A 72,089-nucleotide genomic window follows, 5' to 3' on the forward strand; every position below is an offset into this window, starting at 1 on the left:
TGCAAATTTTGACACGTGGCTAAGTCCATGTGCTAATCTTACTAACAGGGGGAGGAGTTGTTTTGGAGCTACAACTCTACCGTCAGCATGTTTCCACATGCCGTCTGGCATTTTGGAACAACCTGCTGACGTCCATACTGGCCACTCAGATGTCGCCTCTGCCTGTAATGAAACGACATGATCAAAAGTGGGAGTATTATCATTGGCGATTGTGATAGCCATTTGTTTTACCAACAGGGAGGGGACGGTCGCTGCCCTTTTGGCACAGTGATCCGCTCTGGCGTTTCCCTTTGCAACCAGAGAAGGAGAAGAAGAATGTGCAACACATTTTACAACAGCCAATAGCTTAGGAAGTAAACACGCCTCTAGTAGGTTAGTGACTAATACAGCATGTTTGATGGGAATGCCTGATGTCTTAATGAACCCTCTGTGTTTCCATATTAATCCCACATTGTGCACTACATTGAACGCATAACTTGAGTCGGTGAAAATTGTAGCAGACTTACCCCTGGCCAACATGCACGCTCTCGTCAAAGCGAAGATCTCCGCTGCCTGTGCTGAACAATTATTAGGTAGTTTTGCACTTTCAATCATCACATGGTCATCAACAACAGCGTATCCAGCATTCAAATCACATCCATTAGTGTGTCTTGACGCGCTACCGTCAACATAATATACTAGATCACTGTTAACTAGTGGTGTTTGTTGTAAGTCGGCTCTGGGTGAGGTGACAGCTGAGATTGTATCAATACAGTTATGTGACATTTCGTTATCCTCATATAGGGGAACAAAATTTGCTGGGTTTATTGGCGGTGCACGTTTTATGGTCAAGTTTGGGTTTGCCAATAGGATCGCTGTGTATGTAGTGTGTCTGGATGCTGATAAGTGTTGTGTAGCTGCGTTTTGTAAAATAATACACACAGAATGTGGGACGTAGACTGTTACTGGATGTTCTAGAGTAATGTTGGCGCTTCTCGATACGCAGAACGCGGCTGCAGCAACTGACCGTAGACACGGAGCATACCCCAAGGCTACACTATCAAGTCTTTGTGAATAGTATGCTATTGGTCTCATCTTGTCGCAATTTCTCTGGGCTAGGATCCCTGTCGCATAGCCTTCTCTTTCTGCGGCAAAAAGTGAGAATTCCATACTGTAGTCTGGCATGCCAAGGCCGGGCGCTGTGGTTAAAGCTTCTTTCATTGCTTGGAACGCAAGTTGTAGTGTCGGAGTCCATGCGATCTGTTTGGGTTGGTCAGATAACGTTAGTGCACGAAGAGGCTGGTCTAGTGCGGCGTAGTTGAACACGTGTTGGCGACAAAAATTAGCTGCTCCCAAAAATGATAGCATTTCTGTCTTTGATTTTGGATTGGGGCAGTTTTGCAGAGCTTGTACTCGGGTGTGGGATATTACCCGTTTCGAACCGTCGAGTGTGTGTCCCAGGTATTTTACTCTGGTTTTGCAAAACTGTAGTTTTGGCAATGACGCTTTGTGTCCTTTGTTTGCAAGGGCAGTCAATAGTATGACAGAGTCTGTGTGGCATGCTGCTTCACTTGGGGATGACAACAATAGGTCATCTATGAACATTAACAGTGTACTTCCGCCGGGGAACTGTATATCTTTTAGGTCGTGGTGCAAAGCTTGACTATACAATGTTCCTGATTCTGTGTATCCTTGTGGTGCTCTCGTCCACGTCAGTTGTTTACCATTAAATTCGAAAGCGAAAAGATATTGTGAGTCGGCATGGATTGGGAAACTAAAATATGCACTGGATAAATCCACTACTGTGTAATGTGTTGTTGTTGTGGGGATTAATGCCATTACTGTAGATGAATCAGAAACCAATGGGGTGATGGGGATCACGCATTGATTTATGGCTCTCAAGTCTTGTATAAATCGCCAATCACGTTTGTTAGCCTTTATAATGGGACAAATTGGTGTGTTGCAAGGACTTTCGCAGTGTTTTAAAATGCCCTGTGATAGCAGTGATTCTATTACTGGTGTTATTCCATCGATGGCTTCCTGTTTCAGCGGATACTGCTCAAGTTTGGGAGGGGTACAATCTGGTTTCAGTGTGACTCTGTGGGGGACTGCAGATGTCATTAGCCCGACTTCAGTGGAGTGTGACGCCCACAGTTTATGGGGTACCTTAGACAATGAAGTTTCAGGAAGGAAAACAGCGTGTGGGGGCTCTGGTATGCATATCAATGGCCCTTCAATCATGAATGGGGGTATGGCTATTATGTATCCATCTTTCAATCTAGTTAAATTCCACCCATTTTTCATCTTAACAGTGTGGGAGGTAGCCGTTCTTTTGTCTGTCTGTAGTCTTATCATCATGGGGGACAAGTCCTGTTCTCCTTCCGCCGTGTCGAATGCGATTGATATGTGTGGGGTATAATCAGAGTCATGAATTGCCACTCTTTGAACTTCTGATAAGATTACTGTGGCTGCAATGCCTTCATGGGAGATGTATATTTCTGAGAATGCTGGAAACAGTGTGGTCTTACCAATGGATGATTTTACCTTTTCTATATATACTTTTGGTACGTCTGTATCCCATTTGGACGCTGTTACGTGGTGTTCGGCCAGGAACTTCATCTGTAAACACCTCGCGTTCACTCCTGTGTCGGCTTCTGTTATTTCTTTCAATGCTGTGGAAACAAACTCATTGATAGGATCATTATTTAATTTCCATCTGTATTCTATCACATTTCCCACTCGTTGTGACATCATCTGTTGCATTTCAATTCTTTCTCCCTTCTCTGGTAGCTGTAAAAAGACTCCATCTTGTGAGCAGTAAATGTTAGCATTCATTTTACAAAGCAAATCTCGTCCACAAAGGTTAACTGCTGCTTTAGATGTTAATAACAAAGAGTGTTCAGTTGAAAAAGAATCGCTAGTTGATTCTATTTTAACTGGTATAGACAAAGGGATTGTCTGTGGGATACCGCTTATCCCGACTGTTAATACAGACTGTCCAGACAATGGTAATGACATTGTGCTCTCATCAATTGATGATTGTGTGGCTCCGGTGTCTATCATGAAAGTAACTTCTTTGTTATTTATCATTAAGTTAATTTTGGGTTCCTCTTCGGGATTTGCTGTTAATATTTGCATAACATTCTCCAGACAGATCTTTTTTTCCTGTTGGCACCTCTATGCGACATTCGTCGCCTCGTCTCCTTTGAACGGATCCGCCATAGTGTAATCTGCATATGGTGGGGCGCTAGGATGGGGTTTGTGGGGCCTGTGTGAATCTCTTTGCATGTAGTCCCCTTTGTTTCCATTCTTCCTATTCTCCTTTTGACAATAGGCCGCCAAATGGCCCTTTTGTTGGCAAATTAAACATGTTATATGGGGGCACTCTTGTACTCGGTGTTCTGGTTGATTGCAATTGTAGCATGTTGGAGGCCCGTATCGCTTACCCCCACCCCCACCCTTCTGGTTACTTCCTGTTCCCTGGGGGTAGTAATTTCTAGCTGGGTAACAGTGTATTGCTTCCTCTTCTACCACCTCTTGTCGAGATACAAAGACTCCGATGTCTTTGATGACACGTTTCTTGTCGTGATGCTGTCGTTCTATATTGATGGCTGCGTTCTTAACGTTTGCAATAGGAGAGCTCTCCCAATCTAACTGGACGGCTTTCAAATGTTTTCCAACGTGTGGTAGGAGGCCGTTAACGAAATAGGATACCTGGATTGCGAGTCCCTCGTCTGCCGTTAATCCGCTGTTCGCGGCCCAAGCCGCTTTAAATTTACTGTAAAACGCATCGACTGTTTCAGACTCGTTTTGAACGCAAGCTGTGATATTTGACATGCATGCATTTCGCCTTGCCAAACCTTGTATCGCGGCTGCTATCGCAGTAATACACTGTTCCCTAGTGTTGTTTTCACTCCATGCATCACTGCTTGGAATAGCCATTTGCGTTGAGACGCCGTGATATTTATTTCCTAGACATCCCAACATTAGCTGTTTTATGTCTCTAGGAGTCGGGCTATAGCAATGGCATATTAAATCCAATTGTTCGATAAAACCCATTGGGTCTCTGTCGGGTTTGGGAAATTGTTCAACGAGTCCTTTTAATTCTGTCGGTGACCATGGTCGGTAAACTGTAGCGTTTACATTTTCGCCTAGTGGGACAATCCTCATAGGATATGTGCTGGTCGGTTTCTCGGATCTAGTGACCATTTGTGATGGTTCCTGAGGCGTTTTAACCTTTTCTATTCTATTCGCTGGTGGTGACGGCGTTTGCACTGCTGGTGAACTGTCCTGTGTTCTAGCAGGTCTATTGTTCCTTGATGGTCCTGCGTCTATACTTTCTCTTTCGTCTGGGTTCCTATCTAAAACCACATGTGCGTGTCTGTTAAACGTTACTCTTGTGGATACGTCATCGTCTGAATCGTCCTCTACCACACATGCGGTCAGGCTTGGATATAGGCCTTTAACATTTTTGATATTGGGCCTTTCGGGTTGAGACTGCGTTATAATAATTTTTTCCGCCTCTTCTTTTAAATGTGTCATATTTCTCAACTCTATTTCACATTGCCACAAAACCAATGCATGTTCGATACGACTCTGTTTTCTCACGGTAAACGACCTGGCACGTTCACGGAAACATTCGCGTACGCCCCTAAGTTTTCCATTATTAAAACACCCTAGGACTGGCCAGTTGTTTTTTGTCCATTTTGACCATAATCCCAAATATTTTACAGCTATAGGTCCATATTTTGTTAGCATGAAGTCGCACGGAGAGTTGCCGGTAACGTCATTTTTGCTTAGTGAACGCCCCATGATACCAGCTATATGCTCCGCGTTGCCCTCGACGTAATGTCCCTGATATGATCAACCGTGTTGTCTAACCGGTATGACTGGTAAACAGTGAGGAGGAGAGAGAGAGAGAGATAGACAGACAGAGATAGACAGGCAAATAACTAGAACAAATGCCCTATTTTTAGTTATAACTAAATAATTGTATATAAGGTGGAGACCAGACACTCAATCTTATATATTTGGTATCTTAATTATAACTTATTTTATATACTTGGTATCTTAATTATAGCTTATTAACTGTAGCAATCTATATTGTTCCAGAGAACCAATTTGGGTATTCATTCAAGTCAAAGTTAATTTGTCAGGTCTGATTCTAAGATATATGTATTTCAGTTGTATACTGCTATACCTAATTTAGATGTTGAATCCTTATACATATTATTCCAATTACTTTATGTATCGTTATCACTATGTAATTTATAGCGCCGTTATCATTACCTATCGTGAAACCGGAAGTGGAACCAAAACTACAATTCCCAACCGGAAATCACTACCGGAAATCACTTTCCTGGCTTCCTTGTATAACGTTAACTCGTCTCTCAATGCTTTGCGATATCAATATCAGCCGGTTCGTTCTTAACTCAATAAAACACCTCGGCGGGTTATAATACTGTGCACATACAAACAAGACTCAAACAAACAAACAAACGAAAATACATAAAAGTTAACGTGTGTATATACTTGGTCTGTATTGGATCGGTGTTCGTTTAGTCGGCCAGCATCTGCTGCGACAAGGCATTTATCCCTTGATATAATAATACATCGTTATTAAAGTCATAACGACCGAACCTGACTTCGAAATTTAACAGCGATATATTAGATTATATATATCCTTTAATCATACTCTCGGTCTCTTGAACCCGCGACTAATGTCCCGTTAAATGTACATTCACGTACTACCGGGACATCGCCGGTCACCTTCCCGCTTTCTGTATGATTGAAGGGTTAATTTTAATCCAAATATATCGTTTTCAGGAATGGAAGAGATTGTGAGCTTAGTTTAAGGTTGCATCTATGAATATATATATATATATATCGTTACTCTGTTAAATCTAATTAGATTATAACAGCTTCTCGGTCCTAACTTCCCGCCTCTTTGCCAAAAGAATCATAGAATAGTTTCTAAGAGAGTAGCGTTTTCCAATGATATCACTCTAATAAGCTCACGTATCTTCTTTTGTTGCCTATATTTCAGCCTGAATTAGACTTGGGTTAGCAAACCAACAACCTTAATTTGTGCCCTAACTTTCGGTTTGGCAACAGCACAAATCCGGGAATAGCACTAACAACCCATCCTCTCAGAACATCTGTCCAGATAAAGGACCCAGGTACACGCGTTCCCCAGTACGATTCTCAATACAGCCCAGATATTCAATACACGTTATTCTATTGTCCAGCCATAGTCTCGAATATTAAAACACACAGTAAATGCTCACCTTGTGTAGAGAGAAGTGGGGATCACACCAATGTGTTCCAGATACCGGCCGGCCTAAACTAATCCTTTTCTCTCTACACCTGAGAACAGATCAGTCTGCACAAAATTCGAAATTCGCGACGCCAAATTGTAGGATAATAATAGTATTCAAATAGGAATAGAGTCAAATGACTTGCTCACTCAGAGGGTCCAGATAATAAGGTTTATTACCCAGATCAAATCAAATCATTACAACAATAGAGAATATGGCTGGAGATCTTACCTAAACAGACCAGCTCTGTCAGTCAGGTAAAAAGATCTTGCTCCCCAGTTGGGGGAGCAGTTAAGTACCAGGTGAACAATGGGGGGAGTGGGGGAAGGGGAGGGGAGGAAGGGGGCGTAGTTCATACATCAATATATTCCACAGTTCCGAAACATGTATGTTCCAGGCTGCAATTAAAACTTTGAATCTGAGAGAGCTCTGGTCAGCGAAGCCGGCGATGCGAGCGATTATTATTGGTTTTTAATGACAAACCAATTTCATAATCCAACATATGTGTAAAGGCACACACAACATATTCCAGTTAACAATATTTTTTTTTAATGATTCGTTACGGCGTAATCAATACTTCCATGCGTATAAATTGCGTTCGCGACCTCCATGTTTTGGGGGTATTCATCAGAAAACTCGGATCCGGGATTCGGCTCCCATCCGTTGGGCAAGAACTGTGGGTTTTCAGCCTCTCTCTCTGGAGCTTAACAGAGTTTCGATTCCTGGCTAGAGGAGCTTGTCGCGGCTCATGCGCGCGCTCGGCCAATCAGAGAGGGGTCTGCAGAAATGGGCTCAACCAATCAGAGAGGGGTCTGCAGAAATGCGGCTACGGAAAGTATAGACGCGGAGCACGGCATATCCGGTCAGATAGTAGTGAGACGCTGCCCTCTAGTGGCCGGCGATAAACTCTTCATCCCCCCCAGACCGGAAAGCTATGGGCCGGAGTAGATTAACAGTCTAAATCCCGTATCCAGCTGCCGGACTCGGGCTCGTATCGTGTAGGCGGCCTCCTCACCGGGCAGCGGCGACTGCGGCACCGGGAGTCTTTCACACACCGTAGGAACGGCAAGGTCAGAGGTCGCCTCATCAGCAGGCGCCGGTGGGGGAGTGCCCACCACCGAGTCGCAGGGTCCATCAGCCGGCTGCCGAGGTGGGGGCTGATATCCTGGGTGGACATGTGGGGGCTGATATCCTGGGTGGACAGGTGGGGGCTGATATCCTGGGTGGACAGTGGGCGGCGGCGCAGCCGACTGCTGATGGGCGCAGGGTGTGGCCGGTGTGTAGGCACGGAGGAACCGCCGGTTGCGCAGTGTCAGACGTCCCGAACCGCCAACCCTGACCCGATACTGGTCGTGGCCTAGTGACTCCACCACCACCCCTGACCTGTCCCATTTGTAGGGGCTCGGGCCCTGCTGGTTCTGGAGGAATACTCTCTCGCCGAGTGCCAATGGGCGGAGCGGTCTTGAGTGAGTCCCCAGAGACTCGGTGGTACGGGACATACGGGTCTGCAGGGCGTCCTCCTTTGCCGCCCATGCCTCACGCCATAGCAGGCGGATATGTGGGTTCGAGAACTTCGAGGCGGTTCACGAAGGAGAGCGAGCCACGAAGGGGGCAGCCGAATATGATCTGCGCCGGCGAAAGGTTGCAGTCGGGGTCAGGCGTGTTTCTCAACTGCAGCATCGCACGCAGGAAGCGGTCCTGATCAAGGCCGCCCGATGGGCCGGTGTTGAACATCAGGAGGCGCTTAGCAGTCTTCACCGCCACTTCCGCCCTCCCGTTTGACTGCGGAAAGCTGACGGAAGATACACGGTGCTTGACGTGCCATAAGCGGAGGAAGTCCTCAGTGTGGCTCGCCTTGAACTCCGGGGCGCCGTCGCTCGAGAGCTCCTCCGGTACGCCGAAGGTGGTGAAGAACGAACGGAGGTGTTGGACCAGGCCAGCTGAGCCCGCCAGGGCAGTACCCGCCGTAGAGCTCAGGACCTCTACCCAGCCCGAGAGCCGGTCCCCGACAACTAGGTAGTGGTGGCCCCCATAGTCGAAGAAGTCAGCAAACACCGCCTTGAACGGAGTGGACGGGGGTGAGGACGGCAGGGGGGGTGTAGCCGCCTGTGACGGAGCATTGCGGTTGCAGTCTGCACACCCGTCCCTGGTAGCTTGAATGTCCCCGGACATCCCGGGCCAGTAGACTATTGCTCGGGCATGCTGCCCCATTGCTGAAGTCCCCTGGTGAGCGGCGTGGAGATGCCGAAGGACTCTCTCACGGAGGGATGGGGGAACCTCGACGTGGTCCCGATAGAGCGGGACTGTCGTGCGCGTAGACGGACTCACAGACCGATGACAGACTCGCCAGGGCGGGGTCGTTGACGTCGATCCCATCCTCCTGCTCGATGAGGTGGAGGAGGTGGCCAAGTCAGCCGCTGTCTCCCGTGCGAGGAGGGGCCAAGAGACGGCACAGAGCTCCCGTGTATCGTCACGGATGGAGGCCATGAGTGCTGATTCCACGGCGTCAGGCTTGCTCGGCAGCCCCAGTGAGATGCCATTCGCCGAGCCCGAGGGGGAAGGGTGCCTTGAAGTGGCATCAGCGGCATGGTTGCTCTTGCCAGGCAGATGCACAATGTCGAAGCGCCACGGAGGGTGCGCTGCTTGAGTCTAAATAGACGAGAGTTTGTTATCTCATCCAACGTACGGTCGCCAAAGATCTTCACCAGCGGCTTGTGGTCGGTGACCACGACGAGGTTGTTGGACCCCTGCGTGAAGTACCACGTCTGTTCCAGACCCCAGGCCACGGCCAGGGCCTCTCCTTCAACAGCCGCATAACGCTGCTCCGCAGGGGACAGGAAGCGCGAACCCGCGAGGGTGATCCTCCATCCTCCAGGACAGCAGTCCGGTATGCCCGAGGCACAGTGACAGTGTTGCTGGAGCAGGAAGTAGCCAACGCCTCGCTTGGACCAGTCAGGACGGAGGCAGGTACGCTTCTGCATGTCGTAGATCTCCACGCCCTCACGGATGGCCTCAATTATGGCTTGCTTGGACGTCTGGAAGGCCTCCTCCAGACCGGGGGACCATAGGAACACACATCGTGGGCTGAGGAACGGCTTGAAGGGAGCCATAGTGTCACACAGCTGGGCGTAGTTAGCCACATGGTTGACAAGGCCGAACCAGCTCCTGATATCCGTCGTGGAGCCCGGTGTAGGGAAGTCGGCGTCGGTGCAGCGTCGGCAATGGCTCCCGCGATGTCGGCCAGGGCGGGCTCCAGCTTGCACCGATGAGACCTGGGAGATCAGCTCTGACCCCATGGCGGCCTATTGACCGTCGGACGGCGGCTGTTGACGCCCCTGTCGTCGGCGAGCCCTGTAGCAGCCGATGCACACCTGGTGAGGCTTAGGATTCCACCCGCGAGGCCCCTCTGTGAAGACGCTAAAGACGCTCTTACATTCTGGGCACGAAGCCCGTTTAGCTCTGTCCGCAGGGCCCGGGGCGAAGCTCGTCTGTGGGGTCGCCCTAAGGTGCCGGAATGATGACATGGCTGACAGGGAGGACGACGGGAGAGCGTTACGGGCCATCTCCTTGTTCTCGACGAGTGCAGTCACGTCGTTAATTGACTTGACCAGAACGTCAGGTGTCCCCAGTGTCTCGCGGCGTATGTCAGAGTCATAGATGCCATTAAGCAGAACATCATGGATAATGTGGTCGGTATAGTCCACGTCCTTACCACACTCGCATACCGCATTATATGCGCATGTCTCCGCTTTACCCCGCACTCTGGCGGCGAATGCGCAGAATGTCTCGTCGCGTTCCTGGCGTAGCAGAAGTAGCTTGGTGCGCAGGACACATGTAGAGACTGGGATGACAGCTAGGGAACGCATGAAAGCGATCAGTTCTGGCAAGGGTCCGGAGGTGGCGTTGGGGGCGGCTTTCAACAGGCTGTCTCCAAGTACAGGCCCAGCACACTGAAACAGCTGGAAGGGGGCCTCAGCATCCCTTATGCCTGAGCCGGCACGGAATACGTTCGAACGGCGGATGAAAACGTTCCATTCCTCTATCGACACGCCCCCATCAACTTTAGGCCGATCGAGTCTCGGGCCGTGAGGGGCTGGGGCCTGGGCTGGCGCGGCCATGACAGGCGCTGCGTGCTGGTGGCTCAGGCCATGAATAGTCAATATAGCACTGACGAGTGCTTCAGACAAGTCTTGGGATTCAAACTCGCAGCCGGGGGCAGGGCATCCAATAACGACCATGGTGTCGTCATGAAGAAACACACTCCTCAGTGTCAGTTTTAGTATTTAATTGACAAGGATGATGACACCCTGAAACAGACAATACAGCAAAATAAGCTGACAAAGTTTTACATACATGCATGTTGTCACTAACATAACGCATATATATATATATAAAGACATATAAATATATCTATATAAGGATATAAAGTGTTAGATTCTGATCAATCTGGCCAGTATCACGTCTTCTTGTGTTATCCTCTCTCCATCCAATTCCTCTGCGTTGTGTTTTATCTCTCCGACGTCTCATACACTGGCTGATACAATCCTTCATTCCCCGTTAGTGCGATCCACTACCATAATAATTCTCCACCTTTGTAAGAATTCGACACTCGACAGCATACCTTTCTTGAAAGAGCGTTGTTTATTGATATAAACAGGAGCCTCAGCCCAGATGTTATCAGATTGTATTTTCATTGCTATCGTCTCTGCTGTTATTCAGTCCAATGGTGGCTCAGGCCTTGTCTAGCCAGAACCCTTCTCCCGTTAGCCGAAGCTAATGATGATCTGTCATCCCCCCCCCCACCGGCGAGGGTGAGAGAGATGAGAGTCTCTGATGGTTTCTTCCCTCTTAGTCTCAGTCAGATTGTAGTCTGCCCCTACCCGGAACCACTGTCACCTTTATATGATCTCCGTCATAGCAACGACGGCCCCACCCCTATTCTGGTTGTCATGCGACGCGCTGTCATGACAACTGCTAATAACCTTTCACATACATTCTAAACGTTTCATTACTGTTCCATTAATGATCAAACCTCTCTCTGCTCTGCTGTCTGTGCCCTGTGCATGCTGTTATCAATGTGTTCCAGATCGGAATGTCAACATTCGGCCCTGCTCAGTGTGGTGCTCACACTAATACCCTGCTCGCTCTGAACCACCGTCTCCTGCTCCCACCACCGTCAGCCTGCACATTTCGACCTCCCTGACCCGGCCCCCTTTAGATGCTCTCATCTCCCCCAATCTATACATCACATACATTGAAAAACACCCAAAAACACCCGTTTCCTTCATTCCCCCCTTTGATTCTTAATCAACCTTTAGAATCATAAATCATTATATGGTTTTTCAATTAATTATACCCAAAAATAGACTCATAACAATTAGGGCCCCTCTGTCTTCTGTTTTGCCTTATTGTTTTCCATTACACGCATCACACCTAAACCAGAAAGGATAAACAACGGTCAGGGAGGAGAGAGAGAGAGAGAGACAGAGAAAGACACAGATTTGCAACTTTTCAGACAACACACCTAAACGCTTTGGCCCCCCTACTTAGGTACACCCCACGTCAAATCAGAGCGCTCCCTTCCCTCTTACAGTACACCCCCCATCTTGGGCCGGTCCCGTCTTCTAGGGCAAGGGCCACTTCAGAGACGGCTCCTTTCCTGAGCTGTCCCCGTTCCAGGGCGCGGTCCCCTAGGCAAAAATGTCTCCTCTGTTCTGCTATGGCCTCAGTGTTCTGGCTGTCCTCTCCACATCTGCTCTCCCACCGCCGCCGTCTCCTCTCTCTCGTCGTGGATGATCTGTGTACCAGGCTGCGGTGCCTGGCCCCTGCTGCTTCCTCCTCCTCCAGTCTGTCTCCTGGTCGTCTCCACCGCGGTCGGACATCTCCAGACCCTAAAAGCAGAAAACAACACCAGCAGTTTTCTGTACACTCGACCCTTGTGTTTTCTATTAGTCTATGACCTTCTCCACACCTATTATCTGTCCTACAGGGCGGTTCCCTGTTTGTCGTCTTCCGTCGTGACACCAGCAGCTAACCGATACCCACTCCGCGCAACTCTATCTCTTCGTCCCAGGTTGGCCCCTGGCGCGCACCAGATCTTCTGGTGACGTGTCTTCTGAAGACTCTGCCTATTTATCAGGTGTGAGAAGGCCCCACTGGAGATCTTCTGGTGACGTGTCTTCTGAAGACTCTGCCTATTTATCAGGTGTGAGAAGGCCCCACTGGAGATCAAACTCCCTCTTATTTCATAATTAAACCTATTTAATTAACTGCACCTCATCTCTCTGTGCAATTCTTATTTAACCCATTGTATAATTAAACTCTATTTAATTAACCTGTATATCTATATTATTATTATTATAATAATCCACCGTCTCCCTGCTCCAGTAGATTCGAACTTGAATCACTCCCCCACTCCGCCACTACATGGTTGTACAGACCTATCGAATCACTCTGTCACCTTCCTGATAAAACTCCCCTTCACTACCCCCCCCCCCCCCCCCCCCTCCACTAGAGGGTAGTAGAGACCTATCTTCAAACATTTGCCTGCATTATCCCACTGTCCCCCCTAGATGGTGGCAAACTCAGTCTAGAGTATTTTAGTTGACGTGTCACTCTCTGACTCTAATCCTTATCTCCTCGTGGCTCTGTGCAGCCATCTTGTCTCATGCTCCTCGTGGCCCTTTGCGGCCATCTTGTCTCTGTGCCTAATGGCTACTCTCTCAAACAAACGGCCGCTGCCCTCCTTTTTCAAGGCCTAACAACAAGACAACTGTCTCTTAGAGTCTCGTCGGCCAAACAGGTCATAATGATATCTGCAGGTCACATGACAATAGATGATCTACTAAACATGCAAGTACTGAACAGGTCAAAAATAGATTGAATGCCAAATGACGGTAGGTCTGAAAAATGTAGGTAGATTCTCCCGACTCACAGTCCCGCGTTCCCGCCTCCTTGCGAGGAAAACAACCCTATAGTACAGACCAACAAAAATGGAATTAACCCCTTAGAACACTGCCTTCCTTCACCGGCCCTGTTTGTTTTTCATTCCCCGTAGATAACACCCTCGATTTTCAAAACAAACACTCTGCCTCTCTGCACTGTCTTCAAAACACATTACAGCTGGCTTCTCTCTGTTGCTACTTATTTACGGATGCACTATCTGTTCGTTTTATTTGGCTTAAAAGATCAAAACAACCGTGTGTGCACAGCAGTGGAGGCTGCTGACCAAATTTTTAGGTGAAGCACAAATTATTATATTATATTATATATTAAATAATATTTTTAAAACATCCCCCACTGTGTGTCAGTGGTCAGTGGACACAGATGAAAACATATTAACATTAGGTGACAGCGGACCTGACCAGATGAAACCATATTAGGTGACAGCGCACCTGACCAGATGAAATCATATTAGGTGACAGCGCACCTGACCAGATGAAATCATATTAGGTGACAGCGCACCTGACCAGATCAAAACATATTAGGTGACAGCGCACCTGATCAGATCAAAACATTTTAGGTGACAGCGCACCTGACCAGATCAAAACATATTAAGTGAAGGTGACAAGGAAGCCACAGACTCATACCCCCCCAACACTCAACTAACCGCCTCGGACAGTCCTTCATACCAGTGGCCATCAGGCTCCACAACAGTGGGCAGCGACTGCTGCCAGACATCGACCTAGAACTAATAGGACCCAAGTAGGACAATAACACTACCTTATGCATACTGCACCTTATGTGGATACTGTGATACTGTGAATAATGAATAATGTATATTTCAGTTAGTTAGATAGTAAATTATATTGACCTATTTGTTTACACTGCTTGTGTTGTTTTCACTACCTGTACCCCCCCCCCCCCCCTTCCCCCATGCTGCTATGATGCCTGAATTTCCCCAAGGGGATCAATAAAGGAATATCTTATCTTATCTTAAAAGGAAAGATGAAATTACCTACCTGGGTTCCATCCTATAGAGGCAAATCTTTCCTGTGACAAAATGGGATCCAATGTAATAAAACTAAGTCAACCAACGAACTAGATTCCTGTACCGGATCTCCTCTCTGGTAAACAAGAATACCTTGAAGACTCTAACAGGAGCACTCATTCAAGGGTACTACGACTATGCTTGCACCTCATGGTACCAAAGCACCTCAAAGGCACTAAAAACAAGATTACAAACATCACAAAACAAACTGGTCAGACTACTGCTTGACCTTACTCCTAAAACCCACCTCACCCCTGTCCACTTTGACAACCTAGGATGGCTTAGAGTAGACGACAGAGTACAGCAACTTGCAATGGGCCTGGTCTACAAGATACACTACACCACTAAGATACCCATGTCGAAATACTTCCCAAAGGTCAGTGAATACCACGACCACAACACCAGAGGGAGTTCCACAAATCATGTTCAACCCAGATAAAATAATTTAAAAAGTTTAAAAAAAAATAAAAATAAAAAACTTTTTTTTTAATAAAAGAAAATAGTCATAACTTAGAAATGAGATTGCATAGGTCTATGAATCGATATCGCGATTCTGTTTCGATTAATTGCCCAGCCCTACAGTGTGTACAGTAAGTTAGCTTGGTGATTATCATTGTGATATAGGCTAAGCTGGCTAGCTACTGTTAGCATACAAGCACTGTAGCCTACTTACTTTTTCATCCACAACGTTTTTTCTGATCCAGATGCATAAGTCCACTTCTTCATGTTGCTCAGTTGCTGGTTTATACTTCGGTCCTAATGTTGGCGCAAAGTTTAATTTAGCCTGACTTGACTTGTTATAGCTGTACAGCTTACTAACTACTAAACAACAACTTTCTCATAGTCTCAACTTTCACATACAGAAGTACAGAATACTTTTATACAAAATGCTTCTTTATGTTACATTTTGTATAAAAGTATTCTGTACTTCTGTATGACAACTAATAAAGAAACTTGAGAAACTTGAGATTGGCCCGAGCTAAACCTATCCTCCGGACATGCAGCTGGACCCGTTTTGACTTTGCAATGCAGCAATCTCTGATTGGATTTGCAAGGCTGCCAATCATATTCAACCTCCGTGTATTGGATGTCAAGGGCTGTCAATCAATCCTCCATTCAATGGCAAGAGTTTAACTGCACAGACCGTGCTTAGATGAAGTTAATAGCCTATTTTGATTCGCTGTTATTTATTATTTATTTAACAATGGGTCACACCTGTGAAGTTTTCTTCACGAATAATTACTGCAGGCAATACTGCAGTGCAGGCCTGCTCAGAGCTGTCAATTTTGGCAATTTTTGAAGAAAAAAAAATTCACTGGCATTTCTTTTACAGAGGAAAACATTTATAATAAAAAAATAATAATAATAATAATTAAAAAAAAAATATATATATATATATATATATATATTTTTTTTGTTGGTATATGTAAATTAATAATAATTATGAATTATGAGTGAATTTGTGTTTCACGTGTTGTCATAGAGAAACCTCCACTGGTGCACAGTGAACTCACATCTTTCTCCTAAGCGCTGTTTCTCCTACAGCGCTGGTTCGCCTCATGACCGCTCGACTCTGCTCTCTCTCCCAGGGCTGGCCGGCCTTGCTCGATCATGATTCTCCCACACACGATGACTGTTGTTCACTGTCGTCCCATTATTGAAAAAGTCTTTTTCCGTTGTTCTTATCTCTTGCAAATCCGGCTCACGGCAACAACTGTTAGATTCTGATCAATCTGGCCAGTATCACGTCTTCTTGTGTTATCCTCTCTCCATCCAATTCCTCTGCGTTGTGTTTTATCTCTCCGACATCTCATACACTGGCTGATACAATCCTTATCATTCCCCGTTAGTGCGATCCATCACCATAATAATTCTCCACCTTCGTAAGAATTCGACAATCGACAGCATACCTTTCTTGAAAGAGCGTTGTTTATTGATATAAACAGGAGCCTCAGCCCAGATTGTATTTTCATTGCTATCTCTGCTGTTATTCAGTCCAATGGTGGCTCAGGCCTTGTCTAGCCAGAACCCTTCTCCCGTTAGCCGAAGCTAATGATGATGTGTCATTCCCCCCCCCCACCGGCGAGGGTGAGAGGGATGAGAGTCTCTGATGGTTTCTTCCCTCTTAGTCTCAGTCAGATTGTAGTCTGCCCCTACCCGGAACCACTGTCACCTTTATATGATCTTCTTCATAGCAACGACGGCCCCGCCCCTCTTCTGGTTGTCATGCGACGCGCTGTCATGACAACTGCTAATAACCTTTCACACACATTCTAAACGTTTCATTACTGTTCCATTAATGATCGAACCTCTCTCCGCTCTGCTGTCTGTGCCCTGTGCATGCTGTTATCAATGTGTTCCAGATCGGAATGTCAACATTCGGCCCTGCTCAGTGTGGTGCTCACACTAATACCCTGCTCGCTCTGAACCACCGTCTCCTGCTCCCACCACCGTCAGCCTGCACATTTCGACCTCCCTGACCCGGCCCCCTTTAGATGCTCTTATCTCCCCCCAATCTATACATCACATACATTGAAAAACACCCAAAAACACCCGTTTCCTTCAACACTAACTAACAATAATGTAAACAATCTCACATGAATGAGTTGAACGACGTCTTGACTGGAGGCGGAGTGAAACAGTAATGTTAAAACTAAGATGGCCGCTCGGCAATGCTGAATAGGAGCATGGCATATCCGGTCAGATAGTAATAATAATAATAATAATAATAATAATAGATCAAATTTATATAGCGCCTTTCATAGAACCCAAGGTCGCTTTACAATCAGGGACAAAATATAGGGCAAGGAAAATAGGGGGGGGGGGGGGGGAGAGGGGATGAGGGAAAGTAGGGGATAATGGACCTAATTTAATCTAAAGTAACTGATGGGGACGCTAGTGAGACGCTGCCTTCTAGTGGCCGGCGATAAACTCTTCATGAATCACGCAGTGGAGGTTTTCATTTGAAATGGCCCCGCCCCCCAGATTGACAAAGCAAACACACCCCTGATTGACAAAGTAAATGCACACTGCACCAACATGGACAGCTGGCGTGCGTTGGAAACTCTTGAAAAGGCACAGCACCAACAAAGACAACATTTTGTCCTAGCTTCACATTAAGAAATTTTCTGGACGATTTTGGGATACGAACGGTCCCTTCTCCTGGAAGGTCTTAATAACTAAGAGCAGGATTTAGGAGCACTGAAGAGCAGTCATAAGTCGGACAGACTGGTGTGCACCATGTTCAACACTTTCAGTGCCGGGCCGTGTTTTCCTTTTTACCCCGTTGAATGCCACCATCCATGGCCAATGTTAACGTTAATATCGCCTAATCTATGTTTTGAATTATGGCTATGTGTCTAATCTGCCCGTCGCTTATCAAATACTCATTTTCCAGTCAACATTGGCAAGGCAGATTGTATTTTTATCGCTTAATTTCCGTTTGATAGCATTTTGAAAATCACCCGTTTTCCGGGGAAAACAACCCATTCTATGATAATCGCCTTTTACTGGAATATTCCAGAACATTGTCATTTGTCTGCCTATTTATGAATCGTTTTCAAATAAACGCTAGATGATCGATAGTATATGTGTGCGCACGCACGCTCGTGCCGTGCGCTGATAATCGCTGCTCTTATTTCCTCATGGCTTTTACAGTCAAAACAGCCATATCACATATCACATAAACGCTTATATATCAGTGAAAACTAGTCTGATTATCCTAACACTGATAACATAGATTCCTTACCTGAGGTCAGATGGTATCCAAATGGTTTATTCCAATTTCCGATTGCCATTCGAAAAAATCGATAAATGTATTGATCCATCGTGTGTACAGTATAACACATGATCCGCGTGGCTCAGCGGCTCCAGAATGAACTCTGGTAACCCCGGCTGCATCAGTGAGAAGTAAAATGTGGAGTCAGAAATCCGTTCTCCCATTCACTTTCATTGAGTCCATTCCAAAAAGGTGATTTACCATCTGGGAGACGATAGGGGGCGCTTTTTTCACATCTGAGCGCCGGCGGTCCCTGGATCTCCAACGGTAGGCTCGCGTGATGCAATATGATTTCAGATCGCTAATAAAAAAAATTAAAATAAATACCCGAGAATACTCGGGGCGTGGCATTCAACGGTCGTGTCGTAAACCCGAGAAAAGCCGTGAGTGGCACTCAAAATGTAAGGGCTTTATTTGGGAGGAATCATGGTGATTAATATTCCCTATACCATCTTGTTGCGAGCTCCTGGCCACCTGTTCAGCGCACACACACATGCACACACGCACACTCTATAGCCTACTTGTGTAATGAATGAACAGTAGACATATATTATTCTAATTACTTGTTTAATTAGGATATAGTAGATACTGTATGTGCTGCCCTATAGTAGTAAGTACAGTATGTGCAGTACACATCTTAGCATGACATCTTAAGGCCGCCACAGAGTCGGTATCTGCGATCCCCTAATAAAACAAGACATTCGAATAATATACTGTTCAATCATTATGCACGTAGACTATACAGTACGCACGCGCACGTGTGTGTGTGCGTGCGCGCACTGCGGCAGGTGGCCAGGAGCGGGCAACAAGACGGTATAAATATGGAATCAAGTCAAGAGTCAAGAGTCACTTTATTGTCCCATCAGCTGGGACATTTGTCTTGGGCTTACACCCACTACAGCCACAGACACATACATACAGACATGACACAACACAACTGACTCCAAACAGAGGAGATACACAATATAAAAGATACAGTAAAGTACCTGCACAGCAGGATGTCTGGAAACACCACATTAGAATAGTATACACAAATAATATAATATTAATATTATAATATTATAGTATACACGATAATATAACAACCAAATATCCGTTATTCGATAGTTGCCCTTTATCTGGCACTATTTAAAAGTTTAACTGAGATCGGAATAAAGGAGTTTTTAAACCTATTTAGTCTAGAGCGTGGAACTCTAAACCTCCTCCCAGAGGGCAGTAGCTCATACTCGGCATGTAAAACATGGGAGGGGTCCGAGACTATTCTATTGGCTTGCCTTAGAGTAGCCTGTTCAAAAATAGACTGCAGGGATGGGTGACCTTTCACCCCTATGATCTTCCATGCAGTCTGCATCAGATGGACCATTTTGGACTTTAATTGTACAGACAGGTTACCAAACCAAGCTGTAATACCGTATCTGATGAGATTCTCTAATACAGATTGGACAGTAACATACATTTTTGATCTACACCATGCACTCTAAGGCGACGTAGAAAGTGCAGTCGTTGTTCTAGTCTGCTACACAAGCTATCTACATGGGTGTTCCAGGTTAGTGTGTTATCGACAAAAATACCAAGATATTTATATGAAGAGACCTGCGAGATGGACTGTGTGTGGATGACCACAGGCCTGTGGTCCCCAACACCTCTGGGGTCAAACACCAGTCTTCTTAACATTTAAAACCAGACAGTTATTGTCGCACCAGTTTACAAACCTCTGGATTTCCGAATAATAGTCAGCTAGGTCACTGTCATTCTTAATTAGAGCTAAAATGGCAGTGTCATCAGAAAAATGTATGAAGCTGTTGTTAGGATAGATGCTTCTGCACTCGTTTGTATATAAGGTAAAAAGCACAGGTGAACTTACTATACCCTGGGGAGCTCCAGTGCTCAGGGTTCTAGATTCTGAAAGAGTGCCGTTAACACTGACCCGCTGTGTACGGTTAGTTAAAAAGGAGTGATACCACTTTATAATGAGAGGGTGGACATTAAGCCCATTTAGCTTCTCAATTAAATGGTGTGGCTGTATTAAAAGCTGAACTACAATCTACGAATAAAAGAGGTAGGATCCTCTAAGTGCTTAGATATAAAATGAACCAAGGCTGATATACACCTATAAGCAAACTGAAACGGATCCAAAGAACAGCTGACATCAGTTTTCACTAGATTGATAATTATTTTCTCTAAACACTTCATGACCACTGAGGTCAAAGCAACTGGTCGAAAGTTATTATTTTCCTTGCAGCTAGCTTTCTTAGGAACAGGAATAATAATAGAATCTTTCCAGGTGGACGGAACAGTGTGAGAGTCCAGAGACTTCTGGTAGATTGGGCACCAGGCCTCTGCCAGCTCCTCACTGCATGACTTCAGCATGCGGCCAGAGATGCCATCCGGTCCAGAGGCCTTCCCAGGGCAGATGTTGGAGAACAATCTCTGAACCACACGTGGATCAATTATAATTGGTTCTTCTAATGCAGGTAGTGCCTGGAGAGCTGTTACTTGCTCCTGTGAGAAGTCGGCAGTCTCAAACCTGGCATAAAAGTTATTAAGTTCGTTGGCCTTCTCACCAGTGGCGGCCGGTCGGTTTTCGCCACTAGGGGCGCTATACCAAATATTTTGTACAGTACAGTACAGTACCACGCAACACTTGTGATTCGACTCACGCTCACGGCAATGAATCGGCTCTTATGAACGAGTCGCTCAGCTGTTACTACAACAACACACAACCAGTCAAATAAAGTATAGTCTAGACTCTAATTCACAACTTGAAACACAATATATAAATAGAAAAGTTAGAAACAAAACTCGCCCGTCTACAAACACAGGCAGATCTCTCCCTCTCTCCTTCTCTCTCTCACACACAGCGCGACGTGGAATCGATTCGTTACACAATCAGACCTATTATATACCAAGAATAACTTCAGTATGAGTACAGGGCTGTACACATATTTTGCATATTGTTAAACGAGCCAAGGCTAGCTATTAAACTATCGATATGAATCGAAAATCTGGGACCCTGATGTAAACAAGACAAACGTCTTTCTCTGGTCTGCATCCCCTTAACAATTGTGTGTATTGAGCCGTACTGTATTGTACCCATTCTGCAATCTGTTAATAAAGTTCTCATTCATTCAAACATAGACGATCTCTCTGTCTCTCGGATCAATCAAATCAAATAATTAACACATGTATGTTGTCATTTTAAACAACTCACCATTCATTCATTATGCATCAGCAGCATCAGAGAGCATTTTAGTAGTTACATTTTCAACAAGATTGCTGCTATTTAAACACTTCATGGAAACGGGGTAACGTTAACCTTATGTCGACTGTAGTATTGTATGACCTCGACATAACGTTTAAACGTTAACATTACTCCGTTCCATGCACTTCTAAGTGGCCAGCTAAGCTAACGGAGCTAACAGCTAGCAGTAGCTGTAACGTTAGGCGGCATCAGTAGACAACGTATCATGTATTAAACTAGAGTTAAGATCGCTAATCTACCTTGTTGTTGGCTTGTTGATAAAGTATATCCACTCCATGGCATTGTCCATCCAGCCTGTGTTGATGTCCATCCGGATCTCAGGTTGGTGTGGTCCAAGTAGTTTCAAGTCTTTTTTTTCTTGCATTGTCCGTCTTTCAAACGGTGTTGATTTGATGGATTTAACAGAATTATCCAATTCCATGGTGGTAGCTTTAGCTAACTATAAATCGAAATGAAAATACTCAGTCCTTGAATAAACCGAAGGCGTCTTTTCTTTTTCTCTATTGTGAACTGTAGTAGTGTAGTTGCTGTTGTTGACGAGTAGACTGAACTTGCTGACTTGCTGTGATAAGATACCTCCTCCTGGCGCGAGAAATGCGGCTATGGAAAAAAACTGGCATTGCGTCGGCCAATCAGAGAGCGTCTCCGCGAAATGCGGCTATGGAAATTCTTCACGGAAGTTCACTTTTGCTGCCTAGACCGCTTCAAATAGCGCTCGGATTCCAACATAATAGTCATATTTCAACGCACAACGCCGTATGCACTGATTGGCTGTGACGGAGACAGCGATCAAACTGTGACGCGCAGTCAGAGCGCTATCGCTTATTGCCCGGGCGAGAAATACGAAAAAATAAAAAAAAACGTCACTTCCTGCCCATGAAAACGCTGTTTTTTTTAATTTAGATAATAACGTTATATTGTGCATTGGAAATACAAACATACTTAAAACGAGTAAATATTATTCATTTTAAACATGTTTATATTATTTATAGTGCTATAAAACAAAAAACAAAAACGTTTTTTTTTTCTTATTCTCTCATTTAACAGGTGGGTCGGCGCCCATAGCGCCACCAGTGGCGAGCCGCCACTGCTTCTCACCCTCATTTAGAACACTAAGAGACTTTTTAGCTGGGGCCATATTTGTCATAAACTTCATAGAGTCCCACAATTTTTTGTGTTCATAGAAGAGCAATGGGATTCAAATTTCTCTTTCTGTTTCCTCCTGACCCCCCTTAATTTCTGATTCAAATCTCTCTGGATGTTTCTCATGGCCACAAGATCCTTGTTTCTGAATGCAATTCTCTTCCTATGCACTCTTTAATTTCCTTTGAAATATAAGATTTATTGTTTGGGTACATAGTTATTGATTTCTGGGGTAACACATTATCCCTGCAGAATTTTATATAATCTGTAATAGTATCAGTGGCCTCTTCGAGGTCCAGGTCATGAAAGAGGTCCCAGTTGGTACAGGAAAAACAGCCTCTTAGGGTGTCAATGCTGTCTTCATTCCAAACATGGACCGTTTTTACTTGTGGCTTGCTACTCTTGAGCAGAGATTTATATGTGGGAATTAAGTGGACAACATTGTGGTCAGAATTGCCTAGTGGGGGTTTAGCCTTGGCAGTATAGGCTTCGTTAATATTGCCATAGCATTTGTCCAGAATTCGTTTACCTCGTGTGTTACAGTTTACATATTGTTTGTATCATATTGTATCATTGTGTCATTGTATCATTGCGAATATTAATACAGTCTATTCCACTATGGCTATAGTGTGCTGTATGATGATGATACATTTTAATCTAATCAAATTTTGATCAGTCGCAAAATTACACCAAGATGGCGCAACCGAAGTCAGTCGCCGTCTGGCGAGCTCCGCAGAGATTGTGATTTATTTTTTGTTATTGTGTTTATTTTAACGTTTTAAAGTTCTATTTAATTATCTATTCTATTTTATTATTCTATTTTATTATTTGTATTTTTGCACAATCGAGGCGGGCATGGCCACCTTCATTTCACTACATGTCTCGTGTATGTGACAAATTAAACTCTTGAATCTTTAAGCGCTAACTGTTGAAAAGGGGCAATGCTGACCCTTGTTTTGCGCATGGCCCTCGCATTTTAATGAGCTGGAGGGGCGTGTCCGTATGCAATTGAAGTAAATGAGAATGCACTCCCCAGTTTGTGAATGAGTGACGTACGATCATTCGGGGTTCGTAGCTGTGATCATTTGGCAAATTAAGACCACCACTCCACGCGTTGGTGAATCCGGGGGTAATTGACCTTTCGCAAAACCCCGCCCCCCCTTGGTTACTGTTGGTACGTCCAACAAGCTTTCCATCTGAGAGCCAGCTACGTCCGACAAGCTACCGGTCTGACAGCCAGCAGTCGCGTTAATAGTTTCCTTTTCGAGCAATACGACACCGATATCCTCCAGATCCAGACAAAAAGGCCCGTTCTTATACTGCTGGGTAAGTTCTGCTTTTGTAATATCATCGAGTTATCATCATTATTGAAATCTTTTAGCAGTCAACATCATCCTATCAAGCTAGCTAATGTGAATGCTGTTTAGCTAGCTAATGCTACTGTGCAACATGCCACCAAGCTGATTTCCAAAGCAAACGACAAATGATTATGTATATTGTTTCTTGTCTTTATTGTTCATCGTCTTTGTTGCATGTTATTTGCATGTTTTGTGTTTACATCAACATGCAAAGGGACTACAGATGGAAATGAGCTTATAGCTACAATCTGGCATGTTTACATATAAATGTTCATTAATGTGCATTGTCCCCATTTTTAAATAAATAAATTGAAATTGAGTGATAGCCTACTTATGCATAGCTTCTTTTTTCCCTTTTCTTACAGGATGCCAGATTACTGTGCCTGATGCACACACTGGACCTTTGGCATGCAAGAATAGATGAGGTCTCCTCCACAAGCAGACCTCAACAATGGCACAAAGCCAGAGGCAAGAAAATAACAAGCCGTTTTCAATGTGGTGGTAGCCACGGCCAAAGTCAACTGTCAGCGGATAATATCTAGTTATACCCACAACAAGTAAGTTATTCCATTCTGTGTACTGCATATTACCATATACCATACCCACCATCAGTTATGCTATGCTATTTCTATATCTAGGAAAGCACTAAGAACAGGCATACATGACCTAAAAGACATGGCAGATGCACCCAGACAAGACCCCCCCCCCCATGTTTATTCAACAACATGTCAACACTTTCAACACGTGGATGCAAATGAGACAATTTGACAATTAGTTAAATATAGAATGGAAGTACTTTATTAATCCCAAGGGAAATTCTGCACCACAGATCGCTCACAATAAACATTTAGGTAGTCAAAAAATAAAACAACAGTCAAAGATATAAATTCTAAAATATACAGTCCTAAAATATACAGTAAAATATAAAAAGGTACAGGAAGATATACAAGGATTTATACCCAGTACTATATGCAAACATTTTGGGGATGTCACTGTTTTGAATGAGTTCGGGTGTGAGCGTTTATTTTCTAAGTGTGCTAATGTCTGCTTTCAGCCTTTCTTGTTACAATGGGAATGTTTAGATGGAATGACGGTGGTAGAGGTGTGTAGAACCCAAATGCAGAATTAGACACACGCAGTGGCGGACTGGGACACAAATTCAGCCCGGGACATTCAGACGCACCAGCCCACACACCGGCCCACGCACCGGCCCATGCACCGGCCCCGAAACCGGCCCACACAACGGGCGTTATGAAACACTTGTCCAGAGGAGTCAACATCAGGGAGACCAAATCTACACACCGCCCCTAGATGTGCACTCATGCACAGTGCACACACACACACACACAGACACACACATACATATACCGTTACTTCCCGTCATTGGCATATGTTTTTTTTTTACTAACATCTTAGTGCCTCATTAGCCTAGGGATTAAGGATACATGAAGTATTAACTACACCATAATAATATTGAGGTTTTGATCCATAGAAAGTAGGGATGTCCGATATTATCGGCCTACCGATATTATCGGCCGATATCGGCATTAAAATGTGATATCGAAAAATATCTGTATCGGTTTTAAAGAAATAATATTTTATTTACATTTCTATAACCTTTATTTACCCAGGCAAGCAAGTAAGAACCAATTCTGATTTTATTTATTGTCAAAAGTATGCATAATGTTGTGTTAATTCCACAACAAGAGATATGTAATGTTAATTACCTGAAATTATTCCATTTCTTGGGGCGGGAAACCCTGCATATAGGTATCGGTTGATATCGGTTGATATCGGTATCGGAAATTAAGAGTTGGACAATATCGGTATATCGGTATCGGTAAAAAAGCCAATATCGAGCATCCCTAATAGAAAGGTCTGTGCTACACAATTTCAGTTAGATTGGATTTATTGTCCTTTAATTTGGCACTCATGACATTAGTTGCTTGCCGTTTAATCAACATTGAAAGACCCCCCACTTCCTCCCAGACACCCATTCCAAGAGCCTGTTTTCTCTCTCTCTCTCTCTCTCTCTCTCTCTCTCTCTCTCTCTCTCTCTCTCTCTCTCTCTCTCTCTCTTTCCTCAGAGTCAACTGCATAAGAAGAACATCAGCAATCAATAATAATGGCTTGAATTCATACAGCGTTTTTCAGCCTTTTGAAAACACCCAAAGTAGTAGTAGTAGTAGTAGTAGTAGTAGTAGTAGTAGTTTATTCAGTCATCATCTCACACAATACAATATACCCCATCATTTAACAATATTTGATTTTACAGTGACTGAAAAGGTACAGACTGAAGCATAATGCTTATATATGCCTGTCCTATATTCTTAACAAAAATTTAAAAAATTGGCGGCTACGTGGCGTAGTGGGCAAGGCGCTCGCCACAAATACTGGAGACGCCTGTTCGAGCCCAGCGCTCCACATTGCTTTCAGTTTAGCTGGTCGTTCATACTAATACACATTGGCCGTATTAGGGGGTGGGAAACTGATGGGTGGGGATTGGGCGTTGTGGACAGCGACTCCTACAGGTCGGTTGGTGTGCCTGCGCAGTAGAATCAGGAAGTGTCGGGGGCAGCGTGAGCCTCCCACGCGTTACTCCTCGCCACTGAGAGATCGAGCTGCGCAGGTGAAAAGATGCGACTGCTGTTACCTCAAGTACCGGAGGGGACTTGTGCTATGTATGACTTAGTCCACATTGCAGCCGGCTTGTGGGAGGCAAGAAACAGCGTTCGTGACAGGGGAGGGTTGAATTGGATGATACGAAATTGGGATGGGAGAAAATGTAGAAAATGGGAGAAAAAGTGGATAAAAAAAAACAAAAATTAAAAAAATTAAGACTCCAAAACAGTATTCTAAAAGAAAATAGCAAAAGAAAACAGTATTATTCACCCCTGTAGTTTTCAAAAATAGCTTTACAAATTTTTCTTAAAAACCAAAAGCAAATTACTCATTCTTAACTGTATATCAGCATTGTTCCACAAAGCGCTTCACAGAAACCATCAAGCATTCACACAGTCATACACTACTGGTGGTTGTGAGCAGCATCAGCAAACACAGCTGCCCTGTGGCAGACTGACGGAATCATGTCTGCTAATCAGCGCCAACCACCATCAACAACCTTCATAAATAGATTCAACATTAATGGAATAGGCTAACTACCAACTTAGCTGTAGCAGTTAGCTGTTATATGCAATCACATATGTTTAACTACAGGGTAGTAGTTGACCTAGTTGTTAGCTTAAGCTAGTTAGCTGTGGTTATTTACAAACATGTAGATGAGACTAATCATATACAGATCGAGAACATGGCTAACAGTTGGGAATTCTAAGGTACATCTTATTTAAGCATGTAAAATGGCAACTAATCAATTCAATCAATTAGATTACCAATATTATATCAACATGAAAATTTGGAAGGGAACATAATAGTATTTTATTTTAGTATTTACTATTATAATATTAGTAGCCGATTAATTTGCAGCCCGTCCTAGGTTCTGATTGGCTCTCTAGGTTAGCACTTTAGCTTCTGATGCTGTGGTGGGCACTAGTCCTAACATTGCTAACTAAACTTTTAGTAAAAACGTCACGAGTCACAACTATTTACGTCCACGTGCTGTAAGGAATCAGGAATACGGAAAGCACATTGTCTTGTAATAGAATGACTGAAATCACTGCAAGAGCTAGTATAGGCTAGCTAGCCCTCATGAACCGGCAGACACCAACAGTAGAATATGCACTAGGCTACTGCATGCACCTGTCATGTTACTGTTGGTTCCTTCCACTTGAACTTCATCATCATTAGCAGCAGCAGCGGGTAAACATGTCTGTAATTTTAGAACATTGTTCTGCGTCTTTTACTAGCAATTTTAGTTTTTTAATTCTAGCTTTTTCAGCTCCACCCTTTCTTTTTTTTGCATTCTCCATTTCTGCGCTTCTAGGCCTACTCGCGGTTGGGAGGAAACGTGAATCTCATTCACTGATGTCTCATGTCTCATTCAAGACTGGCTAACAAAAGCATGTCTTTCACTTAACACCAAAAAAACAGTGTGTATGATGTTCACAAAGTCACCAGTAGAGGTCACTCACTCTAATGTGTTTCTGGGAGAGGCGGAGCTGGACATTGTACATTAATTCAAGTATCTTGGGGTCACATTGGACTCTACATTGACCTTCAAAAAGTCATGTGAATAAAGTGACAAACAGTCAAGTTTAACATCGAAAACTTCAGGCAGATCAGGCCCTGTTCAAGGATGTTTCTGCATTCAATGATTTTATCACACATCGAGTAGGCCTACTGTTTTATCAACTGGTCTCTTTCATATGTCACTACTCTTACACCAATATAATTACTCTACAAAAAAGCCATAAAAGTATTTGATAGGAAACCAATTTCATTTCATCACTGTAATGTTTTAGAAAAACATAACATGCTAAGTTTCGAGAATTTCCAAGTTTTCAAATATACTTGCTTCATGTACAAGGTTCTGCATGGACTTGCCCCTCCCCCATTGAATGAGTTCATCCAACAGAAAGCAGACACTGGCATTACCACCAGGGCCATCAGTAGAGGGGACTGTAAGGTGCCTTTTCGGTATACCATTGCAAAAACTGTGTTCTCTGTTAAAAGTGGTAACTACTGGAATAGCCTGCCAGTTGTGATTAGAGAGTGCCCTACATACTCCATGTTCAAGACCCATCTTAAACTGCATCTTAAGGCAAACCAGAACTGTGATCATTTTTAATCCGATTTAGTTTATGCAACTTGTTTATTGTTTTATTGCCGGCCCACACACTGGCCCACACACCGGCCCACATAATGGCCCACACACCGGCCCACATATGGCCCACACACTGGCCCACACACTACACCGGCCCACACACTACACCGGCCCACACACCGGCCCACATTAGTGGCCCACACACTGGCCCACACACTGGCCCACACACCGGCCCACACACTGGCCCACATACTGGCCCACACACCGGCCCACACACCGGCCCACATACTGGCCCACACACCGGCCCACACACTGGCCCACATTAGTGGCCCACACACCGACTCACACACTGGCCCACACACCGGCCCACAGACTGGCCCACATACTGGCCCACACACCGGCCCACACACCGGCCCACATACTGGCCCACACACTGGCCCACATTAGTGGCCCACACACCGACTCACACACTGGCCCACACACCGGCCCACACACTGGCCCACATTAGTGGCCCACACACCGACTCACACACTGGCCCACACACTGGCCCACACACTGGCCCACACATCGGCCCACATTAGTGGCCCACACACTGGCCCACACACTGGCAAAAAAAAAAAAAATTAAAAAGTTAAAAAAAAAAAAAAAAAAGGATAATTTTTTTTTTTTTTTTTTTTTTTTTGGACCAGCCCACTTTGGTCCCGGCCCATCGGGATTCGTCCCGAACGTCCCGATGGCCAGTCCGCCACTGGACACACGGAGAGGCGGTGGAGGGTGAGAGAGACGAGGCATGAGTCGACGTTGTATATAACAAGCTTTACTTGAACGTAGCAAACAAGGAACGTTACAAGGCTTGGCAATAAACAAAAGCGAACTTCAAACACGAAAAAACAAACCTCAGCTATGCTGGAAAACGTGGGCAAGCAATACATGAACGGACTCACAGGGAAATACAGGAAGCTTCACGGGAGGTACACAAAGTAGACAGCACACGACAGGACAAGGGTAACAGGAGTAATGACCCAGCAAGGAATGCTGGTAAGACAACACTTAAATACACAGACTAATTAGAGACATGAGGGTGATTGGTAAACTAGACACAGCTGGGTAGAACAACTAAACAGAAAACATAACTGGGTTAATATACTGAAACAAGACAAGACCAAACAGCACATAGATACAGACACAAGAGGGCGGCTAAGTGGCGCAGTGGGCAAGGCGCTCGCCACTAACGCAGGAGATGCTGGGTTCGAGCCCAGCTCTCGGCGTTGCTACCAGCTTGGCTGGTCGTTCATACTAACACAATTGGCAGTGTTAGGGGTGGGAAAGCTGGTGGGTGGGGATTGGACGTTGTGGACGGCAACTCCTACAGGTCGGTTGGTGCGCCTGTACAGCAGAATCAGGAAGTAACGGGGGCAGCGTGAGCCTCCCACGTGTTACTCCTCGCCACTGAGAGATCGCGCTGTACAGGTGAAAAGATGCGACAGCTGCCTCCTCGTGTACCGGAGGGGACACGTGATGCAAGGCTTGTTCCTCACTGCAGCCGACCAGTGGGAGGCATAGTCTAGCAACGTTTGAGACAGGGGAGGGGAGAATTGAAGGGAGAATTGGTGAGGTGAAATTGGGATGGGAGAAAAATAGAAAAAATAAGGAGAAAAAGTGGATCAAAAAGACACAAGGGAGACAAAACTAGACTAGACAATGGGGCACAGCACAGACAACAGATGAACAAACAACAGATTGGTGATGACAGACAGGAAATTAATAAAAACAATACAACAAAGATGAACCAACTGAACTATGCCACCTGGTGGTTGTAAGACATAGTTCAGGAGTGGGGAATGTCCATGGACAGATGGGAGTTGTGAAGCAGGACCGGGGGAACGTTACATTTCTATCTGTTTCTTTTAAAGCCAATATCACTTTCAGGTAGGGATGTTCGATATTGGCTTTTTTACCGATATCCGATATACCGATATTGTCCAACTCTTAATTTCCGATACTGATATCAACCGATACCGATATATGCAGGGTTTCCCCCCCAAAAACACGGAATAATTTCAGGTAATTAACATTACTTATTACATGCTGTTTTAACATTAGCCAAAATGCTTGATTGTGATTGGTCAATAACGCTCGTCAGAGGTCCGTTATTACTCAATAACGGACCTCTGCCGAGCAATAATGACCGCTGTGCGCAGCTGTAGCAATCAAGCCCACTGACACACACTGCATCAGTGCAGTCATGAAAGCTGCTCAGCATATGCACAGCTGCACTCAGTCATCAGTGCAATCAGACCACAGACCTGCCGGCTGCCAGCGATAACAGCGCGGAGCGACAGAACAGAACTGCGTCTGCATTTGATCTCGTCTTGTCGATGGTGTAAAATGAATTAGGTATATTGTTAGTAAGTTAGACATGTAATAAGCGGGATAATGTATAGCCTATACTCGGTCATTGTCGCAAAATAATTGACCTTCACTACGTTTAAAACACCTCGGCGAGCCGCCTCTGTGTTCTAAACTCTGTGTCGGTCAATTATTTTGCGACAATGACCTTGTAGATATACATTATCCCTTACATATCTCTTGTCGTGGAATTAACACAACACTATGCATACTTTTGACAATAAAATAAGAATGTGTTCTTACTTGCTTGCCTGGGTAAATAAAGGTTAAATAATGTAAAAAAATTAAATAAAATATATATATATATTTTTTTAACCGATACGGATAATTTCCGATATTACATTTTAATGCCAATATCGGCCGATAATATCGGTAGGCCGATAATATTGGACATCCCTACTTTCAGGTTATCAGTTTCTTCTTCTAATTTCTTTCTCTTTTTCTGTGCACTGCTCCTCTTTTGGTACCCCTTCCCTCAGAAAGGGGGGGGTAGCTCAGGAGTATCTGGAAAGACAAATATTTACATGTCAATGATAGCATTTGATCCCATCTTTGTCTTCTTTTTCACAGCCTCCCTTGTTACACAATGGAGCACCTTCTGCTGATGCTGGAGCACTCCCTGTCGCCTGTACGTTAATGCCAAGCAAGCAGTGCAAAAATGCTTCCGCATTCGTCACCGCACGCTAGTGCGGTAAAGCGCCCTTCTTTTCAGACAAATGCTACCGTGCGTGCACCGGCGGCGGCGTGCTCGCTCAGGTGCGTGCGTGCGCCGGCGTGCTCGCGCGAGGTGCCCGCGCATGCGCATGAGATCCCGCCTTGAGCGGAGCTCAATATATAAAAGTCACCGCCCCTTATTCAGTATCTACCAATAGCTCAATTGGCAAGGACACATGGCTGTGGATCCTATGGCTTGTTTGCTGGCGAGTTCGAATCCCATCGAAAATATTTTTTAACGTGATTTTTTTTTAACGTGTATTATTTCGCCGGTTAAGGTTATTTCGCCGGTTAAGGTTAGGCATGGTTAAGGTTAAGGTTAAGGTTAGGCATTGTTTCGGAGTTGGTTAAGGTTAGAACGGTTAAGTTTAGGCGCTGTTAAGGAGCTGGTTAAGGTTAGAGTTTGTCAAAGAGAATGGCAATATAATTTCTATGGTTAAGGTTAGGCATGGTTTCGGAGTTGGTTAAGGTTAGAACGGTTAAGTTTAGGCGTTGTTAAGGAGCTGGTTAAGGTTAGAGTTTGTCAAAGAGAATGGCAATAGACAGCCTATTTCCGCGCGACCTGGGCGCTGGGCGGCGGAAAATGAAAGGCGCATTACTGCATGCCACTAAGGTAAATTTTTGCACTGCTTGCTTGGCATAAAGCTACACGCCTCCCTGTCACCAAACCAGAAGACTTCCCTAACTTTCCTCTACCACCCCAAGTGTATGCACAGTTCTGGATGCAAATGGCATACGTAGCCACAACAGTGATAATTTCCCTACCTGATTCTATAGTCCTAGAACGTGACACCAGACAACAGAACACAAACAACCTGTCTAATAACATCAAGCTCTTTTAAAATAATCTGCTCCAGGAGAGAAGGCCATGACAAACTCATACAGAACCAATTAGCATTTCACTGTAATGTACATGTACCTTATACATGTATGTGACAAATAAAACAAAACTTGAACTTGTAACCATGTGGTTTTGTTGTAAATCCTCAGGCCCCACACCTCGGTACATCACATATGTCTTAGAAATAGGATATAGTGGAAATCCAAGCTATGGGCTTTTAGAAATGAAGGGTCCATCCAAGGAAAGCTTCACAGAGTGTGCTTACCCTTAAAGCAGGCAGATGGCAGCTATAAACTAAACGATTATCACTACCAAATAACAGGGCAGCTTGGGCTCACTGGTATGGTGTGATTTACGGTGGCAGACTGGTTGTACTGGGCAGCTCCCAGGTGTGAATGGAACTGTGTGAATGTGTAGCAGGGCGTTCCTGAAAAAGAGCATCCGCTCAGTGAACCTATCCTGGGTAAAGACTACAACCTATAGACAATACACTTTGATGTAGCAAAATGGGAGCAGATGAAGAACAAGCTTGATGCTTTTTACTTTGATTCTACAGTCTATGCCAGCGTGAAATGTGAATGTGGAAAATGCTAGGATTATCACTCACCATTGACAATCACCACACTGTTGAGTCTCTTCTAGGTTTTCCTCAGTGGTGCTCGAGGTGGAGGCATCTTGCAAAGTCATTCAGAGTCTGTAATGTACAACCACAACTTGTGTTATTTTGTAATAAAACAATACAATCACAGATGCATCTAAAGTTAGCTACCGTTTCCTTGGAGGCTTTCTGCAGGCCCCTTGTTCCTTTGTGGGGTTGCCTAGCTAACGTTATAGCTAATGCTAACGATACTTGCTAGTAGCCCTTGTCATTGTGAATACAGTACATTACATGCTGCTAGAAGTATAGTACTCACTACTCAGTCACGAGAATGGATACTTAGCTAGCGGCATAATGTATAGTTTGCTATATTTGTCCAGTTTGTGAATGTAATCTTTGCTAGCTAACTAGCTATGTTAGCCAGTTAGCACTTGTTTACCTTGGAACAGACATATTTCTGCTGGTGATCTTCGAGATATTCAGCTAGGCATGGGGCCTCCCGCACTGTCTGCATCTTTACTCTTGGGTTTTGGAAAGTACATTAGACACATACAAAATAGTAGTACATTAAAAATATCACTCCCCCCTCTAAACTTTGGGGATATCTGCTGTCCGATTTGCACAATCCGTATACACAATGCTTCACCATTTTCCCCAATGCTGTGTGGATTCAAACATAAAGTTTGAAGTGTAGTTTTTTTCTTTTCTTTCAAAAGCCCTGGGTCTCTCAAAAGACTACACTCAAAGTTAGGTTGCGCCAAATCCTTGCGTCAAACCTCACCTTTTTCCGACTAGATTTCTATAACTAATATTTCACTAATAACACTTAAAACCATTGGTAAATAAACGTAGTGCCGAAAAAATACAATTTGACTGCTGTTTTGACAGGGTTAGGGTCTTTACTCTTGACTACATTTGAAAATGAATTCATACATTCTGTAGAGATGGATTTATGGCGTGATGTTATTGTCGGTCCGGTACCGGACATCTCGGGCTTAAGAGGTTAATGTTAGTTAAAATGATTGATAGCTTTTGAGTCATATTTGATCTGCAACACCTAGTTTGACAGTTTGATCTGAACTTAGTCTGATGGTACAGCCTATCGTATGTAAGCACCACATGGCTTTTGTCTGACATGCTGGTGCTCTAGTGACATCTAGTGGCTGAATTCTACTCAGTATGCATTTAATATGATTGGATGATAATTATATGCACATAAAAATAGGTATACAAGGAGTGTACAAACATCAGTAGAAAATAGACTAGAGCCTGCACACTACAGACCCCATGTGTACACCTTTATTAGACAATGTTTTGATCTTCCTTGAACCAACAAAGGTATAGGTATTACAAACGTAATACAGGATTTTGGAGTGTGCAGGCACTATGCTTTTTTCTACATGCTTAGGATGGTCGCTGTTGCATGTTTGAATAATGTCATGCATACAAATGAGCAAGGCATAGGCTTGGAAATCTGATGCTTTATGGTGATGATAACATGTGGCTGAAGGCAGTGGAACCATGCCAGTGGCTTTGTGTTAATCCTTCCGAGTCTCATGCACAGTCCACACAACACCCGTTTCCATGGCAACCATATTAAAATGACATACCAAGCCATTGTACCTGGATCACAGAAATTGCTATCTGGGACATGAGAGTGGCTGATGCTACTTCTTATAATGCGCTTTGTACCCGGTAACGGGTAAACCATTTTAGTTTTTTCTATACTGAAACGGACCCATCCCGTATTATTATTCTAGAGTCTGATTGTTGTATTATTGTTGTATTGTTGTATATTCTGTATTATAATAGTATTGTGATATTATGTATATTCTTTTATACTTTTTTTTTTATTATTATTATTATTTCTTTTTACTTATGTGACCCTTAAGTCTGAGTCTTTAATCTCGTTATATGAACGTATAAGGACTATTCTATAAAGTCTATTCTATTCCATTCTATTCTATTAAGCAATCCTGGAATTAAGCAGGAAGTAAAAATAGCTCTAGAGGTTTACAGGCAGTATTGAAAATATAAATAGCTGCAGAGGACAGTCTATTCTACAAAACAGTCAGAGATGACAAAGAGCAACAGTCAGAACCATGTCCACAGAGTACAGAATGAAATAGGTACAGCATGGAAAAGTTATGAAGGAAACAAACCGGCAGGTCTGGTTAATGTTAACCATTAGAATGAAACAAGCAGTGAAAACAGAATGAACGTCTATATGGTTCCACTTATTATCATTATTCGATTTTCTGCATTTGACTGGTCATGCTACAGTAGGATGATTTAACTGTCAGGTCTAGACGTCTACACATTGGACTTTGCCTGCTTTGCAATCTGGCAAGCCAGACCACGTTCCTACATGGAGGTAGTCCAGTTTGGATCTCATTTCAAAGAAGTGTAGACAGCAATCTGGGCACAATCTGGACATATTAGAGAGCTGGCTCTGTTCCCAAACTCACACCCCTTCTCCACAGGAACCATGATGGTACTGAGGAGCACAATGCATGCATAAAAGCATTCACCACTACTACTCTCTCCTCCACATTGTGTGAGTCCTACAGCGGTTCTCAATCCTTTTGTTGTAAGGACGCCAGAATTGATACACATTAGGCAGTACACCCCCATTTGATTGAGTTTTTTTCTCAGGGGCACTCATCTGAGAAGATTGTTCTTGTTAGATATATGATTAGAATTCCATAGCTGTCTAGTTGAGGAGTGGAGAAGGTGAAACCTGTGGTCACTCTTAACATAATATTCCACCGGGATAACTTAAAATAATAGTGAAATAACTACTTCACAGACCCTCACATTGAGAACCACTGTCCTACAACATCAGTACAAAGAGGAGTAGGCTTCTCTCATACCCAGCTACACTTTTACCAAAAGGTTCAATAATATTGCATGCATGACAACATCAAGTCTGAGCACAGCACTTGGCTACCGGGTCCTCATTCAAGTGTCAGCTATGGAGAGATTATGACCAAAGCTGTCCTCTGATCTGTCACATCCGATCACGAAGGTTGAATTGAAATGACAACGTGGTGGACAGTGGATGTCGACACTGGCATGTCTTGACAATACCCACCATCCCTGGCATTAAACAGGTCATACAGTCAGTTTAAACTAGAGCTGGGCCGTTAACGGCGTTAACCTGCTGCGTTATCGCGAGACTAGTATCGCGCGATAATATAATTGATGCCGTTAATCTTTTTCTCAACGTTGGGTCTGTATTGTCCTTAAATACTTGCCGTAGTTCCCAGCTGTGGTACCAGGAAGTGATTGCACTACCGGAGCTGTAGTCAGAATAATGTGTTAAACTAAAGTAGTGGTCCGGTAATCATTGTTATACAGGTGAGGTTAAGAAGTCCTCAGGATATAACACAATTCGGCGATGAGGACGTCTGAATCTGCGCAATGCAAGAAAAAAGAAGTCCGTTGCAAGCTTTGTTTACATTATTAACGTTAGCGAGTTAGCATGTTAGCTCACGTTGATACGGGCGGCACTGGGAAACATCTACAAGAGGAGGAAATCCACTTTACACACTAAAGGAAGGATCGACTGGACTATCGTGAGTGTTTACAACAGAAATGGCTTGGGTTATTGGAAATATTGGACCGTTTGATGACAATGTAGCCCCTTTCATGACTGTGATGCACGGAGTGAATCCACAGTCACTTGCTCCTCAATAGGAAACTAACCTAGATTTACCATGAAGGACTGGTTCTGGCTGAACCGTTCGTTATACAAGAATCACAGAGACGTTTCAAATGTGCTCACAGTTGCACGAGGGTTTCGGACAGAGATACGGGATGGTTTGAAAGCTCTGCGTTGCTAATAAACATTTTAAATAATTTTTATAAACTGCTCAAAACGGCATTATTTCCGCCGTTGGGTGATCACAGCGCATGCGCACCATCCCTTATCTCTGTCTGAAATCCTTGTGCAACTGTGAGTACCTTTGTAATTTCTCTGTGATTCTTGTATAACGAACGGTTCAGCCAGAACCAGTCCTTCATGGTAAATCTAGGTTGGTTTCCTATTGAGGAGCAAGTGACTGTGGATTCACTCAGTGCATCACAGTCACGAAAGGGGCTAATGACAATGTGGAGCAAATAAATGAAAATGGGGGACCCTGATGTAAACAAGACAAACGTCTTTCTCTGGTCTGCATCCCCTTAACAATTGTATGTATTGAGCCGTACTGTATTGTACCCATTCTGCAATCTGTTAAATAACGTTTTCATTCATTCATTCATTCATGGACCTGTTACACTGAGCTTGCACTGAATTTGTTGAGAAACCTGCTTCTGCAGCAGTCTGTGTGTGAGCAACCAGTCAGCAGCATTGTGAATTTAGAGATTCACTAAAAGACACATTGAGAGACAGGTTTGTGTGTGGATTAAGAAATGAAGGTTCACAGAAGAAACTACTGACAGAGAGTGATTTGACACTGGAGAGAGCTGTCAATATCAGTGTAACAATGTTAATGGCATCAAAGGAAGGGCACAGAAAATTACGATAAATCTGGTTTTAAAAGAAACACTGGAAATTACAAAAAGAAGAGACATGTTCATGCTGTTGAACAAGGAGATAGAACAGCTAGTGACTCCTCAGATGAAGAGGAGAGGATAAATCTCCTCCTCTGGTCATTATTTGGGTAGAACACACCTATTTTGAACACCTTCGGCAGACTTTTTTTTTTTTTTTTTTAGCCATTTTAATCTAGATTAATCTAGATTAATTCCAGGATTGCAGGTAGATTAATCTAGATTAAAAAAAAATGTCTATGCCCAGCTCTAGTTTAAACACAAAACGGTTAAGAGGAACAGAATAAAACACTCAAAAAGCATAGAATAAATCAGTTAGTATGGATAGGGCAAAACAGGTAGTTTAAGTGGTAATCCACAAGATCCTCATTTTGTTTTGGTTTTGGTGACATCTATCAGCAGTAAGCAGCCGCTACTGTTGCGTTTTTGCTTTCCCTCTTGAAACGTCATGCTAACTAATGAGTTGGTCCTCCGTTTACTTCAAACAAACAACTCTTTCTACGGTTGACATAAAACGGATGATAGTTTTCTCTGATAATGTCCTACCAGACATATTTTCATAGAGTTACTCAAACTCAAACTCCTAAGTTCCTTTATAATTGCCTTGTGTACAGCGCAAGTACTCACACACATTCCACCAGAGGGGCAAGAGGTGGATTGATTACTTTACCTCTACCTAAGTCAAATTTTATGAAAAGGGCGGTATATTATAGGGCGATAGTATCCTGGAACTGTCTTCCCAGCGATGTTCGGAACATCAAAGGAAAGGCTAGTTTTAAAATTAATCTTAAACACTATTTACACTCACACACACAATACAATTTTAGTCTTCAGCACAGCATGAGCACACCCTGATAAATTGTTTTATTTTGTTCTAATTCTGATTTTATCTCTTGTTTTTTCATCTCGTGTTTTATATATATATATCTTTTCTATGATACATGTTTTTTATTCATTTTCTTTGTGATATATGCCTTTCTTATGTTCTATCTGTGTATGCTATCTTGTCTATGTATGTTGTTGTACCCCAGGAAGACTAGCTGCCGCTTAGATGTCAGCTAATGTGGATCCGTTTAAATAAACAAAAAAACAAACAAAAACATTACCACTTGCACACAGATTTGCAACTAGATGAGCTGATTCCAATTAGGACATTAGAAAAAATGTGTGAAGGGTATGGAGGCAGATTCAATTGTCATTTGTAATTGTTTCCTTTAGCTAGACTCCATTTCCTCTTGTCTGTCTTTTTAGGCATATGATGCTGTGAGTTGTTACTGTATGTTTTACTATATGTGTTTTTAATGTTTGCTTTTTTTTTTATTTTTTATTATTTTTTAAACAAACACATAAACAAACATGACAACACATGATAAGATATACAAGCATTAGTTGACAGTGCACATCCAATGAAATCACCATTTAGTTAATTGTCTTATACAGGATATACCCTTAATACCTGTTATCTAAAAACCTACACACATATGCTCTAGCTCGTACACCCCCCCCCCCCCCCCCCTCCCGGACCCCCCATTGGATAATCCATCCATTATCCCTCGCTCCTAACCAGACACTACCATTATATGCTAGCTTTTATTTTCTCCACCACTTCTAACCACAATGTCATTTTGGATTCATTGAGACCCAAAATTCTTGCTGTAGATATTTCTTGATAGATCACATCGAGATATGTAATAATCCAGACCTTTCGGCAATTTTTTTCCGGTTGGAACCATCGTGATGCTATCAGCTTTTTAGCCACTGTGATACCCGATAAAACCAATCTCTTTAGCTGTGGATGTACTGCACACTCAAAAACATCATTCAGCAGTAATACAGAGGGGTGTACAGGTATATTCCAAGTTAAGAGATTTGATAATTGCTGGGTCACCTCTTTCCAGACTATCTTAACTGGTGGGCAGTCCCAGTACATGTGCATAAATGTCCCCTCGTCCCCATTTGTACATAAGGAGCATTTGGAGTCTTGTATAAGACCCATTTTTTTCAGTCTTATAGGAGTCAAGTATGTCCTGTGAATATAGTTAAGATTGATTTGTTGATGGTCCGGGTTCCTTGATGTGAGTCGAACATTTGCCCAGGCTTCTTGCCAATCAAAATCACTTTCCAGGTCTGGTATATCCCTCCTCCAGACGGAGTCTAGGTGGAGGGTTTCATACAAGGACGTTAGTAATTGATGATACAAATCTGAAACAAAACCTCTCTATGTCTCTCTTTCATAGAAGAATTTGTGGTATCTGTGGTGTTCAATTGGTATCTTTAATGGAACACCTTGAGACTTCAAACATAACAATAACTGTATGTAAAAAAGATGTGTGGACTTGGTGAGATTCAATTTTTTGCGTATTTCTTCATAACTACAAAAACCCTGTTTGTTAAAAACATCCCCTAATGAGTGTATGCCTTGCTTTTCCCATATAGGGAATCTTATAGGTCGTTTTCCAATCAAGAGTGCATTGTTATTGAATAAGGGAGTATGATTATGCCATTTATGTGGGTTAGGATATTTTTTTTGTGTTTCACGCCATATCCGGATTGCATGAGTAATTATGGGGCCATATTTCCGTTCGCAATGCTTAATTGATAGTTTAGTGTATGCTATGTCCTTCAGTCTATGTGGGGCTACTATATTTTCTTCTAATTTTCTCCAGGATACTAATGCTTGGGGATCAATCCATGTTGTCAATGGTCTTAAAGTGTACGCCTTAAAATAGTGGAAAAAATCTGGAAATGCCATACCACCGTCTGCTTTATTTCTCTGTGCGGTGGATCTTTTTATACGTGGTGGTTTGTTATTCCGAGTGTAATTTTTTCCAGTAACCCTCTGGAGGAGGTAACGGTAGCATTGAGCTGAAGAAGTTGATTCTAGGTAGTACGTCCATCTTAACTATTGATATCCGTGCCTGTACTGAGTTTTTAAGTTTTGCCCACCTATCAAGGTCGTCTTTGATTTTGTTTTGGATTTTTGTGTAATTGTGCTTCACCGTTTGTCTTATGGTGGGGATATTTCCACTCCCAAACATCTAAAGTGTTTTACCATAGGTATCTGTTCTGGGAGGGTTATATCTTTTTTTGCAGGGGCGTTAAGTGGAAGGAAAGCCGACTTCGGCCAATTTATCTTAAATCCCGATAAATCTCCAAAGTTCTCAATCAACTTGAGCAGATGAGGCAATGTGGTGTTGGGGTTTTGCATGAACAGTATTACGTCGTCCGCATATAAACTAATTTTATGTTGTGTGCCCTTGATTACGATTGGTTCTGTGAGGATTCGCCTGTCCCCTGAGCTTTTCCCTGTCTACTCTCCTTCACCAGCCCCCACCCTTGCGATGATTTACTCTCCTCTACTCTTCACCAGCCCCCACCCTTGGACTTTCTTGTTCAATTACCATCACGCAGCTGTCATAGTTTGTGATTAGCGCCCCTGAGGGCTTTATATACCTGGACCTCCCTTCCAGTCCTGGTTCGGGTCGTTCTGTATCTGTGTCTGTGTTCATGGAGTTCTGTACGTTACCATTCTGTACGTCACCATCACCTGCCGCATCTCCGGCGTGAGACGACGGCCCAGCCATCACCACCTGTCGCCGTTTGCCTGGAGTGGGACACCGTCTTCGCTCTCTAATTCTCTACGGGAGGTTTTCCAGTGTTCCCACTCCAGACGTCAAGGCGGCACGCCATCGCTCCCGATTCCACGGGAGGAAGGCGTCTCTTCGTGATCCTCGTTCCTGGGGTGAGGCTCGTCGTCACTCCCTAGTATTCCACGGGAGGACGGCGTGTTCCCATCCTGGTCCTCTGGGACCCCCTTTGTTCTGCGCTGCCCGTCTGCAGCATCCGAGGAGGAGGAGGAGGATCTCCGTGCCCGGCCCCCGCTGTCGGGCCCCTGTCTCCGTGCCTGGCCCCCACTGTCGGGCCCCTGTCCCCGTGCCAGGCCCCCGCTGTCGGGCCCCTGTCCCCGTGCCAGGCCCCGCTGTCGGGCCCCTGTTCCCGTGCCAGGCCCCCGCCGTCGGGCCCCTGTCCCCGTGCCAGGCCTCCGCCGTCGGGCCCCTGTTCCCGTGCCAGGCCTCCGCCGTCGGGCCCCTGTCCCCGTGCCAGGCCTCCGCCGTCGGAACCCTGTCCTCATCCCTGTAAGCAGCTCTGGCCCTCGCCCTGTCCAAGGCCTTAACCCTGTTCTCTGTCCCTGTCTCCAGCCCGCCTCTCCGGGCCTCTGTCCCTGTCCCCCTCTCCAGTGCCCCTGTTCCTGGCCCTGACACTTAGCCCTGGTCCTTAGCCCTGGCCCTTAGCCTTAGTCCCTTAGCCTGTTCGCCTCTTAAAGGCACAGTGCCGCATTTTCCAGATTTCCTTGACTCTAGTGTTTTTGTGTTTTCCCTTAAAGGGACTGTGCTGCTTTTTGTTCTATAATAAATATTTGCCCTGTTTTGGCTTACTCTCATACCTGTCTTGTGTTGTGCGATTGGGGTCGGTTACAAACCATAACAGGTTCTATGAATTGGGATTGTCTTATATATTGTGCTAAAGGCTCTAATGATAGATCGATTAGTCCGGGACTAAGAGGGCAACCCTGTCTAGCTGAGCGTGATACCGGAAAGATTCCGGAGGTGATTATACCTGTTGTAATCATGGCCGATGGGTCTTTGTATACTACTTTAATCATATCAATGAAACCTTTACCTAACCCCATCCTCTCTAATACTGCCCATAGATACGACCATTCCAGCCTGTCAAAAGCTTTCATTGCATCCAGGGACAGCATCGCCTTAGGTATGGTGTCGTCCTTGTCGGCATCTAGTACGTGCAGTAATCGTCTTATGTTATCAGTGATCAAGCGGCCTCTTATGAAGCCAGTTTGGTCCGGATGAACTAAAGACGTCATATGCTTTTGTAATCTGATGGCTAATACCTTAGAGTACAGTTTGATATCGGTTCCGAGGAGGCTTAAGGGTCTGTAACTACCGCACTCGGTGGGGTCTTTGTCTTTTTTAAGGAGGACTGTTATGAGTGCAATATTGTCGTGCTTATGGAAGTTCCCCTCCTTGACTGAGTATAAAATCATATTTAGTAATAGGGGTCCAATTATGTCCCAACAAGAGAGGTACATTTCTGGTGGGATACCGTCTCTTCCAGGAGCCTTACCACTTTGCATTTCGGATATGGCCTTCTTGAGTTCCTCTAGTGTGATCGGTGTTTCTAACTGTTTAGCGTCATCCTCTGAAAGTTTGGGGAGATTAATTTGATTAAGATATGTGTCCATTTTGTCTTGATCGAAGGTCGTTTCTGATTTATATAAGTTGGAGTAGAATTCTTTGAATGTCGCATTTATTTTTTCAGGGTCTGTAACAAGTACTTGTTGTGCTCTAATGGTAGTTATATCTGCAAATTTTGCATTAATTCTTAATCGCATGGCTAATAGGTGACTTGGTTTAGAACCTTGAGAGTACTGCTGTTGTCTTGTGCTACGTATTTGTATTTCCGATTGTTGTCTGTATATGGCATTGATCTCTTTTTTTAGTACATTAACTTGATTTTCCAGTCTAATTGAGTTGTTGTATTGTAAAGAATTAAATAACGTTGAGTAAAGCGTTTCCAGTTCAGCCAGTTTTGAGCATCGATTCTTGCGCATTTTGGAGGAAAAGCTATCAGTGAAATCCTTGATCGTTCCCTTTACCGACATCCATATTATTCTGGGGTCCTGCACCGAGTTTGCATTCTCCCGTAGGAATACTGTAAGAGCTTCTTTGAGTTGTGTAATGAATTCCTTGTTATTAAGCAGCATCGAGTTAAATCGCCATCTTGGGGCTCGGGAAGATAGTATACCAAATGTTCCTTTTAGGAGTAAATAACAGTGATCTGATAATGCATTGGGTATCATTTCCACTTCATAGTTATCAAATAGTCTCGGGGATGCAAAGACATAATCTATTCTGGATAATGTGTTATGTCTCGCAGATCGACAAGAGTACTTTCGGGTCGTGGGATTAAGTGATCGCCATAAGTCATTTACACCTGTAATCTTCGACCAATCCTTTAATGCATTAGATTAATTATTTTGTTCGCTGGAAAAGGTGAGGTTAGATTTGTCCATCCTTGGATTCCAAATGGCATTAAAATCCGCACCTATTATAAATGAGTAATCGGGAAGGTCTAACATTGCTTTGGTTAGTGTAGTGAAGAAACCCACTTCGTACAAATTTGGGGCGTATACCGCTACCAACGCTATTTTCCTGTTCTTGTGTACAATCTTAGCTATAGTTATCCGACCATCTACATCAGACCATACTCCCTTTAATTCAATATTCAACTTCCGTCTAACGACTATGGCAACACCCCGAGTTCTCGTTCCAAAGGAAGAGTGACTAATGTTATGATATGTGTTGTCCGCTAACGTATCTATGTCTTTTTCTAGAATGTGCGTTTCGCTTAGCAGAGCCACGTCAACCTGTTCTTTTTTCATCAGTGTGAGCACGCTTTTGCGTTTGTGTTGATTATTTATTCCCCCAGTGTTCCAGATCATTATATTCAAACTAGCCATAATCTATACATGTTGTTGTGTCGTTGTTGGTAATGCTTTTGGAGTGCGAGGCTACAATAGATATACATCCAACTATTGTGGTCCCGTTGAGAGCTGAGCTTAAAAACATACATATATACAAATAAAAATCCCCTTTCCCACCCTCCCACCGAGAGTCGTACAGGACTGTGTTCCATAGACACATCCTACGCGTATGACTCCCTTCCTTAAACCACCGGATTACCCAAATTGAGTTTTGTAATCCTACTCTTCCTATGCTAATTGCCATAGGATCTAAAACTTTCATTCTAATTCAATAGAATGTCGCTTTTGGTCTTGCGCCTTCCCATTAATGTACTAACAATAGTGTGAAAAATGAAAAATATACCTTCATTGATATAATCATTTGAACCTTCTACTAACTTATGTAGGAAACATCAGAAAAAGGAAAAGAGTGGAGATAAATACTAACACCTTAAAATGAAAAAAAAAATTTGTGAGAACTAAAATAAAACTCACCAGAGAAAAACAAATAAAATAAAATTGAGTAAAGAGAAAAAAGAGAAAAAAGAAAAACAGAGACTTTTAGAGCTACATTGTGCAAATCTCTAAATCAGTGGAGTAATTATTTAAAATATTAGAATAACCTTGTCGTGCTTATACATTTAGATGTGGCTGATGTTTTTTTTTTTTTTTTTAATCCTTATTAAAGCCTAATTAAACTTCAGTCATTGGATCATATGCTTATACACACCGGATGTTAATGTTAAATTTACAGGCCTTCGTTGAAGGGGTGCATTATATTCTAGAAGGTTGTAGAATACCCTAGTAAATACAACACTTATGTTCCAGAATGATCTTCCTGCCCAGGGGTCATGACCTACTAGTATTTTCCGGGATATTCCTTTGTGTCCCTGAGCAGTCGAGAGAGGGGCCCAGAATATTCCAGAATGTTCACAATATCAATGTTGGATTATTGTCTCCACAGAGACCAGAAGTCTGTAAATATAATGCCTTACGAACCATATTAATCATCTTGTGCCTTGGTGTTGCCAGCGTGCATATCATCTGTTACTTTTGTTGAGCCGTGGTAAAGTCATTCTAATAAAATTACTAAAATACAAAGAGAAAGAGAGAGATGAGTAGGCTTATCCGATTCGAGACAGTGTTGCGTCCTGCCCCGGGGGACCAGATCCATGTTGCTTCATGTAATCCTCGGCGGCTTTAGGCGTGCGTATTCCGTGCCTAATACCTTCTTCGCCGAGTCTCTTTCCACCCTTTCTCTTATCCTTAGTATCCATGTTGAGTCTTTATGTCTTTTGATATAGTTAGTAGAAGGTCTTATTAATACATACGATGTGGTTTAATCTCTTTAGTATTGTTAAAATAAGGTTTTTAAATGAAATTAATGTTTGCTTTTATGTTGTTTGCAATACTGTATTGCTGCTATCCTGACCAGGGCTCCCTCGAAATAGAGATCTTGTAATCTCAATGGGACTCACCTAAATAAAATAAATAAATGTAATAAATAATCATCACCAGTGTTTAGGACAGCACATGTGTACACAAGTGTAAAAGGGTCCATTATTATACAATAGGTGGAACTGGAATCATTATATCAAGAGTCAAGTCAAGAGTTTTATTTGTCACAGCATACAAGGCATACAGTGAAATGCGGTTGGTCATGCCCGCAGCGATTGTGAAATAATAGAAGTAATAAGAATAAGACATAACAGGTATAATGTACATAAAGTTTAAAAAAAATGCAAGGTAAAAGACATGCTAAGGTCCTGCGATAGTGCAATACAGTGTTAGCTACGGATGAGGCACTGGGTCTTATGTACACTACTATACAATACTATACTAAACAATATACAGTTATACTATATATTCTTATGCTATCTTGCTATATCTATCTATTTACTATACAAGAACCACTCCCGTTATTTAAAAAAAAAAATGTGACCTTTTCATTGTGTAAAGTGACCGTTGAGTGTGAGTGTGTGCAGCATATGTGTGTGTGTGTGTGTGTGTGTGTGTGTGTGTGTGTGTGTGTGTGTGTGTGTGTTCGTGCTAAAGTGACTGTTAGTGTGTGAGCGTATACGTATGTGTGTTGTGTGTGTGCTCATGTGTGCTTGTGCGTGGAGAGTTCAGTGTTCAAGACTCTGATGGCCTGGGGGAAGAAGCTGAGCTGAAGTCTCTGTCTTAGTTGCTGGATGATGTTATATCCATTGGTGATAGCTAGAGTAGTAAAATAAACATTTATTTGATTTCCCCTAACAACTGGTCATCCGTCAGCCCCAGTCATGTTGCAGCAGTGAAATAACGGCACAATGTAGGTAGATCATCAGACATTATACTCTCAGTTTGAAAATCAGTCATATTAAACTGGATACTAGTGTTGGGAGCATGAACCCCCCCCCCCCCCCCCCCCCACAATACATTGTGTGATATGTGACAATATGACACGTGCTGCTTCCAAATTCTCCATTCGACATACTATGTTGTATACAATTTCCAGTATGTGATCTGTTAGTATGCAACAGAGTTTTGTATGCATAACAACAGTAGGGGAGAGTGGGGTGAGTAGTGCCAATTTTTACTTAAAGTGCCTTTAAAGCAAGGGGATTACAGTAATGCCCCCAACTAAAATATGTACATATAGTTTAGGATGTTGTGCATCCCTGGGGACAATAACTTTGGATCTTAAATAAACTGTTTCAGAAATATAGCTTTAGAAAAAAAAGTGGTTTTGTGGCACAACTTGCCCCCGGTGCGGGGTAAGTTGTGACATTAGAGAGAATACACTGGGGTAAATTGTGCCATTGATAACAGATCATTTAACCTCAAAAGCGGTAAAAGCATCCTGCAGATCTTCATCTCCTGTTATGGTTTGTAACCGACCCCAATCGCACAACACAAGACAGGTATGAGAGTAAGCCAAAACAGGGCATTTATTTCTTACATAACAAAAAGCGGCACAGTCCCTTTAAGGGAGAACACAAAAACACTAGAGTCAAAGAAATATGGAAAATGCGGCACTGTGCCTTTAAGAGGCGAACAGGCTAAGGGACTAAGGCTAAGGGACAGGGCCAGGGCTAAATGTCAAAGACCAGGACCAGGGGCACTGGAGAGGGGGACAGGGACAGAGGCCCGGAGAGGCGGGCTGGAGACAGGGACAGAGAACAGGGTTAAGGCCTAGGACAGGGCGAGGGCCAAAGCTGCTTACAGGGATGAGGACGGGGTTCCGACGGCGGAGGCCTGGCACGGGGACAGGGGCCCGACGGCGGAGGCCTGACACGGGAACAGGGGCCCGACGGCGGAGGCCTGGCACGGGGACAGGGGCCCGACGGCGGGGGCCTGGCATGGGGACAGGGGCCCGACGGCGGAGGCCTGGCACGGGGACAGGGGCCCGACGGCGGAGGCCTGGCACGGGGACAGGGGCCCGACAGCGGGGGCCTGGGCACGGAGATCCTCCTCGGATGCTGCAGACGGGCAGCGCAAAACAAAGGGGTCCCAGGGGACCGGGGCGAAGAGACGCCATCCTCCTGTGGAAATAGGGAGCGATGCGCGCCGTCTTGACGTCTGGAGTGGGAACACCACTCCAGGCTTGGCACGGAGATCCTCCTCGGATGCTGCAGATGGGCAGCGCAGAACACAGGGGTCCCAGGGGACCGGGGCGAAGAGATGCCATCCTCCCGTGGAAAATAGGGAGCGATGACGCGCCGGCTTGACGTCTGGAGTGGGAACACTGGAAAACCTCCCGTAGAGAATTAGAGAGCGAAGACGGTGTCCCACTTCAGGCAAACGGCGACAGGTGGTGATGGCTGGGCCGTCGTCTCACGCCGGAGACGCGGCAGGTGATGGTGACGTACAGAATGGTAACGTACAGAACTCCATGAACACAGAGTGAACACAGATACAGATACAGAACGAACACAGAGTCCAGAAGACAGAACGACCCGACCAGGACTGGAAGGGAGGTCCAGGTATATAAAGCCCTCAGGGGCGCTAATCACAAACTATGACAGCTGCGTGATGGTAATTGAACAAGAAAGTCCAAGGGTGGGGGCTGGTGAAGAGTAGAGGAGAGTAAATCATCGCAAGGGTGGGGGCTGGTGAAGGAGAGTAGAAGGCATGGAAAAGTTCTCACAAGGGTGGGGGCTGGTGAAGAGTAGAGGAGAGTAAATCATCGCAAGGGTGGGGGCTGGTGAAGGAGAGTAGAAGGCAGGGAAAAAAGGTCCAGGGAACAGGCGAATCCTCACATCTCCTTTCCAACCTGACGTATAGTCTTCCCCTGTTGCACCTCTTTCACTGCTCTTTCCAACTTCTCAAGAGGAGTTGAAACCCTGTCTGTCTTCCGTTTGTATATCTGTGTGGCATGATGGATTTTGGTCTAAAATTAAGAATATCACATAGTTTTAGTGATCAAATGTAAGAATACAATGTACAATAACAATAAAATACAATAAAGTAATATATATATATAGTTAATCATTATAAGTTGGGGCAACTTAACAAACAGAACACCTGGCACAACTTAACCCAGGCCCTTTGGCACAAATCACCCCAAGCCTACCATTTAAAAAAAATGCATGCCCCAGCTGTTATGAGCTAGCATCATGCTAACTGTATAGACTCATGGTGTAGCTTACTAAAGCACTAAAACATGTGTGAACTGTTTTCAAAGTTGTCTATAATTGTTCAAACACAGCAATCAAAATACCTTGATCATACAAATTTTACTTTAGAGGGCAATTTTTTTTTGTTTTTTTTTACTTAAATGTGCTTACCTCTCAAGCCAGGTGTCTCCCTTCTCTGCAGGTTGAGTAAAATGGATGCCTCTTCAAGAATATGTTGTCACATGACCAACTTCTTCTATGGTTTTCTAGATAACAGGGGTGGCACTACTTGCCCCTTGGCACTCCTTACCCCACTCTCCCCTACCAACATTATAAGTATGGAGTGGATGGTTGCTACACAATTGTTTCAATCCCACCTTTCTCTGATCATTTCTCATCTTATTTCTGGTTCCAGGTTAGCAAAAGTTTCCCAAACAAACATATACAAATAAATAACATACTGGCCACTGAAGCATCATTTGTGTGTTTTTTGGCAAAACTGACAGTATGTCCTCCTGATTCCGCAGCTAGCAAATGGAAACACAGGGGAGTGAACTGGAATATAAATTATATAACAAAGCTACTAAAATACTGCACATACTTCACTCCATGTACCGAACAGTAAGCTCTAACAGTAGCATGATGTTCAGCTGAGTTGTGCCCTTCCTGATGACTTGTCGTACAGAACTTGTAAGTCGCTTTGGATAAAAGCGTCAGCTAAATGACTAAATGTAAATGTAAATGTACATACTTTATGTATGTAGTACATACAATGAATTTGGAAGCAGCCATAGTTACTTAGATGTGAACATGTGCCATGTCTGAAATCCTCGTATGTACATTAGAGAATACTGAACCTCCGTAATGAAAAGTCTGTACTACTGGGGGTTTCATACATGCCAACACTGGAGATACAGTCAAGGAACAGGAAGCACATCATACAGTATTTACATAATATATAATATTTACACAATGCATAACAATAGGGGTCGCAAATTACCTGGGGTACCAAATACCAGGGGTCGCAAATTAGCCTTGGTTTGAAAGCCTACATGCAATACATCTGTATCTTGTTATTGTAACTTGTTACAATGTTTTCTTTTGATAAACATGATAAATATATGGTTTCAGCCATCATATAACATAGAACATATACTGTAGATAATAATGTATTCATAGCAAAACACTCAAAATCCTCATTCAGACACAGTGTTCTTAAAAAGTGTATCAAAACAGCTCTCTCTTGTATGACCTGTCATCCCTTCTGTGAAGAGCAATCTGCTCTATGCCCTGGCACCTAAGGGAGGTGAAGTAAATGTACTGTATTAAAATATAGAGCACAGCCTCTTACCAAAGCGATGGGGACACGCGGCTCTATGTTCTACGGCTTTTGTGTAATTTGCCCACCACAGTGAAGGCACAGCTATTTACACGTCAGTGTTAAGTACAGAGAGTGAATTAGGCTTGCAATTTCTATTCAACCAGTATGCACCAGGACTCTCTCCCCCTCTCTCTCTCTCTCTCTCTCTCTCTCTCTCTCTCTCTCTCTCTCTCTCTCTCTCTCTCTCTCTCTCTCCTCTCTCTCTCTCTCTCTCTCTCTCTCTCTCTCTCTCTCTTCTCTCCCTCTCTCTCTCCCTCTCTCTCTCACTCTCCCCTGTTTTGTCTGTCTTTCAGAAAGTAGCACGGCATCTCAAATAAAAACGACCTGTTTGTACCTGAGTGACTGATATGAAGTCTGAAAAGGCACGTCCTGTCCCTATTCACAGGGAAATAAAGTATTTTAATGACGGGCAAACAGGAAGGAAAAGCTGACTTGAAGAAATGGTGTGAGAATGGAGAAGAGTTCCCATGGCAACTGAGAGCGGCGCATTACTTGGCAGGACCATGGGACTGGATTGAGAGTATCTGACGGCTACTGAATGTGTTAGTGATGTGATGTGATAGTGTGATGGGGTCAGTGGCGGCTCTACCACTAGGGGCGCTAGGGCGCCGACCCACCTGCTGGCCAGCTGCTGTTAAATCAGAGAAGAAGACAATAAAACTTTTTCGTTTTTGTGTTTTATAGCCCTATAAATAATATAAACATGTTTAAAATGAATAATATTTACTCATTTTAAGTATGTTTGTATTTCCAATGCACAATATAACGTTATTATCTAAATAAAAAAAACATCGTTTTCCAGAGCAGGAAGTGACATCACGTTTTTTTTATTTTAAATTTTTTTTCGTATTTCTCGGCCCGGGCTATACGCGATAGCGCTCTGAGTGCGCGTCACAGTTTGATCGCTGTCTCCGTCACAGCCAATCAGTGCATACGGCGTTGTGGGTTGAAATATGACTATTATGTTGGAATCCGAGCGCGATTTGAAGCGGTCTAGCCAGCAGCGTGAACTTCCGTGAAGAATTTCCATAGCCGCATTTCGCGGAGACGCTCTCTGATTGGCCGACGCCAGTATTTTTTTCCATGGCAGAATTTCACAGAGACGATCTCTGATTGGCCGAATCCAATTTCTAATGTTCCAATTCTAGCTTCTAGCTTGGTTCCTAGGTTGGTCTAGGACTGTTGTTTGTCTTAGAGCGTGCCGTGCCGTGACTGCAAGTTCTTTAGACTGTTAAGCTTAGGCACTCTTTCAAAGTTGGTTAAGGTTAGAGTTTGTCTTAGAGCGTGGCGATAGAACGCCAGGTAGTTTGCAGTCTGTTCGAGCGGAAATGGACAAAGGAATGTACTTGTTGAGTGTTGTGCTAACGAGCTCAGCTGAGCTAACACTTGGCTAACAAGCTATATGGCGGATTATACACGTTTATCAAGCTCTCCTGCCCTGGACGTTTCAACTAAACAGTGAGTCTCTCTCTCTCTCTCTCTCTCTCTCTCTCTCTCTCTCTCTCTCTCTCTCTCTCTCTCTCTCTCTCTCTCTCTCTCTCTCTCTCTCTCTCTCTCTCTCTCTCTCTCTCTCTGTGCTTAACGTTAACGTTTGTAAATAGTTTTTTTTAGGAGCAGTACTGTTAGGCTACTGCTGTGCTGGCCATTCATGAAGCGAGACATTGCTGATTGTTTATTTATTTTATAACACAAGACTATGACTACCAACTGCCTAGCCAGCCGTGTATCAATCTTGGATGCAATAATAACGTTACTTACCACACTGACTATGTCGATGGCTCATTGATTTAACTACTGCAGCTCTCTCGGATTGAAAATACGTGGATTATGGCTTGTTCAATATCGTCTATGTTTGAATGAATGAATGAATGAGAACTTTATTAACAGATTGCAGAATGGGTACAATACAGTACGGCTCAATACACACAATTGTTAAGGGGATGCAGACCAGAGAAAGACGTTTGTCTTGTTTACATCAGGGTCCCAGATTTTCGATTCATATCGATAGTTTAATAGCTAGCCTTGGCTCGTTTAACAATATGCAAAATATGTGTACAGCCCTGTACTCATACTGAAGTTATTCTTGGTATATAATAGGTCTGATTGTGTAACGAATCGATTCCACGTCGCGCTGTGTGTGAGAGAGAGAAGGAGAGAGGGAGAGATCTGCCTGTGTTTGGAGACGGGCGAGTTTTGTTTCTAACTTTTCTATTTATATTGTGTTTCAAGTTGTGAATTAGAGTCTAGACTATACTTTATTTGACTGGTTGTGTGTTGTTGTAGTAACAGCTGAGCGACTCGTTCATAAGAGCTGATTCATTGCCGTGAGCGTGAGTCGAATCGCTCACGTCTTGCCATGAGTCTTGCGTGGTACAGTACTGTACTGTACAAAATATTTGGTATAGCGCCCCTAGTGGCGAAGTACCCAGCGGCCGCCACTGGTCTAGCCAGCAGCGTGAACTTCCGTGAAGAATTTCCATAGCCGCATTTCGCGGAGACGCTCTCTGATTGGCCGACGCCAGTATTTTTTTCCATGGCAGAATTTCACAGAGACGATCTCTGATTGGCCGAATCCAATTTCTAATGTTCCAATTCTAGCTTCTAGCTTGGTTCCTAGGTTGGTCTAGGACTGTTGTTTGTCTTAGAGCGTGCCGTGCCGTGACTGCAAGTTCTTTAGACAGTTAAGCTTAGGCACTCTTTCAAAGTTGGTTAAGGTTAGAGTTTGTCTTAGAGCATGGCGATAGAACGCCAGGTAGTTTGCAGTCTGTTCGAGCGGAAATGGACAAAGGAATGTACTTGTTGAGTGTTGTGCTAACGAGCTCAGCTGAGCTAACACTTGGCTAACAAGCTATATGGCGGATTATACACGTTTATCAAGCTCTCCTGCCCTGGACGTTTCAACTAAACAGTGAGTCTCTCTCTCTCTCTCTCTCTCTCTCTCTCTCTCTCTCTCTCTCTCTCTCTCTCTCTCTCCTCTCTCTCTCTCTCTCTCTCTCTCTCTCTCTCTCTGTGCTTAACGTTAACGTTTGTAAATAGTTTTTTTTAGGAGCAGTACTGTTAGGCTACTGCTGTGCTGGCCATTCATGAAGCGAGACATTGCTGATTGTTTATTTATTTTATAACACAAGACTATGACTACCAACTGCCTAGCCAGCCGTGTATCAATCTTGGATGCAATAATAACGTTACTTACCACACTGACTATGTCGATGGCTCATTGATTTAACTACTGCAGCTCTCTCGGATTGAAAATACGTGGATTATGGCTTGTTCAATATCGTCTATGTTTGAATGAATGAATGAATGAGAACTTTATTAACAGATTGCAGAATGGGTACAATACAGTACGGCTCAATACACACAATTGTTAAGGGGATGCAGACCAGAGAAAGACGTTTGTCTTGTTTACATCAGGGTCCCAGATTTTCGATTCATATCGATAGTTTAATAGCTAGCCTTGGCTCGTTTAACAATATGCAAAATATGTGTACAGCCCTGTACTCATACTGAAGTTATTCTTGGTATATAATAGGTCTGATTGTGTAACGAATCGATTCCACGTCGCGCTGTGTGTGAGAGAGAGAAGGAGAGAGGGAGAGATCTGCCTGTGTTTGGAGACGGGCGAGTTTTGTTTCTAACTTTTCTATTTATATTGTGTTTCAAGTTGTGAATTAGAGTCTAGACTATACTTTATTTGACTGGTTGTGTGTTGTTGTAGTAACAGCTGAGCGACTCGTTCATAAGAGCCGATTCATTGCCGTGAGCGTGAGTCGAATCGCTCACGTCTTGCCATGAGTCTTGCATGGTACAGTACTGTACTGTACAAAATATTTGGTATAGCGCCCCTAGTGGCGAAGTACCCAGCGGCCGCCACTGGATGGGGTTAGCAGTGGTAGTGCTGGTGGTGATGTTGATGATGATGATACTGATGATGTAGCTCTGACCAGAGTTCTGGAACGTGACCATAGCTAGTGGGTCAAAACTCACCACTACTACAACGAATGTCGAAAATAAAGGCATTTCCATAGAGCTTAGACTTTTTGGTAAAAACCTGTGGTCTTGTCATTATAAAAAAGAATGTGTCAATATTGCGTCAAAACATACTTTTATTCCAGTTTCTCCTCATCTGACTGTTGTATTACTCAATGCTACTCCCACCAGTGTACAAAAGAAAGTTGTTAATTTTTACATTGTGAAAACCATCTGTCTTGTGGTGGTGGTATAGTGATGATGATGATTATGGTGGTGGTGGTGGTGGTGATAATGTTGTAGGTGATGATGATGATGATGATGATGATTGTGGTGACGATGCTGCTGCAAACTGAATAAATAAGAACTAAACCGATCGCCACAGTATATTCCACTATACAGTAGCTATATCCGCGGTGATCGTTTTAGTTCTTATTTATTCAGTTTGCAGTGTATGTGTGTAATGCTCACGATGCCTCATTGCCTCATTGAGTCAGGACTATAAATGCAAAACGTAATAGTTAATGATACAAATATTTATTTGTGATTAGATGTAATTTTTCGAGTTCGTAAATCCTACATAAATCCTACAACGAATTTACAATACGAAGCCGTTCGAGAATCGAGATACAAAGGAATTCCTTGGTAACTTTCACGTATGTCCGTTCGAGAGGACCATTGAATATCTTAATTTTCTAAGACCAAAAAAATACTAAAAACACCAGACTGTACTTTTAGAGTCTACAGTTGTAATGGATGTTGTAATGTATAAATGGGTTTCAAAATATGGCTCCGTAATATGATAGATTCCAATTAGATTCTGAATGATTTTTATATTGGTTTCTCAAAGGACGTTTTGGCTCATTGTGTTATAATGAAGATGAATAGCCTTGCAAAGGTTGGAAAACAATTTGACTTTCATTTACCAAACCTAATGAAAAAGCTCCCAAAAGAAGCTGTTTGTTTTGAACACGTTGCTGTTCTGCATCAATTGGAAATTCTCTACAAGTAGAGCCCAGGGAATCCCATCAGCAATCAATTTCCACTAGATTGTTTGGCCAATTAAGGATGGGTCAAATTGAGGTGAAACAGTTTTTGTGTGTGTGTGTGTGTGTGTGTGTGTGTGTGTGTGTGTGTGTGTGTGTGTGTGTGTGTGTGTGTGTGTGTGTGTGTGTGTGTGTGTGTGTGTGTGTGTGTGTGTGTGTGTGTGTGTGTGTGTGTGTGTGTGTGTGTGTGTGTGTGTGTGTGTGTGTGTGTGTGTGTGTGTGCGTGCGTGCGTGCGTGCGTGCGTGCGTGCGTGCGTGCGTGCGTGCGTGCGTGCGTGCGGGCGTGCGTGCGTGCGTGCGTGCGTGCATGTGTGATGGGTGAAAGAAGGACAGGAGGGCACAATTAAAATGTCACCTTTTATAAGGAACTCACATATCAAACCACACAACAAATGACTCCGTGGGGACTTAAATGATAAGGCAGTCTAAGTTTAATTGTCTTGTTTTTGTCACCATAGTCTACAAAAAGACCAAAACCTACAATGCATTTATCCTACTTATACTGTATGTATGGTCATTCTAGCCAACACCACATGCAGCTCATATCCAAAAGTCTATTAGTATTGTTGTGAAAAAATCATTAAAACAAGTCACAGAGCCGTACTATTGTTTTTTTTATAATAGCACTTCTTCCTGAACTGTGCTGCTGTGTTTTTTATTATATATAAAGTACATTACATTACATTAAAATGCTTGGTTCTGTATGAGCCCCTGAGAATGTGCTTCATTCAGTAAACAAGTAAGTAAAATAGGAATAATACTATACAATATACAATACAATATACAAACTAAAGTACAACTTAGGTACAATCTAAGTACAATGAAGTAAAAATACAGACAATGAGGTACAAATGCAGACAATGAGGTACAAAAACCTTTTTAAATGTCCCATGTTTTGCTATTCCTTTCACTATTTGGGCAATTTTACACAATTCCTGTGAATCTATGGAAGACATCTGTTTTTTTCCCCTTCTGATCACTTTGAACATCCTTAGGTGCCTAAGGAAGTAGAAGGGCTGCCGTGCCTTCTTTACTACACTGTCAATGTGTGTGGTCCATGTCAAGTCCTCGGATATGTTGACTCTGAGGTACTTGAAACAGTTCACTCTCTCGACCGGTGCATCATCGATGCTGAGGGGGCTGTAGTCCCTAGCCCCCGACCTCAGAGGACAACATTGTTCTGTTCACTGGGCTACTGTACACCGATAGCTCTATAAAGCTTGTTGCCTTCTGAGGTACATTCTATCCAACAAACTATCCAACAAATAGTACTGTATGTGTAACAACCTTTAACTAAAATAATAAAGCCAGTGAGGGGCGAAAGGGTGAACTTGTATCGGACGCGTGTTCTGGGTTAAAAATAAACCTTCGGTATGGTGATCCATTTATTCACATTCAGTACATGCTCACCTTTGCATAGGTGGAAAAGGGCATTGTCCATTTCAATGATGTTTCTATTAATCAAAGAACTAATAAAAAAATTCCAGCCATGCCGAGCTGCAGCATCAACTGAAACACAAACACAGTCAAAAACTGAAAAAAGAAAAAACCTGGGAGCATAACTATATGCATCTCCTAGTGTACCAAAATACATCACTGCTCCACCCTGTTTTCAATATCAGAACTGCATACATACTGTGACAAATAATAATAAAACAAACAAAAACAAAATTCACTCTTATGCAAATACTGCCACAAAACCTACTCTCTGGAAAACTGCTACCATAATTCCTGTACCCAAAAACAACGAAGTGCCTGGAGAAGCTGCTGCTAAACATCTTTCTGCCAGCTGTTGCGCCACAACTGGATCCCCTCCAATTTGTCTATGAGGCTAAGAGGGGCACACAGGATGATGTGGTCTGCCTGGTGCACCCCTCCAGCACCTTGAATTAATGAATGAATGACTTTATTTGACAATATAAAAAATAAACATGTGACAGAAGAGCACAGTCGGGATATACTGCCAAGGATGAAACACAAAAAAGCTCAGAGCCTGAAGGAATCTATGTTTTTCAATGTGTATATAATGTACATATCTGGTGGATTACAGCATCTACTCATAGCCATCTCAGAGGAGGAGGACAACAGAGAGAGAGTGTGTGTTAGCAGCAGACTAATAGCAGAGCCATGGGCTCTGAGGTCGTCGGCAGGTTGTTAACAAAAACACTGATATGCACTGGTGGGGGAGGTTTGGTCAGAGCTACGGGGAGAGTTTGACATCGATAGAAACAGACGTTTAGTGTGTTAAAGGTGACCAGCCGTTTCCATGGTAGCGTGTCACATAGTAACAAGAAGAGGGGGCGGGGCCCGTTGCTAGGGGGAGATGTTATGAGATGTGAGTTCCTTCCGGGGTAAATTAGATTAAGACACGACGTGGAATCGAGCAGACGCGCTGATCAGAGACTTTGAAATCCCTCCTCACCCTCGCTGGGTGGGGGAGGGGAAGTGCCACATCATCGCTAGCTTCGGCTAACAGGGAATGGTTGTTGGCTACGACGAGGCCTCAGAACCATTGGACTAATGAGAGAAGAGACGGTGGAGAATAATGAATTTAGTTTTTCTTCAAAGACTGTTCAAGGACATTACAGAATGGGTTACATCTCGTACGAAGCTATGTTTATGAAAATAAACATCAGGAAAGAGATCACGTTGCAGTGTCGTTTCTTCTGACTACGGATGTACTAACAGGGGTTGATACAGTGTGAGACAGCTAATGAGATAATCCAAGTAAAATGACACAACGCGGAGGCCAGTCACGGAGCAGCAGGTGATGAGTGGATTCAATTATTAAAGGCTAGACACACTGTTATCTTACAACTTGGTGCCTTACGCCGGATTTTGATTAAAGTCAATAACAACAAAAAAAGACAACAATGGGGCGATGACAGTGAGCAACAGCCAGCGTGAGGGAGAGAATCATGAACTCGAGGCAAGGCCAGCCAGCCATGGGAGAGAGAGGCCGACCGAGAGCCATGGGGTCGAGTCGAGCGGTCATGAGGGGCGAGCAACCAGCGCTGTAGAAGGAAGAATGTGAGTTCACTTGCACGCACGGTTATTGATCTTTAAGCCAAACAAAGATGGTGCATTCGTGAAAGAATTTAACGACACACACACCTAGGCCAGCTGTAATCATGTGTTTTGAACATCAAACAGAGATATGAATATTAGCCACAGGCTGGAGAGTGTGATGTGTGTATTATCTGGAAAGTGGAATAGAGAACGGCAGAGCAGCTGTCTGGGTTTTTGTTTTGAAGAGAGAAGCCATTTTATCACAAAGGAATGTAAACGTATGGGAGGGGAGAGAAAACAAACGGGGCCGGTGCAGAATCGTATGGAGGGAGACGGAGGGGAGAGACGCGAAGGAGAGATGTTCATTTAATTACAGGGCGACATCGTACTTAGAGACGAAAAAAAAGAGACTGTCATGGCAGGGGACGGTAACTGTCTGACACGGCTTGCCTTAAAATGAGCAATGTGGTGTCAGAGAAGGCCGGGAGACTGTCATGAACAGGAGAGCTTTAATGCTGTCTGATAGGGCTTGCCTTAAAGTGCGAGATGTGCTGTCAGGCAGAGGATAGCATACTGAACCGTTGGGGTTATAAATAAATATTTAGTCCGCGATAGCATCCCCTTTTTGGTAGATAGGATGAGAGAATGTGCATAATGTCCTGTAAGGGTTTGTCCTGTGTTGCTACACGGACACATTTGTATGTTGCACATTAGTTCCTGACTGACCTACCATTAAAGAGTCAACGTGATCACATCTCTCCGTCTATTATTATATGTGAACTAACGGTATAAGGTTTGTGGTATAATTTGGTAACTATAGCTCCTAAAATGTACTGGAAAATGTCGCTAGGAGAAAAGGTTTTAAGTACATAGGATTTGGTCAGAAAACAGCTGTCCCATTAGTCAACCAAAGGGCCAAGTTGGAGGCAGCTATAAGTTACAGAAGAACAGATCTTTGATGCAGAAAATAGGTATTTCTACAAATAGATAGTCAGTTAAATAAAGTAAGCTTCACTATGGGCAAAAGGACTAATACACTTTTAGTTTAATAAAAGTTAATGATAAATCATAGAGACCATAAAGTATACTGGGAACAGGATGTGATCAAGGCTGCTCCCAGGATAGGGTGTGTGTGAAGCGACTTGGAATGTGAGTACTGAGACAATGGAAGGTCAACAGAAACTATTTACAGGGTGGTGGCCGAAAGGGTTAAACAAAGAGTCAAAGCGCATCTCATGTAGATGTGAGCAAGATAACCAGCTGCCTTGTGACACAGATGCAGACAGTTGGTCTGAGTGGTATATAGTAAAAACTATCTTTCAATAACTTAAATGTGTTTTTACTGGTTTAGGATACTTACATTAAATGGGAACCAATTGCAATTATTACTATTGAACTGTATAAAGGTTGATGAATGAAATGAGATGAAACAATGTGATACAAATAGGAGAAGAATCATTGAGTTAAGCAACTGAGCCTTGGTTGGAATCAAGTGGGACATATTTTAATGATAACTAAGTATAAACTGTTTGTAGCTATTCAACTTAAGCTAAAATGAATGTTTTGAGACTTAATACCAAAGTTATTAAGTCTATTTTTATCTAGTAAATATCTATTTGATTTGAAACAATGAAAATGGAGCAGTTGGGCTCAGTCCAACCTCCTTTGAGATTTGAACTGTGAATGCTGGTGATTGGAGGAGACCAAATGTGTGATGTCACTGATGACCTCACGCTGAGCGGTTTCGGCTCATTGATAAAAGGGGGGTGGGGGAATCACAAGAGACACACCGAGGAGAGACACACACCACCCCCCTGGAAGAGGACGGCAAGCGGGAGACGAAGAAGAAGCTCTTTGAAATGAGAAAAGAATCCTTTTGTTGTCATCAGACAACAAAGAAAATCAACAACTCAACGACGAAGATTATTATTCTTTTAATCTACATTCTTAGTCTAGTGTTGATGACAAACGGCATAGTGTTTGGTACATCAATATTATTGCACAGTATACTCATTTGAACCAAATTCATTGTTGTTCACTTCTTGACTTTGAATTAAAACAAATCTGAGAAATAGAATCCTCTTCATTCTCCTGCTTCGCTGCCGTCCTACAAACCATGTTGGTTTTATCAGTAAATAGGTTTTAAGGTGTAATAGAGAAACACAACGCAGAATAAGTTAGATTAGATGGTTTTTTAAGATAAAACCCTTATTCCTTTTTACACAACATGGTGTCAGAAGTGGGGTCACTTAGTAAGAAGACAAACTATACAAAAGAAAAAGAAAAAGAAAAAGAAAAAGAAAAAGAAAAAGAAAAAGAAAAAGAAAAAGAAAAAGAAAAAAAGAGAGACGATGACGGAATGGCAGAGGAAGCAGCCCTGTTGCCGTCGCTGCCACAGTTGGCGCCGCCAGGCAGGTTCGACTTCAATAACATTATTGACTGGCCGAGATGGATGAAGCGATTTGAACGCTATAGAATAGTGTCTGGTTTGGATAAACAGTCAGAAGAATTCCAGGTAAATGCCTTCATGTATGCGGCGGGAGACGACGCCGAAGACATATTAAGTGTTTTGCCGCTCACAGAGGAACGGAAAAAGAAATACAAAGACGTCACGGATGCGTTCAATGCACATTGTGTCAGTAAGAGGAACGTCATATTTGAAAGAGCATGTTTCAACAGAAGGAACCAAGAACCGGGTGAGCATGTTGAATCCTTTATCACTGCTGTACACACACTGGCTGAACATTGTCAATTTGGAACCCTAAGAGAAGACTTGATAAGGGACAGGATTGTAGTAGGCATAAGAGATGCCAAGCTATCAGAAAACCTGCAAATGGATGCAGATTTAACTCTGGAAAAGGCAATGACTAAAGTGAAGCAGAGTGCAGCTATAAAGAAACAACAGCCCGTCTTAAGAGGCACTGAGCAGCAGGCAGCTGCACAGGTGGAGGCCATACAAAAAAATAGATGGCAGAAAGCACAACAATACAGAACTGACACACAGTCTCCTGGATGTAGCAGATGTGGAAATGTAAAAAGACATATGTGGAAAGAATGCCCTGCCCTGGATGCTGAGTGTAGAGTGTGTCATAAAAAAGGACACTTTGCAAAGACATGCATAACAGGAAAAGGGGTCCATGACATCACACTGGCACACACAGAGACTTCTCAAGATGAAGAGGAGGACTTTGCGTTCCTGAACGTAGTAAACCTAGAGGAACCTGAAGATGAATGGCTGGAACTGTTAGAGCTGAATGGACAGGAGGCCATATTCAAGCTGGATACAGGGGCCCAGGTCACAGCGGTGCAGAGCAGCATGCACTGAGTTGAAAAACATGGAAATCTACAGCCACCACAAAAAGTACTGTATGGACCAGGAAAATACAAGTTAAATACAAAAGGCTGCTTCAGTGGTGAGCTAACCATTAGAAAGAGAACAACAGCACAAATAATCTATGTTGTGGAAGAACTAACCAGGCCCCTCCTAGGCCTTCCTGCAATAGAGGCGCTTGGACTCATAAAGCGGCTGCACACAGTCGCAGCCCAGCAAGAGGATGTCAAGGTTCAATACCCCAACGTATTCTCAGGCTTAGGGAAGCTAAAGGAGCCCTACAAAATTGAGCTAGAGCCCGATGCTGTCCCATACGCCCTGTCAACTCCACGTCGTGTGCCCTTGCCCCTACGAGAGACAGTGAGAGCAGAACTGGAGCGCATGGAGAAGATGGGGGTGATTTCCAAAGTGACACGACCCACACCGTGGTGCGCAGGCATAGTCGTGGTTCCCAAGCCGACTAAAGGGAAAATACGGCTGTGTGTAGATATGACACCTTTGAACAAATATGTCAGAAGAGAGAGACTCATCCTCCCAGCGGTGGATGAGACACTTGCCATGCTTGAAGGGGCGAAGATATTCACAAAGTTGGATGCTACTGCTGGCTTCTGGCAAATCCCGCTGGCAGAGGAAAGCAAGCTACTCACAACCTTCATCACCCCGTTCCGGCGGTATGCATTCAATCGCCTCCCGTTTGGGATTTCATCGGCCCCAGAGCATTTTCAACGCCGTATGTCACAGATGATAGAAGGCTGCACAGGTGTCCAGTGTCATGCTGATGACATACTGGTGTACGGAAAGGACATACAGGAGCATAATGAGAGATTGCACAGGGTCCTAAAAACACTGCAGGCAGAAGGCCTGACACTGAACAGTGAAAAATGTGAGTTTACAAAAAACAGCATAATGTTTCTGGGTCACCGCATCACAGCAGACAGGGTGGCCCCGGATCCAGCTAAGGTCAGAGCAATCTTGGAGATGCCTGAGCCTACCGACGTCGAAGGAGTGAAAAGACTGATGGGGATGGCCCAATATATAGGCAAGTTCTTACCTCATCTGGCCTCGTACACTCGCCCAATCAAAGACCTGTTGTGCGGGAAGAATGAATGGGTCTGGGAGGCCCCACAAAAAGAAGCTTTTCAGAGACTGAAAGCAGAGTTAATTTCCCCGCAGGTGTTAGTCCCGTACTCACCTACAGCAGAGACGTGCATATCAGCCGATGCCTCGTCCTACGGTATCGGAGGCGTTCTGACGCAACAACAGACAGATGGGATATGGAAGCCGGTCGTGTTCATCTCTAGGAGCCTGTCAAGACCAGAGAAGAATTATGCCCAGATAGAGAAGGAGGCGTTGTCGAGAGCTCCTGTCAAGCACCCGCTCACACAAGAAGAAATGGACAGGGAAACAGAAGTCAAAGTGTTCGTGGATGCAGTTGTGCAAAGCCTCCCAGCCACGGAAGCTAGGCTGAGGAGCATACAGGAGAAACAGGGTGTTGACCCTGTCTGTGCAAAGCTCATCAGATACTGTAAGACAGGTTGGCCTGAGAAGCATGACCTCCCACCGGAGTTGGGGACATACTGGCCAGAAAGAGAGAACCTCACACTGGCTGGTGAGCTACTGCTGCATGGTCAGAGGATCGTGATTCCCCAATGCATCAGACAGGAGGTGCTTAATGACCTGCACGCTGGACATCAAGGAGTTGTCAAGTGCAGAGCAAGAGCACGCCAGTCAGTCTGGTGGCCCGGACTGTCGGTATACATCAATCAGCTGGTGGAAAAGTGTGACACATGTTCACAACACAGGGCAGAACGCAGAGAGCCCTTGGTCCCCACACCAGTGCAAGAAAGGCCCTGGCAGCGGGTCGCTACTGACTTGTTTTTCTGGGAGAAGAAGACTTATATGGTGATTGTGGACTTTTTCTCGCGATATATAGAAGTTGCCCGGTTTAGCTGCAATATGTAGCGCACGCAATTGGTTACAGCTCCGCTCCCGTTATCGTTAATTTCGTTTAAAAACCTTATTTGGACAATACCAAAAGAGATTAGACCACATCGTATGTATTGATAAGACCCTCTACTAACTATATCAAAAAGACAACATGGATAAGGATAAGAGAAAGGGTGGAAGGAAACAAGACACAGCAATTCTAACGGCGCCGATTGAAACACGCTCAAGGAAAATAACAGGCGACGCTGTGGCAGATCCGTTGGGGACAAGCCCCGACGCGGGGAATATAGAGGAGAATACACAGGGACCAAGGACAACTGGCCCCGAGATGGAGACAATAGATGACAACATAACAGGAACATCAGAAAAAAGTACCGTGAAGGAAAAAGCAGGCGATTTTGAGAAGATAATAGCAAAAACATCCATCGGATCCCTCACTGCTCCAATAACATCAACTGACACAAGCAGTTCAGTTGCACAGCCCGACTTCAACTCTCTGACTATCCTGATAAAAGAACAGATGGTCGCTTTCAAAGCACACGTAGAAGAACAGTTGGTCGCACACGCTGAACACATCGATACTAAATTCGAAGAGGTTATGAGAGCGGTCGCTTTGCAGTCCGTGCGAATCACGACAGTGGAGATTTCGGTGACAGAAAACACAAAAGCAGTCAAAGCGAACGAAGGTGGCTTGACAGAGATGGGAGAAGAGATGGAAAGAGCTAAAGAGGAATATCGGAGGGAAATAAAATTGCTTAAAAACGAAGTGATGGAGAGGCAACTAGAAACCCATCGTTACCACAGGCGGAATAACATCCGCATTGTGGGGCTTGATGAAGCAGTGAACTGCGAAGACATCAACTTTCCAAAAGAGTTATCAACGATTTTGGAAAACTCCGATCCAAACAAAGTGCCAGAAGTGGAACAAGTTTACAGAATTGGTTCCCAGGGGCAAAGTATCAACGGGCCGAGAGTCATCATTGTCACTCTGCGGAAAACTACAACAAGGGATGACATCATCAAATATGCTCGCAACCAACGTGGGAAGCTGAAGTATGGTGATAAACCAATATTTATCTACGAAGATTTGAGCAGAGAGGCCATCATCCGACGTCAACCATACAAAGATGTGATGCAAAAGCTGTACAAAGCCGGCTACAAGCCAAGGCTAGCATATCTGGCGCTGTTATCATTCTTGGGCAATAACGGCCGCAGGTCAGGTCCATATACACCCTTTGAAGCTGAGGATTTCCTGAATCAAAATGCAGCAAATAACCCAAAGCATGACGAAAATGCCGGAATCAGTTAAGCCTCTCTCTAAATATATACCAGTGTTGGAATGACTTTATTGTGTTCATCAATGAGGTCATTCCACCAGTGTTGGAATGACATTGTTGTGTTCATCAAAGTAGCAAACGATATGCAAGTCGTCTATAACAAAGTGTACTGTGTATAATACGATTCATAATACATTATAATTTCAGTCTCTGGTCTCTGAGGGGACAAATAAATATCAATGCAAAAAGATCTATCTGGAATATTCTGGGTTTATCGCTCAAATGCCCTGGGTCTCTTAGATCATTCTGGAATGTAAAATAGTCTAGGCACTAGTATATTCTACAACCTTCTAGAATATAAGGCACCATGACAACGAAGCATACAACTCTAACAATAACATTCGGTGTGCATACACATAGCAGATAATAAATTAAATGAAGTGCAATCAGTCCTTAATAATACTTTAAAATTAACCACACATAAACGTATGAGCACAGCAAGGTTATTCTAACAATTTAAGTAATCACTCCATTAAAGGCACATTGAAGCGCTAAAAGGCGCTGCTTTTCTATCTTATCTAATCAGTTAAATCGGTTCTAGTGGCTTCTCCACGTTGATAATTATTTATCTCTTATTCCTTATCTATATCTTTCCATTGATTTTTATTTTATTTTATTTTTTCTTCTCATTACTCTATATTTTTTAAATATATTTTAACTTACATTGTTCTTTTCCAATGTTCTTCACATTAAGGTGTCAATATTACTCTATATTTTTTAAATATATTTTAACTTACATTATTCTTTTCCAATGTTCTTCACATTAAGGTGTCAATATTGCTCTACAATCTTTTCCTTTTTTTTCCCCCCCACACGTTGGTGGAGGGTTCAAAGGAATATGTCGATAAAGGTTTATTCTCTTTTTTTTATTTTATTTTTTATTTTTATCTTTAGGTTATTTATCACAATACTTCATTACAGTAAGGGAAGGTGCAAGACCAAAAGCGACATTCTATTGCAATAGAATGGAAATGTTAGATCCTATGGCAATGAGCATAGGAAAATTAGGATTACAATGCTCAGTTTGGGCAATCCGGTGGACCATGGGAGAAAGTCAATCGCGGAGGATGTGTTCTTGGAACACAGGCATGTTCGACTTTCTGGGTGAGGGGAAAATAGGGGATTTTTATTTGTATATATATATGTTTTTAAGCTCAGCTCTCAACGGGACCTCATTAATTGGATGTGCATCTATTGTAGCTTCATACTCCAGAAACATTACCAAAAACTACACGAAAACATGCATAGACTATGGCTAGTTTGAATATAATGGTATGGAACACCGGTGGGATAAACAAACAACACAAGCGCAAAAGCGTGCTTACACTGATGAAAAAAGAACATGTGGACGTGGCTCTATTAAGCGAAACGCACATTTTAGAGGGAGACATAAATACGTTAGCGGATAACATATACCATAATATTAGTCACTCTTCTTTTGCTACGAGAACTAGAGGGGTAGCCATAGTCGTCAGACGCAAATTAAATATCGAATTGAAAGGGGTATGGTCGGATGCTGAGGGGCGCATAACTATAGCTAGGATTATACACAATAACAGGAAAATTGCATTGGCAGCGGTATATGCCCCGAATTTGTACGAAGTGGGTTTCTTCACTTCACTAACAGGAGAAATGTTAAACCATCCCGAGTACTCATATATAATAGGTGCGGATTTTAATGCCATTTGGAACCCAAGGATGGACAAAACTTACCTTTCCTTCTCCAGCGAACAAAAGAATTCATCTAAAGCATTAAAAGATTGGTCGAAATCAACAGGAGTAACTGATTTATGGCGTTCACTTAACCCCATGACCCGCAAGTACTCCTGTCGTTCGGCGAGACACAACACACTATCCAGAATTGATTACGTCTTTGCATCCCCGAGAATATTTGATAAATATGAAGTGGAAATGACACCCAATGCGCTATCAGATCACTGCTACTTAATCCTGAAAGCAACATTTGGTACACTATCTACCCGGGCCCCAAGATGGCGTTTTAATTCGATGCTGCTTAACAACAAGGAATTCATTACACAAATTAAAGAAGCTCTCACAGTATTCCTACAAGATAATGCTAACTCGGTGCAAGATCCCAGAATATTATGGATGTCGGTAAAGAATATGATCAAGGATTTCTCGGATAGATTTACCTCCATATTGCGCAAAAATCAAAACACAAAACTGTCTGAAATGGAAACGCTTTACTCAACGCTTTTTAATTCTTTAAAATACAACAACTCTACTAGACTAGATAACCAAGTTAACATTCTAAAGACAGAGATCAAAGCAATGTACAGACAAAAATCGGAATTGCAAATACGCAGCACTAGACAACAGCAGTACTTCCAAGGTTCTAAACCTAGTCACCTATTAGCCATGCGACTAAGAATTAATGCAAAATTTGCAGATATAACTGCCATTAGGAAACAACAAGCTCTAGTAACAGAACCCAAAATAATAAACGATACATTCAAAGAATTCTACTCCGATTTATATAACTCAGAAACGACCTTTGATCAAGACAAATTAGACACATATCTTAATCAAATTACTCTCCCTAAACTTACGTATGAAGACGCTAAACAGTTAGAAGTACCGATCACATTAGAAGAACTCAAGAAGGCCATATCCGGAATGAAAAACGGCAAAGCTCCGGGAATTGACGGTATCCCATCAGAAATGTACATTTCTTGCTGGGACATATTTGGACCCTTATTACTAAATATGATCTTATACTCAGTCAAAGAGGGAAGCTTCATTGAACACCAAAATACCGCACTCATTTCAGTTCTTCACAAAAAAGACAAAGACCCCACTGAGTGCGGTAGTTACCGTCCTTTAAGCCTCCTCGGAACCGATGTCAAACTGTACTCTAAGATATTAGCCATCAGATTGCAAAAGCATATGACGTCTTTAGTTCATCCGGACCAAACAGGCTTCATAAAAGGTCGCCTGATCAATGATAACATAAGGCGAATACTGCACGTACTAGATACAGACAAAGAGGACATCACACCTAAGGCGATACTATCCCTGGATGCTATGAAAGCATTTGACAGGTTGGAATGGTCGTTTCTATGGGCAGTATTGGAAAGGATGGGGTTAGGAAAAGGTTTCATTGATATGATTAAAGTACTATACAAGGACCCATCGGCCAGGATTACAACAGGCACATTCATCTCCGATATCTTTCCGGTATCACGCTCAGCCAGACAAGGTTGCCCTCTTAGTCCCGGACTATTCGATCTATCATTAGAACCTTTAGCACAATTTATAAGACAATCCCAACACATAGAACCAATAGTAATCAAGGGCACACATCATAAAATTAGTTTATATGCGGACGACGTAATATTGTTCATGCAAAACCCCAACAACACATTGCCGCTTATACTCAAGTTGATAGAGAACTTTGGTGATTTATCGGGATTTAAAATAAATTGGCCTAAGTCGGCTTTTCTTCCTCTTAACACCAGTGCAAAAAAAGAGACAACCCTCCCAGGTGCGATACCCATGGTCAAACATTTTAGATGCTTGGGTGTGGAAATATTTCCCACCATAAGACAAACGGTGAAGCACAATTACACAAAAATACAGAACAAAATCAAGGACGACCTGGACAGGTGGGCAAAACTTAAAAACTCAGTACAGGCAAGGGTATCAATAGTTAAGATGGATGTATTACCAAGAATCAATTTCTTCAGCTCAATGCTTCCGTTACCTCCTCCAGAGGGCTACTGGAAAAGATTACAAACCTCCACATACAAATTTATTTGGAATAACAAACCACCTCGCATAAAAAGATCCACCGCACAGAGAAATAAAGCAGACGGTGGCATGGCAGTCCCAGATTTTTTACAATATTTTAATGCCTTCACATTAAGACCATTGAAGAAGATATGGTTTGACCCCGAGGCTTTGGTATCTTGGAGAAAATTAGAAGAAAACATAGTAGCCCCACAGAGATTGAAAGACATAGCATACACTAAACTTTCAATCAAGCATTGTGAGCGAGAATTTGGCCCAATAATAACCCATGCAATCAGGACATGGCGGGAAACACAAAGGAAATTTCCTAACCCTCAAGTATGGCATAATCACACTCCCATATTCAATAACAATGCTCTCTTAATGGGAAAACGACCTATAAGATTCCCTATATGGGAAGAAAGAGGCATACACTCATTAGGGGATATTTTTAATAACAAGGGCCTCTGTAGTTATGTCGAAATATGCATAAAGTTTAACCTCACCGAGTCCACATGGCTTTTTTACATACAGTTACGACTTTGTATGAGATCTCACGGTGTTCCATTACACATACCAATTGAACACCACAGATACCACAAATTTTTCTATGAAAGAGATACATTGGGAGGTTTTGTATCAGGTTTTTATTATCAATTACTAACGTCCTCGTATGAAACCCTTCAACTAGACAATGTCTGGAGGAGGGATATACCAGACCTGGAAAATGACTTTGATTGGCAAGGAGCCTGGGCAAATGTCCGACTTACATCAAGGAACCCGGATCATCAACAAATCAATCTGAACTATATTCACAGGACATACTTGACTCCTATAAGGCTGTGCAAAATGGGGCTTATACAAGACTCCAAATGCTCCCAATGTACAAATGGGGACAAAGGAACATTTATGCACATGTATTGGGACTGCCCACCAGTTAAGGCATTCTGGAAAGATGTGTCCCAACAATTATCAATACTCGTATTTTGGAATATACCTGTACACCCCGCGGTATTGCTATTGAATGATGTTTTTGAGTTTGCAGTGAATCCACAACTAAAAAGATTGGTTTTATCGGGTATCACAGTAGCTAAAAAACTGATCGCATCACGTTGGTTTCAACCGGAAAAAATGTGCCGGAAAGTGTGGTTTCTTACATATCTCGATGTGATATATCAAGAAATATCTACAGCAAGAATTCTGGGGCTCAATGAATCCAAAATGTCAATGTGGTTAGAAGTGGTGGAGAGAATAAAAGCTAGCCTATAATGGTGGTGTCTGGTTAGGAGTGAGGGATAATGGAGGTACTATCCAAGAGGGGGTCCGGGAGGGGGGGGTTTGAGCTGGAGCATATGTGTGTAGGGTTTTAGAAAATAGGTATTAGGGGTATATTATATACTAACATTTATATAATTGTAACTTCGCTGGATATACACTGTATACGGTTAAAATGTTATTATTGACTATTTTTGTTTTATCCTGTTTCTGTACTTGCATATATTTTAACCACCTTTACTGAAAGTTTCATTATACATTGTGTGTTGAGTACTGACTTTTAATAAGTTTTGTTTTGCAATAATAAAAAAAAAAAAAAAAAAAAAGAAGTTGCCCATCTTAAGGTAGCTTCGGCGGAGACAGTCGTGGCTGCGCTGAAAGGCGTGTTCAGCCGTCACGGGACCCCGCAGACCCTGGTTTCGGACAATGGGCCCCAATACAGTGGGTTTCCCTTCCAGAGCTTTGCTGGTGAGTATGGTTTCACCCATGTGACTAGCAGTCCACGGTATCCGCAGGCAAACGGAGAGGCTGAGCGGGCCGTGGCTACAGTGAAGGGGCTGTGGAAAGGAGGAGGCGACAAGGCAAAGGCGCTGTTGGCATACCGCGCCACGCCCCTGGAGAGCGGTTATTCCCCTGCACAGCTCCTCATGGGGAGACAGATTCGCTCCAACATACCACAACTCCAAAAGACTCTACTCCCTCGCTGGCCAAACATCAGAGACTTCAGGAAGTCGGAGATGCAGGTAAAAGAGGATCAACAACGTCGCTACAATCTACGTCACGGAGCCCGTCCCTTACCTATGCTGCAGTGTGGCCAAAATGTGTGGCTCCCCAAAGAGAACAGAGGAGGGACTGTCATACAGCAGGCGACAACGCCCAGGTCATACATCATACAGACGGACGAAGGACAGTTGAGAAGAAATCGTGCTCACCTGTGCACTCTTCAGAAACCTGTTCCACAGACAACAACACCTGAGGTACCTGAGCCAACTGTGGAACAAGGTAACTCACAAGACACACCCATACCAGCCAGCTCAAAGTGCCAGTGACATTAGAAATGACAGACATTCTGATAACACCAAAGTGCCCTATGTGACCTCCTCTGGCAGAGTGTCACGTCCTCCAGTTAGATTGGATATGTGAGAGACTGGGGGAGGGGGGGTGAATGACTAAAAAAAAAATAAGAAATAAAAAAAAAGAGAGAGAGGAAAGATGATGTGATTTGCATCTGTTCATAATCTCAGTAAGAGATGCAAGACAAGAGTCTTGTTGAGATTATTGTTTGAAAATGTTATGCAAATATTGGATGCCTATTGTGGTGTAATACTTGAAAATATGATGTTTTGTTATTAAGGGACTGGGAGATGTTTCTTACTAAAAGGGGAAGATGTCCTGTAAGGGTTTGGCCCGTGTTGCTACACGGACACATTTGTATGTTGCACATTAGTTCCTGACTGACCTACCATTAAAGAGTCAACGTGATCACATCTCTCCGTCTATTATTATATGTGAACTAACGGTATAAGGTTTACACAACACATAAAACAGCTGTGATTATGTGTGTTTCGGGGCTTCGGAGTGGAGCTTTAGAGATAAGCTGCCGATGGTTTAAGATAGCAGAGAGGGCAGCTAACAGTGTCTTATCACAAAAAGAATGTCAACAAAGCCACAGACAGTGACAGACAAAATGGCTGCAAGGAGTGATTTGGGTGAGCGAGGAGGCTAACAAAGAGAGGATGAGTAGGTTGCCACCTAGTGGCGGAGTGGGGTAGTTCTGGGAAGTTTGCCTTACCCGTAGGTTTGTAGGTCTCTGCTGCCATCTAGTGGCGTAGGTCGGTGATGCAGGGAGGGGTGTAAATATAGATATCTGCTGCCATCTAGTGGCGTAGTTCGGTGATGCAGATAGGGATATTCCAGTGGCGATACTGGAGCATGTAGAGAGGGAATATTAATATATAATAATAATATTGATATACAGGTTAATTAAATAGAGTTTAATTATACAATGGATTAAATAAGAACAGGCTGAGATCCAGACGACACCGAACGCCACTACCCAGTATATTGCTAGCCAATGTACAATCAATTGACAATAAACTGGACGACATCCGAGCAAGGATTCAATTCCAGAGAGACGTTAGAGACTGCAATGTTCTCTGCTTCATTGAAACGTGGCTGTCGCCAGAAACCCCAGATCACGCCATACAACCGGCCGATCACTTCTTCATCCACCGCAAGG

The sequence above is a fragment of the Notolepis coatsorum genome (genome assembly GCF_963971535.1).
Source record: "Notolepis coatsorum genome assembly, chromosome: 8".
In the NCBI taxonomy this organism is placed as follows: Eukaryota; Metazoa; Chordata; class Actinopteri; order Aulopiformes; family Paralepididae; genus Notolepis; species Notolepis coatsorum.